The following is a 71094-nucleotide window of genomic DNA, read 5'->3' as shown; positions in this document are numbered from 1 at the left end:
CTAGAACGAGAACTGACTTCAGAGGAGACTTCCCATGTCAAGTAAATTCAAGTTCCCTCTCCTATGAATTCTCTGATGGCTGTTGAAGGCCGACCTGTGGTGGAATTTTTTCCCACACTCATTACATTCATACGGCTTCTCTCCTGAATGAGTCCTGTAATGCACAGTGAGGTATGACTTCTGAGAGAAGACTTTCCCACATTCATTACATTCATAGGGCTTCTCTCCCGAATGGCTTCTGTAGTGCACAGTGAGGTTTGACATCCGAGAGAAGACTTTCCCGCACTTGCTACATTCATAGGGTTTCTCTCCCGAGTGGATCCTGTGATGTATCGTTAGATAAGACTTCTGAGAGAAGAACTTCCCACACTCGTAACACTCGTAAGGCTTTTCTCCTGTGTGGACTCTCTGGTGTCGGAAGAGGGATGAGTTATGGGAGAAGGTTTTCCCACACTCATTACACCCATAGGGTTTCTCTTCCGAATGACTCCTATAATGTATGGTGTAGTATGACAGCTCAGAGAACACCTTCCCGCATATGTTACATTCATACGACTTCTCCCCTGTGGGAAGTGGCTGGTGCCCATCGAAGGCTGAGTTTTCAAAAAAGGTTTTCCCACACTCACTACATTCATAGGGCTTCTCTCCTAGATGAGTTGTGTGAAGGCTGGTGAGGTGTGAGAGCTTCCCGCACTCACTGCATTCGTGGGGCTTCTCATCTGTGTGTACTTTCCGATGTCTGATAAAGGCTGAGTTGAGGTTGAAGGTTTTTCCGCATTCATTACATTCATAGGGCTTCTCTTCTAAGTGACTCCTATAATGGATAGTGAGGTATGATACCCGAGAGAAGAACTTCCCACACTCACTGCACTGGTAGGGCTTCTCTCCTGTGTGTGTTCTCTGATGTGTGATGAGGGTAGATTTCCGGTAGTAGGATTTCCCACATTCATTGCATTTGTAAAGCTTCTCTCCCGTGTGGGTTCTCTGGTGATCGCTAAGAGCTGACTTACGGGAGAAGGATTTTCCGCATTCACTACATGGATAGGGTCTTTCTCCTGAATGGTTTCTCTGGTGTAGGGTGAGATGTGTCTTTTGGCAGAAGGTTTTCCCACACTCGTTACATTCATAGGGCTTCTCTCCTGAATGAGTCCTCAGGTGCTGTGTGAGGTGCAACTTTTGACAGAAGGTTTTCCCACACTCATTGCATTTATACGGCTTCTCCTCTAAATGTGATCTCCGATGCACGGTGAGAGTTCCTTTTTGGCTGAAGGATTTCCCACATACGTTACATGCATAAGGTTTCTCTCCTGTGTGAGCCCTCTGATGGATAATGAATTTTGACTTTTTGCAGAAGGATTTTCCACACTCACTGCATTCAAAGGGCTTCAAGTCCATCTGCGATCTCTGGTATATGTTAAAATTGGACATCTCGATGAAGTCTGGTCCAGAATCATTCCATTCATAGTGCTTCTCCCCCATATAAGTGCTCTTATGAGTAATGAAAACGGCTTCATTGTCTAAGGCTTCTGTGCATCTATTATATTCAAAGGGTTTCTCCAAAATATTAATTTTCTGAATACTTTCTTCATTTTGAGAACAGGCTTCCCCATTTTGATGAAATTCATAGAGTTTCTCTCCATATGTTTTCCCACATTCACTACACTCATCAGGTTTCTTTCTTGCATAGCTTCCATCACTAATAATTAATTCTGAAGTAGATTCCAAAGTCTTCCCACATGAGACACAATTATGAGACATTAGATTTGAAGGAGCAAGATTTGTTTCCATGTTATATGTTTTATCAAACGCATCCTCTCTCTCCTCGGTCAGGGTTCTGCTGTTGATTGATACAGCTTGCCTTGAACATTCATCCTCATTTTCTTGGATTCTCTCTATCAGGTCACCAACTTTCCAGACTTTTTCTAAAAAAGAATAAAATTAAACAAATCTTGTGAATCTGAACACACCAAGTTATAAGATGAGAGCAGTACTCAAGGGCCTACTGCAGGCTTGACTCTAGCTTTAGGGTCAATCTCCACACATAAAACTAAGTGACCATTTACAAACATCACATCCCACCACCTCACCTGGATGCTGCTGCTGTAGGAACTTGCTGTCTGCTACCCATGGCTCTTCTCCTTGCTCCAACTTGATGATCACGTTGGGTTTGGTGCTGTCATACCCTGTGAATGAGAAAGAGCCAACATGGATCAGCTGCTGGGTTCTGGGTCCCTAAACAGAAGCTACTGCCTCAGGAGCTGCAGAATAAAGTGTCTATTTTTGCACTTAATCAAACTAGAGCCATTCAATGGAGAAGCAAAGATATAAATTACTCTATCTGGTGCCCAAAAGGAATTAAATGGTCTTATCATTGATTTCTTCTAAGTCAAGCATAAAATCCTTAAGCCGGAAGCCCCCATAGAGCAGCAACTCAGAAAGCAGCTCTCCTCACCCACAGAGACGAGGTGGCTGTAGTTCTCTAGCATCACGTCCCTGTAGGTCATCTTCTCATCAGGGTCCAGCTGCTGCCACTCCTCCTGGGTGAAGTCCACGGCCACATCCCTGAACGATACTGACCCCTGTAATGGCACCATGATGGGAACTGGGTGATATGGACCTGACACACAAGGACAGGAGCTCACCCAGCTCACTGGGAAAGGTAACTGTGAAGAGTGAAAGCCTCATTTGTGTTAGCAGATGTTGAGAGGAAAACAAGCCATGTTAGAAACACACTACCTTTGGGTTCTTTAATGTGTCAAAAAACAAAACTTCCCAAAAACTCTAAAGCCGAAAGAAATAAAAAAGAGTTCCAACTTTGCATTTAAAGTACCTGAGTTCTCTGTCAGAGGATGGAAGAGATGAAACCCCACTCCGGCTCAAAAAAACTTACAGCCCACTGGGGAGACACTGGGTCAGTGAACACATGCATTCCACTCCCTGTCATTCCCTTCAGTGGCCTCTATGGGCAGGGCCTCAGCCTCCCACCTCTTCATGCTGGTGCAGTCGAGCAGTCAGCCATCCTGGTTCAGTGCTTTCATCCTCTGGCCCCTCTGTTCTCACCAGTTACTTGGAGCCACCTGCTTGGCTAAGATTTTTACTGCCTTCAAATGATCTCAAGCATCTCATTCTGGGAGCAGTGAAATATGTTGCTTGAATGACTGCTCGAGATATCATTAGAGTGACACATACAAGTTGGCGAGTGGTCTAACAAGAGAGAAGTGAACCATTTTAATTATATGTTGGCAGGCCAGGCTTTGCAAGTTTAGCTGAGTTCAGGGGAAATCCTCTGAACCTAGGGAATCCTCTACAATTCACAAGAGGTGGCAAAAGTGGAACCTTTTTGCATTGTAAGTGGGAAGGTAAAATGGTGCAGCTACCATGGAAAATAGCATGGTGGCTCCCCCAAAAATGAAAAACAATTAACACATAATTCAGGAATTCCACTTCTGGGTCTCCACCCTCCAAAAAAAATGAAAGCAAGGCCTTGAAGAGATACTGTACACTCAGGTTCATAGCAATATTATTTACAAAAGCTAAAAGCATGGGAGAGAAAAAAGGCTAAAACAGAAGCAACCATCCACCGATGGATGAATGGTTAAGCAAAATGTGATAATACACACAATGGAATGTGATTCAGCTTTAAAAAGGCAGGAAATTCTGATACATGGTACCACATGGATGACCTTTAAGGATATTATGCTGAGTGAAATAAGTCAGTCACAAAAGGACAAATACTGCACAATTCCACTTAGATGAGGTACTCAGAGTAGTCAAAATCCTAGAAATAGAGGGAAAATGGTGATTGCCAGGGGTTGGGGAAGGGGAATAGGGAGTCAGTGTTTAATGGGTACAGAGTTTCAGTTTTGAAAGATGAGAAACAGATGGAGATGGATAGGGGTGATGACTGCACAAAAACATGAATGTCCCTAAGACCACTATCCTGTACACTTAGAAATGGATACCATATTAAATTTTGTTACGTGTATTTTCTCACAATAAAACATGTGGAGGAAAAAAATGCAGTGATGCCTCTCTAATGACACACCCCCACCCACTCCCTTCCCCAGCTCTGCAGCCACCCCCTCCCTGGAGGAAGAGGAAAGAGGTGTGGTCACTGGTTAAGTGTGTTCACACTGTTGTTGCTGTTTAGTTGTTAAGTTGCGTCCAGCTCTTTTGGGACCCCATGGACTGTAGCCCACCAGGCTCCAGTGTCCATGAGATTTCCCAGGCAAGAACACTGGAACAGGCTGCCATTTCCTTTCCAGGGGATCTTCATAATCCAGGGATCAAACCTGTGTCTCCTGCACTGGTAGGTGGATACTTTACCACTGAGCCATCACTGATTAGAAATTATTTTCTCAAAAGATGAAATTTTTAAAAAATCAAGAATTGTCAGCTGAGAAAAACAACATAAATAAAAAATAAACATCAGGATAAACAACTCAACAATGATGAAACCAAATTCATAAATGAAAACAACTCACACTGACTTCTATTTTATAATAAATTAAACAGAATATTGCTTCCAGAAAATGAGAACATTCTGCTAAGAAAAAGCAACTGGAGATACTTAGAAATTGAAGACTGCATTGTGGAATTTAAAAAAAATCCTGAAGTAAGAAGCTTGATTATCAAATGGGACACAGGACATGTAACTTAGAAAATTTCTCTCAAAACAAGAAATTGGAATAATGAAAGAAAAATCACAGGGATGAAAGCCAGATCCAACATTTTCAGAAAGAGATTATAGAGGATGAACAATGAAAAATCATCAGAGATTCCTGAACCAAAGATCATAAAAATAAACAAACAAAATAAAATGAAACATCCTTGAAAGGGGCCAGATAATCTGCAAAGAACAACACTGGGGGAAAAATAGATCAAGAAATATTCAGACAAAATTTCCAAAATTTTACAATTAGGAAAAAAAAAATCCTAAAGTTATAGAGAAAAAAACAACAACAACACTAGTTACCCTAGTTTAACTATAGCCCACTCCAATATTTCTTGCCTGAAAAATCCCATGGACAGAGGAGCCTGGCGGGCTACTGTCCAAAGGGGCTCAAACAGTTGGACATGACTGAGCACACACATAGGAAGTAAAAGTCTTCTGGTTTAAGTTAGTTCAGAAGACAAGAAGTGGCAGGGGTTAGAAGACTGAGCAATCAAAAAAAAAAAAACAACAACAACCAAATGGGACATTTTCTAAGCATATTATCTGGTTTAATATTTGGAAATTCATTAATGCAATCTGCTATTGTAATACAGCTAAGAAGAAAAGTGTCACATTTCCAAAGACGTTGAAAAGACCTCTGAAGATATTCAAATGCATCCTAATTAAAAAAAAAAAAAACCCTCAAGAAAATAGGAATTGATGGATACTTCACTAAGATGAATACGTGTATGTGGTGGTGTTGTTCAGTTGCTAAGTTGTGTGGGTCTTTTGCAAACCCATGGACTGTAACCCACCGGCTCCTCTGTCCATGGGATTTCCCAGGCAAGAATACTGGAGCGGGTTGCCAATTCCTTCTCCAGGGGATCTTCCCAACTCATGTTGAACCTGAATCTCCTGAGTTGGCAGGCAGGTTCTTTACCACTGAGCCATCAGAGAAGCCCTGTGCATATACATACTCATACGCTACCGGGCATGGCATGTGTGATATATACACATCCAACCACATATGTACACTTTAAGTTTATAAACACATATTTATGCTTCAGTCCTCTGAGTTCTACAGTCAGGACTAATTTAATGGGGAAATAACAGACACATTCCCACTAAGATTACACTAAGATTAGAAACAAGGCAAAACACTTATCATCTCCAATTAGAGAAAACAATTACAGGCCTAACAAAATGTCAGTAAAAGTATTTCTATTCACAGATAATATATTATACCTAGAAAACTCAGAAAATCAACAATGGAACTACATCAATAAAAGGAACTCTGTTAGGTAACAGAATTTAGAGTTAACACACATAAAATCAACAGCCCTCATTACATAAAAAGGAAAAAGATGTAATTCGGGCATATATGCAGTTTACAATACCAACAGAAAAGTACAAAATCTATACTAGAAAAATTTTAAAACATTCCTGAAAAAGAATGAATGGAATGATTCTCTTTGTTCTTGGACAGGCTGAGGCATAGTAAAATGAGATGTGCCTTCACCAAGACACATCACAATCCAATGGATAAAAACCAGCCATAAAGAGAATAAAAGCAGCAAGAGGAGAGGAAAAAAAAGATTTTATATACAGAAGAACAAAGATAAGGATAACATCAGATTTCTGGTGGAAACCATGTAAACAAGAAGCCACTGGAGGAACACATTTAAAGTACTGGAGGAAAAAAACAATAGCAGCAATGATTCCTTTAAAAGGGAAGGTAAAATAAAGACATTTTCAGACATACAGGAGCTGAAAGAATTCATCATCAACTAGAAGAAATACAGGGCTTCCTGGTGGTTCAGACAGTAAGGAGTCCGCCTGCAATGCAGGAGACCCGGATTTGATCCCTGGGTCAAAAAGTTCCCTTGAAGAAGGGAATAGCCACCCACTCCAGCATTTTTGCCTGGAGAATTCCATAGACAGAGGATCCAAGAGAGCTACATTCCCTGAGGTCACCTAAAGTTGGACATGACTGAGCAACAAACAGTATGGTATGGTCTAGAAGAAAGGCAGAAGGAAAATGACAGCAGATAAAAACGTGGATCAAAACAAAGAAGCAGCAGAAACGGAACTATGCATTTTCTCTCATCACTTAAAACTCTTTTAAAGATTACTAATTAAAAATAACGATGTATTATGGGATTGGTACGACCTACAAAAATAAAATGCAACAACAGTGTAAAGACCAAGATGGGAGAAATGGAACTGCAGCTTCTTATACTCTAAGTGAAATAGTCTATAACTTGAATATAAACTATGATAAAGTTACATATTATAAACCCTAAAGTACCTAGTAAAATAACAAGTGTTCTAACAACCCAACAAAGGGTATAAAATGGAATTATTAAAAAAAGTCAATTCAAAGGAAGGAAGACAAAGAAGATGAGATGAACAGAAAATAAAGACGCCAGACTATAACCTAACTGGTTGTATTAATACTTACATTATATACAAATAGCCTAAACACCCCAATTAATAGGAATTAATTGTCAAGTTGGATAAAAAATAAGACCCAACTATATGCTGTCTTCAAATGCTGTATTTTGCATATAAAGATGCAAATAGGTTAAAAGTTAAAGGACAGAATAAGATATTGCACATCACATGTCTCAAAAGAAAACTGGAGTGGCTTTATAAATATCAGAGATTCCATTTCACAGCATACATTCTTACCAGGATGGGAGGTCACTGAACAATGACAAAGTGGCTAATTAATCAAGAGGACATAACAAATCTTAAATATTTAGGTATCTTTTAATGAAATTCATGAAGCAAAAACTGACAGAATTGCAAAGAGAAACAGACAAAACCACAACCACAGATTTCAACAGCCCTTGCTCATGATCAATGGGAAAATCGGCAGGTCAAAAGGACACAGTATAGCTGCACAACAATAACAACTTGATGTGAATGACATTCACCGAACACTCCGAGCACACAACAGGCACCTTTCTCACGTGCACACGAAAATCTCCAAGAAATGGTTTCTCCTTGTAGTCAACACAAATCACGTAAGGGATGGATGGTATTTTCCTTTTTCTATAAAATCGATCATATTTACAGCTGGATTCCAGGTAAATATCCTAAAGCATCATACTACCTATACATGTGAACTAAACAGAGTCCAGGTGCCAATCTGTCCCTGTAACGTGTATTTTACATGACAGTGTCTCTTATTTATTTCTACCTGCCCATTTAAAAAGTGTGGATCCTTATATACTTCCTTAAAGGCATTACAGAACAAAGTGTGAGTATATATAAACAGACAGGAAAACTCACCTGGGATTCATTCATTTTCTGCTGCTCTTGGAAAAAGCTAGACTGTGAACTGGTGTACCTAGAGGAAGGGAAGCAATTAGTTGAAGCCGTGAGTAACCTGGCCTACATAGGCAGGAACCTCCTGGAAACATTCAGAAGAGGCTAAAGGGGTCCTACAGGAGAAACACACACCTGAACCCCTGTAACTCCAACAACATCAGGTTACTCTCACTGGTGAATATAAACACTGACTCACTTTTCAAAGAGTGTGCCACCATTAAATAAAAAGTGAAAAAAAAAATCCTCCCTGTGGCACTGTTTAAATACTCCTCTTACTGTCTCTTTAAACTGATTGAAATAAAAGATTCCATGGGAATGAAGAATGTGAAGCTTTCAAAGTGGGATAAATGCGCATTAAGGCATGGCATTATAAATGATCTGACACAACCTGGTTACCGCTGTAAAGTTGTTGTTTTAATTAAGAAAGCTGCAATACAGTCGGACAGAGCACTTGCCTCCGGAGTCTGATCTTGCTAATGATCCCACCTGCAGACCCGGTGACCTGGGACAAGTCATCTCCCTTCTCAGGCGTAATCACCTCATCCCTCAACTGAGGCAGCAGGACGCACGCCTCGAAGACTCATCCCGCACTAACTACCCGGTGCGAGTCCACCGGGCAGAACCCGCGGAGGAGGCGGGCGTGGCGTGTCAGCGAAGGCTTAGATTTACAGAACCAAGTGCTGATGAGTCTTGAGAGACACATGCAAGATCGCGAGAAGGCGAGAGAAAGAGAAGGGGCGTCGGGGATGGAGGCAGGGGCGGACGCGGCACGTCCGGGCCAAGCCTGTGGCCCCCACTGCCCCAGGACCCCCAGAAGTCACAAGCCCCGGGGGAGCCCAATCGGAGCAGCCGGTCCTGCCTTCCAGCCCAGCCTCTCGACCCCCGCAAAGCGGTCAATCCTTCCGAGTCGCTCTCTCGTGGGGGCCTGAGCGGGCTCCCCAAGCCCTGCTCTCCAAGGGGCGCAGGATCAACAGCCGCCTGGAGCCGCAGACGCACCACCTACCTCGTCGGGACTCGCTGACCGGCCCCGGGCTCCCCAGGCTCCGGCCGGCGGCTGCTGCTCCGGCGCGTTCCTCTCGCCGAGTCCCTCCTCTCCGCCTCCCGAGGCCGCTGCGGGCAAGGAGATGGCTTTGGGCCTACGGGACAAGCTCCCTTCAGGCCAACGTCCCTCCCAGGACTTCACAGGTCAGTGCGCAGCAGACGATCGGGCCCGAGCCCCGCCGCTTCTTAGCCGCCGCCGCCACCTGTCCGGCCTCTCCGACCCAGCCCGAGGGCTCTGGGGCTCGAGCTTGAGAGTCCCCGCTCCAGCCTCCTCCCGGCCAGCGAGAACCGTCACGCGCACAGCCCGCTCCCGCTGGACGCCGGCTTGGCCGGACGGCGTTCCAGCCCCGCAGGCCGCGGAATCTCCGCCTGCCGGAGGCCAGAGCCTGGGAACGAGGGTGAGTGGTGACCCCGGCAGCGACAGGAAACGACAGCGGCGCCGAGGCGGTACGCGTGCGCGAACACGCACACCGGACGAGGCGCTCCAGCGCTGGAGGACGCCGGAAGTCCGCCTGCCAGAGCCCGCCCCCGGGAACAGGGCAAATACCAGGACTCTATTTCCCAGAAGTCTCCACGCCCCATGAAGTTAAGGGAACGTCTTAAGTGTCTTCACCTCATCAGGTTGTGAAGAAGTGCTGTGTTGAGAGGATGGGCCTCTTGGCCGCGGGAATCAAATTTCCTTTTAATTTAAGGGAATGTCTGTAATGTCACCGCTTCTTCAGGCATCTTGCCTTTTATGTCCTGGTGCCCTAATATTCTCCTTGTGCATGCTCAGTTGTTCAATCATGTCCGACTCTTCGTGACCCTATGGACGGTAGCCTGACAGGTTCCTCTGTCCATGGGATTTTCCAGGCAAAAATACTGGAGTGGGTTGCCGTTTCCTTCTCCAGAGGATCTTCCCCAGCCCAGGAATTGAATCCACCTCTCTTGTATTGGCAGGCAGATTCTTTACCACAAAGCCATAATATTTTCCTTGAGTGTTTTAAGTCTTAAATGTCCACAGACAACTGTGGTAACTAAGGGAAGGCGGTTCTCATGTCTGCTTCTGGTTGGTTGTGAGCTATCTAATTAAAGTGTTAGTAAACAGAGCTTAGCAATAACAGAGTATTAGTCTAGGATACCTTCCTTTCCCTTCTAGGGAAAAAGAAATCTAGCTTTTCCAAGCCATTAAAAAAAAAAAAAATTTTTAGTCGGCTGCCCTGGGTATTAGTTGCAGCACACAGGACTTTCAATCTTTGGTGTGGTATGCAGACTGTTAGTTGCAGCATATGGGATCTAGTTCCCTGACCAGGGATTAAACCCCAGGCCTCCTGCATTGAGAGAGCAAAGTCTCCTGGTCTCCTGCCTGGAGGTTGATGGTGTTCATTTCAAATTACCAAGAGATGAAAAGAATGGCCATGAACTGATGACTCACCCCATAACCGGCTCTTCAGCATGTAGCCCCTTCCTCTACTTGCTTTACAATCCTCGAGCAAAACCTGGGGAGGGGTGAACTGGTCTTTTGGGACGTGAAACCAACTTCTCTGCAGCGTTGCCGGCTTCCTCAATAAAGCTGTTTTTCCTTTTACCCAGCACTTGTCTCTCGGTATTGAATTTTTTAATGATGTGAGATCTGCCTCATCTTCTATTGCTTTTTCTACATGGAAAATAATTCAGGACTATTTTTCAGAGTTAAGAAATGTGGTTGGATAATCACAACACCATTAAGCGACATAACATCTCGTTTAACTGCAAACAGGCAAACCGAACTGGTAATGACCACACAAATCATGACTGTGAGAAGAGTTTCATCTTTATTATATTTCCCTAAAAGCTACACAGCATCTTCCTCTTCAATAATCTAAAATTACATACAAACATCTCAAGACAAGTTTAAAAAAATTACAGCTGAATTTCCACAATTCAATAATAAGAACTTTAGAAGTTAAAATTTATGTTTACAAAAGTTAGGAGGAATAACCCACCTAGCTACAAGTAGGATCAATATATTATGTAAATATAATAGATTAAAAACACAAAAACCTCTTGAAAATGTATACAAATTTGTATTTACCTATACACAACAACTATAATATCCATCACAAAACTGTAGGAATAACATGTTTTCAAAACACATTATTTAAAGTAGATATATAAAAATAAATACAATAATTTTACAGGCAACATTCTCAAAATAAGCCAGTGAAAATGATGGCAAACTTTAAGTCATCTATCATGATGCTATGGCTCTAATTTTATATTTTAAAGTAATTCCTTCCTATTCCAAGCCCCTACATTTCCCCTTCAAATGAATCTAGACTAGGGCAAACAAGTGTATAAAAATGGGGCCTCCAACATCTATCTCAGGGGAGATTTGAATTAATCTGAAAATTGGGGTGGTGCCTTAGGAAAGAAGAGAACCTGAAAAAAACCCTGATTTCTTATTGTCCCACCAAAGACTCCTGGAAGCCCACTCTGCTCCTAGGAGTACAATCGAAAACTCTCTTCAGTTCATTCTAATAGATGCTGGGTCCTTTCCCATTATCTGCACAGAGGCTTCTCGTGCCCTTCCTTGCGGCTGTCATCAGTGTCTGGATTGACTTTCTCTTGAAAATCCGCATCTCTTCTGGGTGATCTCGAAGTGAGAGAGCTAGGGTGTTAGATTTCAAAGCGGTGACTCTCCAGATATAAAGTTTATTTACGGGCATTCCTGCTGGTTCTGTAGTAAAGAATCCACCTGCCAATGCAGGGGACATGGGTTTGATCCCTGATCTGGGAAGATCCCACGTGCCAAGGAGCAACTAAGCCATATGCCACAACTGCTGAAGCCCGAGCACCCTAGAGCCTGAGCACCACAACGGGAGAAGTCGCTGCAATGAGAAGCCACACACTGCAACTAGAGAAAAGCCCTCACAGCAACAAAGAACCAGCACGGACAAAAATAAGTAACTAAATAAAATCATTACAGAAAGATTATTTACATTCTCAGCCAATTCTAACCAGAGTTTAGGCTAATTAATAATCCCGGTTTTATCTCAAACTCTCCATTCTAAACCCCAATCCTGAACCAGTGTTTTCAAGCGTGATTCTTGGACTTTGGTGACCCCGACTCCAGAAATAACTGAATACGCCTAAGGTCAGGCCCAGGAATTTGCTTTATGGCCAAGATTCTAGGTGATTCTGCTCAGGGAGTTGAGACTCAGAGAATGCTGCTGTAGTCTTAACTCACCTCGGTCCTTTCGCACCACTTAAAATCTGAACTTTCAACCATCCTACAAACATTATGAAAAAGTCAACACTATGAATCATAAGACCGGATGCCTGATCCCCAATCCTAAGCCTAGATCCTAATGTTTAAATAATACTTACTCCTAAACTTGGTTAGTGTTACGGTCTGAATGTTGTGTCCCCCTAAAATTCTTATGTTGCAATCATAAACCTTAAGGTGATGGTATTGTGCTTCCCCGGTGGCTCAGACGGTAAAGAATCCACCTGCAATGCAGGAAACCCAGGTTCCACCCCTGGGTCAGGAAGATCCCCTGGAGAAGGGAATGGCTACCCACTCCAGTGTTTTTGCCGGGGAAATCCCATGGACAAAAGAGCCTGGTGGGCTATAGTCCATAGGGTCTCAAAGAGTTGGACATGACAGAGAAATTAACCTACAGCAAGGTAATGGTATTTGCAGGTGGGGTCTTTGAGAGGTTATTAAGTCACGGGGTAGAGTCCCCATGAATGAGATTACTGCCATGATAAAAGGGCCTGTGTTTTTTGTTGTTTTTAACCCAAAGTCAGTCTGTAGTATTTTTTTTGGCCGCACTGCACAGCACATGGAACTTCTCCAATCAGGGGCTGAACTCACGTGCCCTGTGTTGAAAGCACAGAGTCTTAACCACTAGACCTCCAGGGAATATCTCCAGTCTGTAGTATTTTGTTAGGGAAACTTGAATGGACTAAGACAGTTAGTTTACAACTTAAACCAAACCTTTGCTTAATTCTCTGCCCACATCTATAACTCTATTGGTCGATCGTAATAAGCCAGGCTGAAGGTAGCATTTCTTAATTTTCACTGGTTCTGATAAACTCCCTTGACCATAAACTTGAGGTGGGAAACAAGAGGAAGTAACTGGTCCAGGAGTGGTGAGTCAGAGGAAATAACCACAGGTGATCTGATGATAAGTTGAAAGTAAATAATTTGAAAGTAAATTTGGATGAAAATAAAGCTAGTCATAGTTTCTCTTTTATCATTGACCATGTAGGCTGTTCTGTCTAACATTCTATTTGTAGACATTGACTTTGTGGAAGATAAATTCTTTTTTTTTTTTTTTTTTAGATAAATTCTAATAGTTGCTATCCCAGAGGGATGAAGGGCCACAGATGAATTAAAAGGAGAAACTCAAAACACAATATATGGAAAAAATTGGAAACATTCGCTTTTCACAAAAACCGATATCCCATCAAGTTGTTATTTGGACCCCATTGTTTGGGGTGAAATGATTGCAGCCAAACCCGTGCCTCTGTGACAAGTAGTTTTCCCCGAGGCCTGGCACCCATGGACCCCACTGTACTGTGTCTGTGTGTGGTGGTCAGGCTGTGGCCGGGAACTGAGTCAGCATCTGGCTGTGTGCCCGGCTGGCCTGAGTCACAGGTTGGAAGGTGATGGCGGTCCACAGTTGGAATCCTCAATGAACAACACATTATTCTGCCCACATCTGCGAGGACACAGACCTACCTTTCCTCAGGCTGGTGATCTCAGGCCCTCGTGGTCCTGGGGGGCCCCTAGGGCAAGAGGGCACGATCTCGATCCCACACCCAGAGTCTTGGGTGAACAGCTTGGATCTGGAAAGATGAACAGCCCCTTGAAATGACGGTGCCTCTCCAAGTTGACCCTTCTCCTCCCCTTGTTCAGCCTCCAGTTCTTTCCCCCAATCCCCATGACCCCTCCTCTCCTCACCACCCCCACTTCCAAGCCCCCACAGCCCACCCACCTTCTCACACTCTTCCTGGGTGACCCTCATCTTCCAGTTCATGGAACAGATGAATTGGAAAAGCAGTTTGTGGAACAAGGGACGCTGGGAGTGGTTCCTTCCATAGAGGAACGAAAAGATGATCTGTTTGGGGGCGTGGTTGTCCTCTTCCATCTTACTGGCCAGGTAGCTGAAAAGACATCAGGTGGCTGTCAGGAGCAGGACAGGAAGGGCGTTCGCCTGAGGTCAGCTTTCTAGAAAGGATGCGGGCTGAGCATCTTCACACAACCTGTCCAGCCCTCCCCAGCATCCCCGGTCACCAAAGAGCCACTGCTTGGCGGGACCTTCAGAAGGGCATCTCACGCCTTGCTGATGATGACCAAATCCCAACCTCTGTTCTTTCCGCTGGTTTTATGTGCACACACCTGGCTCCCTAGGTTGTGGGTACATGTATAGTTCCTGAGAACTAGAGCTATCTGTCTATTTCTGCATTCATGCCTTTCCTACCAAACGATGTGTTTAGGGCTTGCTCTTATTTTGACGCATTAATTCAGCAGCCCCTCTTGAGTCTCTCTTCCCATCACCTCATATTCCCCAGCGCATTGTTGTTGTTTAGTCATTGTGTCCGACTTTTTGTGACCCCATGGACTGTAGCCTCCAAGGCTCCTCTGTCTAGGAGATTTCCCAGGCAAGAATACTGGAGTGGGTTGCCATTTCCTTCTCCCAGGGATCTTCCTGACCCAGGGATCAAACCCAAATCTCCTGCATGCAGGTGGATTCTTCACCACTGAGCCACCGGGGAAGCCCCACCCACATAGGGTGCCCTTCATAAGGTTTCATCGAATGAGTGAAAGAATGTTTTATAGCCAAATGCAATACAGATTACCTTGGAGACTCACTATAACGAACTGTTGGAAAATGAAAAGAATTGTGCTGAAGAAAATACCAATGGGTATTTTGACAAGAACTGGATTAGTGTAACAGGATTGGGGAAGGGGGAGGGGAGAGAAGAAATTATTATAATGCAAAACATCACATTATAATAGGATTTTAAGGAAAGTGTTAGTAGGATGTAGAAGTTAGGGATCTCAGGCATTCATTGTGAAGGTTTTGGTGTTCGAACTCAATTTAAGGATAAGGTCATTTTCTTTGGATAAATGTGTATGGGAAAGATATCTGGAAAGAAAGCATATGAATATAAAATATAAAATAGAGGGAAGGGCATTTGAAGGGAACAGTGAAACAAAGGAATAAAGAATCAGGACAGTTAGCAAGTGTGATGGAGACTGTCGAGAGGGCTGACTTCCAACCCTGGACTCTGGCCTTGATTTTAGTGAGTTATTAGCCAATGAACACAGGTCAGACCTGTGTCTTTGGAAGAATATTCGGGCAAATAAAGCTGACTGGCTTGGGAGAGACTTGGAAGAAGCATCAGTGTGGAGGGTTTTACACCAGATTTGAGTTGTGTAGTGAGGACCCCAATCGTGGCCTTTTGTCATGGGAACCCAGAAGTGGAATATGGTCACACTTGGTACTGATGTAGGAAGGAGTGAGACAGAAGAATTCAGACCGGAAACGGAACTCTGAAGCCTGTTTACTTGGGGGCAGGATGGTGTCAGCTCTTTCTTCCTCTCCTTTTAGCAGGGTTTCTTTGTTTCCTCCAGTCTTTTGACTGATATTAGGTTTGTTTGTTTTGACAACAGTATAAAAAACATACTTCATATATATATACAGGTCATATATATATATATATATATATATATGATTTTTTACTTTTATCTAGTTTGTTTCACTGTTTCTATTTCATATTCAGTCTTCCCATTTCATTTAGTTTATGTTTTCCAATTTCTCCATATCTTTTTTTTTATGTTCTTTCTCAAGACTTTATCAAGTGTAGTAGAAGAGCTTTTGTATACATACATACATATAAATTATATGTATATATATCTTAGAAAACTTATGAATTTTGGCCTAACTAAAAAATTTATGACATTTTGACTATACTTGTTTGACTTAGCATGAATAGAATGCTAGATTTATAATTAAAAAAATAAGCAACAAGAAACAAAGATTTCTGTATAGTACAGCGGTGGACACTGGGTTCCAGTCCATGGGATCACAGAGTTGGACACGACTCAGCGACTAACACAGGGAACTATAGTCAAAATACCTTGTAATAACCTATAGTGGAAAATAATCTGAAAAGAGTATGTGTATATGTATAACTGAATAAACTTACTGTGTACCTGAAACATGGTAAGTCAACTGTACTTCCATAAAATATATATATTAAGAAAAAAAATACTTCAATTCAAAAAGAAACCACTCCACTATAATCCTGTCATTTTCACACACAGAATAAACAGTACAAATAGGTTTGTTATTTTTTTTTTAAAGATGAAAGGGACGAGCCCCATACCTCTCCCTCCACCCTCCCAGGGTGCTGAGCATTGATGGGGAGATGGAGCAAGCTACTCACAGAGCTATGAAGAAATGGATCCTCTGGTATTGCCAAGAGAAGAGGCCGGCTCGGCTGAAATAAGCAATCACCATCGCCAGGAGATACTGAGGGACAGAAAGAAAAAACAGAGAGAGGTCACATCCCAGAAAAGGAAAGACAGAGAAGGGAGCGGGAGGACTTCCCAGGTGGTGCAGTGGTAAAGAACCCACCTGCCAGTGCAGGGGACTCGGGTTCCATCCCTGGGTCGGGAAGATCCCCGAGAGACGGAAATGGCGACCCGCTCCAGTAACCTTATCTGGGAAGTGCCCTGGACAGAGGAGCCTGGTGGGCTACAGTCCGTGGGGTCACAAAAGAGTCAACATGTCTTAGCGACTAGACGACAACCACAAAGAGCGGGAGGCGGGGACGGGGTGGTGCCCCTCGGAGAAGAGCCCCCGCCCCGTGCTGGGGGAGCTTGATTATTTTGGGGAGGAGAGGACGAAAAGCCCATGATGCTCCCAGGACAGGGGCTGTGGGTTTGAGGGCAGCCAGCACTGGGTGGCTTTTGATGAGCAAAGATGAGTCTCCTCCGAGCACAGTGGGGGCTTAGGTGACCACCACCAAGTGAGCTTGCCTAGGGCCCAGACCCCAGAGGACACCTCCAGGCCCCCAGAGGGAGTTGCTGACAAGGCATCAGGGTGGAGAGGGGAGTGGAAATGTGGGTTTAGAGAGTACCCTCACCCCACCCCGCCCCTGGAGAGGTGCTGGAGCAGAAATCCCTCTCAGTGATGACTTACCTTGTCGGATACCTTCAGGTTTCTGTCCCAGGCCAGGAATCTCTTAATGGCATGATCCTCTGTGAAAAGAGGGCAGATGTTAGACAATAGGAATGGGGCTGCCGGGAGAACATTCCAGAGCAAAGAGGGAGAATGGTGCCTCCAGTGGGGAAATTCTGGGATGTGGCCCAGGGTCGGGGGAGGGAAGACCCCTCACGGGACCCGGAAAGGGGCTGACTTCCCTTCTAGGGGCGGCAAATGAGAGGGACCGGTGCCCCTCCGTCATGCATGCACTTACCTGGAGAGGTCATCAAATTATCCCAATTTCTCACCCGACAGTCGTGTCAGGCATGTAGATTCAAACAGCCTAGATTCGGTCAGGGCTAAGAATTCTCAGGGGTGCAGCTACCAAGTTAACCTAATCACACAGGATTCTCATCTCCAAGACTGACCTCCGCTGGGCTCTGCTCAGCGGCTTCAGTCGCGCCCGACTCTTGGCGACCCCGTGGACTGTAGCCCACCAGGCTCCGTCCGTGGGATTCTCCAGGCAGGACTACTGGAGTGGGTAGCCTTTCTCTTCCCCAGGGGATCTTCCCAACCCAGGGATGGAACCTGCATCTCTTGCACTGCAGACAAGAGTCTTTACCGCTGAACCATCAGTATCATTTCTAAATCTAATCTAATCCTGCCTCATTCCTAGGTGCCCCTGGTGAGTGATCAGTACCGAGTCCCCCAGGGACTGAGAGCTCATCAGCTCGCAGGGAATTCTTCTCCCTCGGAAAAACGTAGTCATTGGAAGCTTTTTTTTTCAATTATAGAACAGGAGGTTGCGGGGCTGGTGGGGAAGGGTACCTACCAAGCATCCTGTTGAAGACCACGTGGTGTTCAGGCAGCACCAAGAGCACTTGCTGTTTCTTCAGCCTTATCCTGAGCCCACTCAGCGACTTCACGACCCAGCTGTCCTGGGCCTCGTCCTCCGCCTTTGCTCCAAATGCCGCTGACCACTTCCTCTTATAGCCGGGGCGCCAAGGCAGGGAGCTGTAGCTGGCCCAGAGGGCTGAGAAAGGAAAAGAGGCTACGATATGAAGCTTTTGTCTTTGGAATCCAACCACCGCTTCCCCACTCCCATCCCCAACTCTCCCCATCCAGCCTCTCCAGTCTCATAGATTGTTGTCCTTTCCATCTTTCTCTGTTGATATTCATCTACCCCTCCCCCCATTTTTGGGGGCCATTTTTCCAGCTTCCGATCCTGAAAATCTTTTCTTCATGGTAGATAATTTCTCCCACTGTGTTGTTCTAGTCGCCAAGTCATGTCTCTCTGTGACGTCATGGACCGTAGTCCATGAGGCTGCTCTGCGCATGGGATTTCCAGACAAGGACACAGGAGTGGACCCAAGTCTCTTGCATTGGCAGGCGAATTCTTTACCGCCGACTCACCAGAGAAGCAATTTCCCCACTCGGGAAAAAAAAAGGAACCTTCCCTTTGTTTCCCCTCTTCCTTCCTCTCATCCTTGGGTCTCAGGTCCTAATCTCCTTTCTTGCTTCCCAGGTTTTCTGTGTCTCCAGCTCCTGTCCTCTCCTCCCCAAGTCTCCGATTTTCTGAATATCTCCTTCCTTCCACACCTTATACAGGAGCTCCTTCCTGACCTCTGTACCCCTTCCTCCCCAGTGTTAACCCCTTGAAATTCCTTCTCGTGCCCAGCTCCCTCACCTGAGGGTCCTGGGATTTCTTCACTGACGATCACCGCCATGGGGAGCCCCGAAGAGCTGGGCTAGGGCCTCTGGTCCTCAGACTGGGAATTCAGGCGACAACTGGCCATGATTTCTCCCGAACTCTTCTTCCACGCAACCTAGACTCAGTTCTGTCTCAGCTCTTCTGGATCCTGGCCAAACGCAAGCGTGATGTCCCTTCTTCAAGCTGAGGATGAACTGGGAATGGAGGATACTCTGGGGAGATACTGTTGTCCACCTCCGCCGTCGAGCACCATGGGAGTCTGCTCTTCCAATCAGGAAGGTCAGAAGCCTCTGACGTCACTGGTCATTCCAATCTGGCAACCAGCTTGAAGAAAAACACAAGTAACTGTTTGACCGAGGTGTCCACTTCTCCCGGGGATTGAGGGGAAATTGTATTTCCTGCCATTGATCCAACTCCTGACCATCCTCCAAAACCATCCTTCAGGTGCTGGATTCCCTGTTTATCCCTTCCCAGCAGGTTTGCCCTTTTAAAGGGTACAATTGAGTATCAAACACTCAAGTTGTTGTGCAACCATTGCAGTGTCATCTCCAAAATGTGTTCATCTTCCCAAACTGAAACTTTGTCCCCATCAAACACTAACTCCCTATCCTCCTCTCCCAGCTCCTGGCATCCATCCTTCTACTTTCTGTCTCTGAATCTGACCCCTCTAGGGAGTTCATAGAAGTGGAATTGTATAACATTTGTCCATTTGTATCTGGTTGATTCACTTAGTGTAACATCTTCAAGGTTCAGAAGTGTGGTAGCCTAAATCAAAGTTTCCTTCTTAGACCCCTAAAGCCAGTGTGGATGGTACACAGTGAGCAAGAAGGAAAGAAAACCCTGGGTTTGAAGATGTTCAGATGTATCCTAAGTGCAATGGGAAACCAGTGAAGGAGAGGAGCCATGGTCCAATCTGCATCGAAAGGGAAAAAATTAATGTCACCTGCTGTATTAATGGATGGGGTGGAGGGAATTCGCTAGTGGTCCATTGGTTAGGACTCTGTGCTCTCACTGCTGAGGTCCTGGGTTCAATCCCTCGAAAGGGAACTAAGACTCCACAAGATGTGAAAAAATGGGGTGGAGATTCAGCAAAAGTTGGAACTAGGGGGACCCAGATGTGGTTAGGAGTTGGGGGGTGGGTAAGTCCAGAAAGGGGATGTCTGAAAAGATGGAGAGAAGTAGTCAGGTTCCAAGCATCTGGAGGAAGAGCCAGCAGGTCTCATCGGGGGGTTAGACGTGGGGGAGGCTGGGGGCTGTAGTCCTGTGTCCCCTGTGTTCTTGTGCGTGCGGGTGCCTCTTCTGCGCGCATGCAGGCTGAGTCACTTCAGTCATGTCTGACTCTTTGCACCACTATGGGCTGCAGCCCACCAGGCTCCTCTGTCCATGGGATTCTCCAGGCATGGAGTGGGTTGCCATGCCCTCCCTCCTGACCCAGGGATTGAACCCGCATCTCTTACATCTCTTGCATTGGCAGGCAGGTTCTTTACCGCTACAGCCAGCTGGGAAGCCCCTTATGCCTCTACGGCTGAAACTTGTTTCTGCAGAGAAATACTAACTTTTCCTCTTAAAAGTGGAATTACTGAATTTTCCCTGTGTATAAAAACAAGAAATATCAAATAATAAATAAATAAATGCTGTCTGTATAGATTTTAAAAGTTTCCTTCCCTTTTATGGATTAATTGTATCAACATACACACTACATTTTCTTTATCTATTCATCTGTCAACGAACACTTGGGTTGTTTCACAACTTCGGCTCTGAGCCCTGCTTTTGAATTATTGTTTGGACTTTGATGAGAAGTACCTCTGTTGTTCAGGGTGTGCCCAAAGTTTTATTTTGTATTTTGATCACTTGCATGTTTCTGGTTGGTCATCTAGAGTCAGAGCAGTTCATCCAAGGTGTGGAGACCGTCTCTCTGGGTTGCTCTCCATGACTTTCTGAGATGGACTAGGTCTCAGAGGCCCTGCAAACCACGTCTGAAGTCCTCCCCAGCTGCTACTGGACTGGTTCTCCTCGTGTGGGCACTTCTGGGAAAAGCACTGCTGCTTGAGGACCTGTGTCCTTCTGCTGTGGACACTCGTTCAATTGTTAGGAGGCAAATGAGTTCAAGTTTGCATTCATCAGTCTTTCAACTGTCAATGCTGATTAGGTCTCTTCATAACAAAACAGAAATTCACTCTCTCGTCCAGTTAACAAGCTTTCAAATATTAGAAGGTTGGTTTTCTGTCTTCCTGAAAGTGTCTCTTATGAACAACAAAATACCTTGATTGTTTAATTAATCTTCAAATCTGGATTTGCATAATCCAATCTTCCCCTGTCCACCTAGCCCAATCGGGCTACAATTGTGTGGGATCTGTTGCTATGTTGACCAAAAATGGCATAAACAACCCAGATTGAATCTGCTGCTGTAATTAAGCAAGACCTCAGGGTCTTCTGGGATGAATTCTCCTCCTGTCTTCCCCTGCATCTTGTCTTTAGAAAATTTTAGCCTCCTAGGCCTTCTCTAAGTTCCAAAGAGTAAATCTAATCAAAGAAGTGAGAACATGCATAGAGAAAGGAAAACAGCCAAAAAGAAACAAAATAATAATAGTTTAGCCATTAAACAAAGTCAGCGTCCTTTAGTTCCTCCTAAAGGGGTATAGATAATATTCTGGGCCAAGCCCTGTGACCTGTTTTGCAGATACTGAAAACCCTATCAGGTGGAAGAAGTCACAAGCATATAGACCCCAGACCAGTAGGAACCAGAAGGTTAATGATGTTGACTCCCAGTTACCTCAACACCAGCCAATCAGAGGAAGGTCCACAAGCTAATCACACAACCCCACAACCACCCCTCCCCGCCTCTTCTTCCTTCACTTAAATGTTTTTTAAATTTTATATTGGAGTATAGTTGATTTATAATGTTGTCCTAGTTTCAGTTATACATTTATGTATATCTATTCCTTTTTTCAGATTCTTTTCCCCTTTAGGTTAATACAGAATTTTTTTCCCTATGCTGTGCAGCTTGTGGAATTTCAGTTCTCTGACCAGGGACTGAACCTGGGCCACAGTGGTGAAAGCCTGGAATCCTAACCACTAGGCCACCAGAAAACTCCCTAGGTTATTATAGAATATTGTGTAGAGTTCCCTGTGCTATAGGTCCTTGAGGATTGTCTATTTTTTTGGCCTTACCATGTGGCATATGGGAATTGTAGTTCCCTGACCAGCGATCAAACCCACACCTCCTGCATTGGGAGTGAAGAGTCTTAACCACTGGACTACTGGGAAAGTCCCAGTTGTCCATTTTATATGTCGTAGTGTGTATATGTTAACTCCAAATGCCTAATTTTTCTCTCTACCCCTCACATTTCCCCTTTGGTAACCATAAATTTGTTTTCTATGTCTGTGAGTCCATTTATGTTTTATAAATAAGATCATTTGTATCATTTTTTAAGATTCTACACAGAAGTGATATCATATTGTATTTGTCTTTCTCTTTCTGAGTTACCTGACTTAGTATTATGATATCTAGCTCCACCCATGGTGCTGTAAGTGGCATTGTTTCATTCATTTTTAAGGTTTTGTAACATTTCATTGTGTATATGTACCACATCAACTTTATCCATTCACTTGTTGATGGACACATAAGTTGCTTCCACATCTTGGCTATTATAAATAATACTGCTATGAACATAGAGGTGCACCTTATCTTTTTGAGTTATGGGTTTCTCCTGATATATGCCCAGGAGTGGGATTGCTGGATCACATAGTAGCTCTATTTTCACTTTTTTAAGGGCTTCCATACTGTTCTCCATAGTAGCTGCACCTTATATTCCTACCAACAGCCACACCCCATCTTTAAAAACTCTTCCCTGAAAACCACTGGGGGAGTTGGGGCCTATTGACCACTAGCTGCTTGGACTCCTTGCTTGTCACCTTGTTCCACTTTCCTTCCTCACGTCCCAGTGTCAGGAGACTGGCTTTACTGTGTGCATGTGAGCAGACTCAAATTTGGTTCAGTAACAGTGTATTCAAGGGGAAAAGCAAAACTATCACTTCTCTTCTTTCTCCCTCCTATGAATGCAGTTTAAGATAACTATACTGCAGAAATTTCAGCAGTGTGAAACGAAAGTGGTTTGTCAATACAATCCTTTCAGCTGAGAATCACATGGAGAAAATAATAAACAGATGCCAGGACCCAGGCTCACAGATTCTAATTCCACAGCACTGAGCTAGAGCCTAATTTGAACTTTCTTGTTGACATGCTTCTGATGGAAATCTCTGGGTGGGATGAGCTGCCCAGGCTGGTGCAATTGCTGTTCAGTCCCTAAGTTGTGTCCAACTCTTTGTGACCCCAAGGACTGTAGCCCACCAGGTTCCACTGTTCATGAGATTCTCCAGGCAAGAATACTGGAAAGGGTTGCCATTTTCTTCTCTAGCGGATCTTCCCAGATCAGAGATTGAACCCACCTCTCCTGCATTGGCAGGCAGGTTTTTTACTACTAAGCCACCGGGGAAGCCCCGTTGGTACAGTAGGAAGTCCTAAAGAAAGCACGTCACCATCGAATGAAATAAGCAGGAAGGGATGAACCATGACCTAGACCCTAACACGGCAGGGTTGTGGCCAAGCCGTGGGTCCAGGGCTGAGCCAGCCTCTAGTCCTCCTGCCGACAGGTCCACAACAACCCCTCAAGCAGATTCGTGCTGCTGTGGATAAGCAGACCCAGGATCGGAGTTCCTGCTGAGCACCTACCTGGTACCTACCTCGTACCTACCTAGTGTATATGTAGTGAAGAAACTGCCCCCTCCACCTGCAGCAGATCTTCCCCTACAGCTCTTGAAGAGACCCACTGCTGCTGACGCCTTAATTTGGACTTGCAACCTGTGGAACTGTCAGACAATTAATTTCTGTTGTTTAAGCCCGCTGGTTTGGCATACTTTGTGACGCAACCAAAAAAAAAAAACTGCCACAACCAGGATTTTGTTGTTGTTTGTTTGTTTATTTTGCTTTGTTTTTACTTTGGCTGTGCTGGGTCTTCATTGCAGCTCAAGGGGGCTTTTAGTTGTGGCACGTGGGCTGGAAGTTTGCCAGGCTAAAGCTCAGAGCACTGAACTGCACCACTGTTGATGTCATTTATGATGTTGTGGGAGTGGCAGCCATCAACATTGCAGCCCACAGACTGGGCAATCCCCAGGATCTCTTTAAGGGTTTCAGAGAGTTCTCTAGCTAGAGATGGACCTAGCTGACACGCATCTACCTGGCAATGTTGACCATCTCATTAAAACCAATGTTTCCACTGTGTCTAGTGTTTTTCTGCTTCTTTCTGTCTCTTGGCAGTTCCTCGAGGGCTTTAGCAGTTCCGTAAGAAGTAGAAGGTACCACTCAATCTGGGCCTATCTGCTCTGAATGATCAGTTTCACTGTATCCTCAGACCCTTCCAATCGCCAGTTACCTTGGTGATGTCATCACCAACCTCTTTTGGAGACAGACCCTGGGGCCAGTCTTGGGGGCCAGGGCAGACACGGTGCCGACCTCCCCACTATGCAACTCACTATATGACTCTGATCTTGTTGGTGTTGAACTTAGGCGGCATGGTGGAGGCAGCTGGTGTCAAATCAACCCAGATTTCTGATGACCCAAGGAAATAGCATCTTTGCCTCCTCCAAGCCGAAAATGTTGTCAAGTTTTTTCACAGAATACAAATTACTATTATCTTAAACATGTATGCAATGGATTCTATCTCCTTGAACTATATAAAAAGTTGAGGTTCATCTCATTTACACAAACATTAGTGGTTCCCTTGTGATGCACAACACCATCTGCTTTTTTTTTTTTTTTTTTTATCAGTCCCACAGCATGCTAGATCTTAATTCCTCCAGGAGGGACTGAACCTGAGCCCCCTGTGTTTGGAAGGCAGAGTCTTAACTACCGGCCCACCAGGGAAGTCCCACAGCCTTCTTTCATGGTTATTCAACAATAAAACTGTTTTCTTTATTTCTACATCTGGGAATAGGATTTTCTGGATTTGCAGATTTTATTTTTAATTTTACCTATACCAGCTTTCGAGAAGTAACTGGTCAAGAACACAGTTACATGATTTCACCCCCAAAATATAGTGATAAATCATTGTCCTTATGATTCTAGTTTTGAAAAATGACATTTTTATCTAACATAAACAATATCCTGTTTAAAAGGTAAGATCGCAGGTACCCATTTTCTTTTTTCAATTTGTATGTACCTTCTGATTTTTCTACTGTTTTAATGCATTGATTGTATAATCTAGAAAAGCAACAATTTCTATTCTCTGTTCCTTCCTTGGAGAAACCATATACCCATGATTAATATTATTTTATATCATGGCTGAACATTTATTGTATCCTAGCATTTTAATGAAACATAGTATTTCAACGGTTAGAACTGGACATGAAAAAACAGACTGGTTCCAAATAGGAAAAGGAGTACGTCAAGGTTGTATATTGCCACCCTGCTTATTTAACTTATATGCAGAGTATATCACGCAAAATACTGGGCTGGATTAAGCACAAGCTGTAATCAAGATTGCTGGGAGAAATATCAATAACCTCAGGTATGCAGATGACACCAGCCTTATGGCAGAAAGTGAAGAAGAACTAAAGAGCCTCTTGATGAAAGTGAAAGAGGAGAGTGAACAAGTTGGCTTAAAACTCAACATTCAGAAAACTAAGATCATGGCATCTGGTCCCATCACTTCATGGCAAATAGATGGGGAAACAATGGAAACAGTGAGAGACTTTATTTTTGGGGGCTCCAAAATCACTGCAGCCATGAAACTAAAAAACACTTGATCTTTGGAGGAAAAGCTATGACCAACCTAGACAGCATATTAAAAAGCAGAGACATTACTTTGCCAACAAAGGTCTGTCTAGTCAAAGCTATGGTTTTTCCAGTGGTCATGTATGGATGTGAGAGTTGGACTATAATGAAAGCTGAGCACAGAAGAATTGATGCTTTTGAACTGTGGTGTTGGAGAAGACTCTTGAGAGTCCTTTGGACTGCAAGGATATCCAACCAGTCAATCCTAGGGAAAATCAGTCCTGAATATTTGTTGGAAAAACTGATGCTGAAGCTGAAACTCCAATACTTTGACCACCTGATGCGAAGAACTGATTCATTGGAAAAGACCCTGATGCTGGGAAAGACTGAAGGCAAGAGGAGAAGGGGACGACAGAGGATGAGATGCTGCCGCTGCCCCGAAGTCGCTTCAATCGTATCTGACTCCTTGTGACTCTATAGACGTCAGCCCACCAGGCTCCTCTGTCCACGGGATTCTCTAGGCAAGAACACTGGAGTGGGTTGCCATTTCCTTCTCCTGAGGATGAGATGGTTGGATGGCATCACCGACTCGATGGACATGAGTTTGAGCAAGCTCCGGGAGTTGGTGATGGACAGGGAAGTCTGGCATGCTGCAGTCCGTGGGGTGGCAAAGAGTCAGACAGGAATGAGCGACTGAACTGAACTGTTAGTATTTCAGTTAAGGAAATGGCAACCCACTCCAGTATTCTTGCCTGAAGAATCCCATGGACAGTGGAGCAGGCTCCACTGCCCATGGGGTCGCAAGAGTGGGACACGACTTAGCCACTAAACCACCACCACCACCAAACAGGATAAACTCCTTCTCTGGTTTGTCGGAGATCCTCAGATCTAACCTAAAATACCTCTGGGCAAGGAAAGGACCAGGGATCCAAGAGGCAATCACACAGGACCCCACCTGAGGTCATATCTTTCCTTGATCCCTTACAGGAGTTTAGACAAATGGAATGTTGATTCCCTGGTTCAGAGGGTCCATCCTCTCAGCACAACATTGCTTCACCTCCAGAGGAGGTGGAGACATTTCAGAGGTTCCCTAACTTCACGGCGCGGAGACTTCTGGGAAACATAGTCTCGCTATTTGCCCGGCTCCGGGAGGCGGGCCCCGGTGCCCGGACTTCCGGCGTCCTCCTGCGTTGGGGCTCCGCGTTCTGTGTGCGTGTTCGCGCACGCGCACCGGCGCTGTCGCTTCCTGTCGCTGGCCGGGTCACCGCTTGCCCTAGTTCCCAGGCTTTGGCCTCCGGCGGGCGGGGATTCCGGGGCCTGCGGGGCTGGAACGCCGTCCGGCAGGGCCGGCATCCAGCGGACGCGGGCTGTGCACGCGAGGGTTCTCGCGGGCCGGGCGGAGGCTGGAGCCGAGACCCCCGAGCTCGAGCCCCGGAGCCCTCGGGCTGGGTCGGAGAGGCCGGGAGGGCGGCGGCGACGGCTAAGGAGCGGCGGGGCCCTGTCCCGACCGTCTGCAGCACACGAGACGGTGAAGCCTCGGGAACGACGTTGGCCTGAAGAGAGCTTGTCCCGTAGGCCCAGAGCTGGCTCCTCGGGCCCAGCGGCCTCGGGAGGCGGAGAGTAGGGACTCGGCGAGAGCAGCGCGCCTGAGGAGCAGCTCCCGGACGGAGCCTGGGGAGCCGGGGGCCAGTCAGCGAGTCCCGACGAGGTAGGTGGTGCGTCTGTGGCCTCCAGGCGGCTGTTGATTTTGCGCCCCTCGGAGAGCAGGGCCTGGGGAGCCCGCTCCGGACCCCACGAGAGAGCGACTGGGAAAGTTTGACCGCTTGGCGGGGGTCGAGGGGCCGGGCTGGAGGGCAGGGCCGGCTGCTCCGATTGGGCTCCCCCGGGGATTGTGACTTCTGGGTGTCCTGGGGCAGTGGGGGTCCAGGCTTGGCCCGGAGTGCTGCGTCCACCCCTTCTTCCATCCCCGAGGCTCCTCCTCCTCTTTCTCTCGCCTTCTCGCGATCCTGTATGTGTCTGTCAAGACTCATCAGCACTTGGTTCTGTATTCGAAGCCTTCACTGACACGCCACGCCCCCCTCCTCCGCGGGTTCTGCCCGGTAGACTCGCACCGGGTAGTTAATGCGGGATGAGTCTTCGAGGCGTCTGTCCTGCTGCCTCAGTTGAGGGAAGAGGTGATTACGCCTGAGAAGGGAGGTGACTTGTCCCAGTCACTGGGTCTGCAGATGGGATCGTCAGCAAGATCAGACTCCTAGGGCAAGTGCTCTGTCAGTTTCTTAATAAGAGATCTTTTTTGAGCATTGCGATTAAGTTTGTACAAATAATTGAAAGGCTGAACCGCGCCTGAGTGTATCGCGTTACTTAGAGCATCCTCTGGATTTTCTGATCTTAACAGAGTTAGTAAGAAAAGAAAACTGTAACTGTTTATTTTTATTATTTTATATTTAATGATGGAAGTTTATTTTAATAGGATTCGATGTTCATCCACTGATGAAAAAGTGTTTTCCCCGCAGTACCGTAATCACGTGGGAGTTACAGGCCTGTGGGTGGGTACTCAGTCTTTGTTCTTCCAAGCCCTACTGGAACGTGAAAGGGCGGGGCACAAGTGTCTAGTGAAGTGCTGGGCAGGGCTTGTTCACACTAGCTCTTCCTGGGTCGCTTCACTACCTGCATTTCCTCCTTCAGGTCCGCCTCGGCTTTCACAGTGCTGCAGGTTATTCCAAGAGCAGTGGAAAATGAATCAATCTCTGGTGAGTTTTGCTGTTTACTTATTTACTCCCTACTCTGCTTTGTAGGCTTACCTCATGGCTCAGATTGTAACTAATCTGCCTGCAATGTAGGAGACCCGGGTTCAATCCTTGGGTCAAGAAGATCCCCTGGAGAAGGGAATGGCAACCCACTCCAGTATTCTTGCCTGGAGAATTCCATGGATAGAGAAGCATGGATTGACTCCAAAGAATGGCTAGCACTTTCACTGATTTGTAATAACATTTTAGGAGGCCCGATAGCTCGGAATTTAAAATGGAAAAGTAGGAATAGCTGAAAGATAGGGTTAGACAAAGCATAGAGAGCAGGTCAGCACCAAGTGTTTCTGGCAAGTTCTATGTGTAGATCCCAGGATCCTCCAGAGTTCTTAAAGCCACAGAACAAGCCTCAAGTTCTTGACATTCATTGCAAAAAATGACAAACACCATCTATTGCTTGCCTTACATGTCCTTCCCAAACACTTTTATCCTTGAGTGTTAAAGGTTTCCTTGATATGATATGTGGTTGGGGGTGGGTGGGGGAATCAAGTCAGGGGGACTTGAGGCTCCAGCTGGATGGCAGACAGGCAAGGGGGAGGCCTCAGTGAGTTCCCACTGCTGCTGGTCCTGGGCCCGTTAGTAGTGCATGTCCATACCCTTGGGTTTTTTCTTAGTCATGAGTGAGGTTGAGAACATTCAATAGGTTTAGAAGCTGTTTCTTCTTTTTAATTAATAGACTAAATTAGAACAGTTTTAGGTTTATGGGGAAATTGAGCTGACAGTATAGAGTTCCCTATAACTGTCCCCCTTGGTTTCCTCCGATGTTATCATCTCACACTTGTGTGGTGCATCCTCTGAATTGTTGATACCTTATTATCACCTGGAGTCCATAGTTTATATTAGGGGTCCCTCTGTGTTCAGGTCTTGACAAATGTGTAGTGAATGGCCTGCAGCCACCAATGAAGTACAGTAATCAACTGCTTTGCTGCCGGAAACAATCCTGGGCACCTCCTGTTTGTCTCTCCCTCTGCCCCCAGCCCCCAACAGCTGCTCATCTTATTACTGTCAATGTATTTTTGTCTTTTACAGAATGTCACGTAGTTGGGATCGTACGGTATGTGGTCTTTTCAGACTGGTGTGCTTCTCTTTTTATATGAAGGGCCTGTTCTTGTCCACAGTCCATCTTCCTGTCTCAGTACTGATTTATTTTGCTTCTCTTATTGACTAACAGAGTAGCCTTAAGTATTTATAAATGTTTCCAGTTGGAGTCATGTTAGTGAGCATTGTTTTCCAAGTTTTTTTTGTCTTTTTACTTGATTTTCCAGCAATAGCATATAATTCTTTCATTTTTTTCATTTTGAGAGGCTGAATAGTATTCATTTTAAAAAATGTCTCAAAAATTTCTCAAAATCACAAGATTCCTAGTCTTATCAACGCAAATGGATAAGAGCACCCTCCTTGGTCAGTACTGGAGTACAGCTTCTTTCAAGGAGGTGGGTGGAGGTGAGGTGGGAGGAATTCATTGGTCTTGTGCTTCTTTTCTGGTTCTTACTTTCTCTTTCTGGTTCTGGGCACTGCGTCAGCCACTCTTTTGCACTTGGTAAAGACTTTTAATGTGTGAATGTGTGGACCCCCCAGTTCTCAGGGGGCAGACACAGGTATGTCTGGTGATGTCTGGATGGAGTATGGGCTGAGTTCTGGAAGATTTGCTGTTGCTCTCTGAGACAGGCTTCTCCAGGCTAGACCAGGGCAGTGCTGTACAGGCCTCTGTCTGCCTTGGGCAGTGACTACTTCTACTGGTGTGTCTCGTTGACAGCAGAGCACCTTCAGCCTTCGCAGACCAGCAAAGTCTGGGTCCCAGTCATCTCTACATGTAGAGCCTGGGGTCAGGGGACAGGAGCCTTCCTGCCTCTTCGATTGTTCCACGTGAAGAACTTTGATTTTCAGTCAACATCAGGAGTTGATCATTTTCTCTGATAGGCCCTGAGCTTGACGAGGTCGTTTCCTTAACCTTCTCCTAAACACTCCTGTCTCCATGTTCTGTTGAGAGCTGCTGCTCCTGCTAAGTTGCTTCAGTCATGTCCAACTCTGTGCGACCCTATAGACGGCAGCCCACCAGGCTCCACCATCCCTGGGATTCTCCAGGCAAGAATACTAGAGTGGGTTGCCATTGCCTTCCCCATCTGTTGAGAGCACCTGAACCTTATTGGTTTTAACATACTGGCACTGTTTTGTAATCTTTTCTGGGCAATTGCATAAATTTAACAGACCCATTACGTTTAGTTATTTCAAGTTTACTTCTGTGTTTTCTGATTCATTCTGATTTGCAGAGTGATGAGATGCACAGTAGATAAACAACAATAATAGCAGGTATTGAAAAGCATGTTATGTCCAAAGAACTGTGTTAAGTGCTTTCCATGAAAGAACCTGTTTGGTACTGATCTGTGTCATGTGACAGGCACCATTATTGTCTCTATTCTAGAGGTGACGGTACAGGAGGAAACAGGCTATGATGACTGTGTGAGTGTGCGTGTTTGTGAATTTACTCAGAAGATCCACACTCACAGGTCTGGGTGTGGCAGTTTCCGGTTCTGTTGTGCGCTCTGTGCCCCTCATCAGGAGTAAGTGAGCTCCTTCCCCGGAAGGTATTGGGGGATGAAGGGATTCCAAGTCCCTGGCTGGGCATTAGGGCGGGACGAACCAAGCTATTTCCAGTAGTTTGGGGAGCAGGCTGGGGTCAGGTCGAGGCAGGCTTATCTCTGTAGTGAAATACGGAACTGGGATGTGCTGCCTGGCTTGCTCATTGCCTTGGTAACTGTGGTGAATACTACAGCTCGGTTCCTTCTGTGAGCTGTAGGAGGAGCTCAGGGCAGGAACAGAAGAGAAGCTTGGGCTGGTGATATACACTGGGAAATGTTGAAATGTAGAAGGTTATTCATGCCTGGAGAATCCCCATGGACAGAGGAACCTGGGAGTCTACAGTTCACGGGGTCGCAAAGATTTGGACACGACTGAGTGACTAAATGCAGCACAGCACAGCACAGGTTTTTAAAGCCATGAGGCAAGATGGGATCACCATCAAAGCAAAGGGTACAAGAAAAGAACTGAGCCCCAGGGCCCTATGATGACTTGAGGATGACTCAGAGGAGAGGAGGAGCCAGTGAAGGAGTGGCCGGGGAGGACATAGGAGAACCAACCAACATTATTAATGCTCTGGAAGCAGAATGAAGGGGTGCAGTGCCTCTTGGGTTTGCACAGTGTCCTCAGGCCTGTGCTCCTTGAGGGCACAGGCTCTGTCTGCTGGTCTTGTCCTCAGGACTGTTCCTGGCTCACAGTGTAAGGCTGTATTTTCTTTTTTTCCTGTACATTGAGCAAACTCATGGCAGTGTTTAATATTTATTTTCCTTCCATAAGGCCCGTAACATAGAAAAGGTACACAGTGTAAATCTGACCAGTGAGCTTGGTAAGCTCTTGTCCCCGTGTATCTGCTCCATGTCACCCAGTCCCCACTGTGGTGCCATTACAGGGGTCAGTGTCATTCAGGGACGTGGCCGTGGACTTCACACAGGAAGAGTGGCAGCACCTAGACCCTGAGCAGAAGACGACCTACAGGGACGTGATGCTGGAGAACTACAGCCACCTCATCTCTGTGGGTGAGGAGAGAGATAAACTAGATTTCCCTCTAACTTAATGATTTTAACGTTGAACTTGTGGGCTTCCCAGGCGGCACAGTGGTAAAAGAATCCACCTGCCAATGCAGGAGATGTAAGAGATTCAGGTTCAATCTTACAAAACTGAATTGGGTTGGGAAGATCCCCTGGAGTAGGAAATGGAAGCCCACTGCAGTATTCTTACTTGGAAAATCCCATGGACAGAGGAACCTGGCAGTCTGCAGTCCATGGGGTTGCCTAGAGTCAGCTGACCGAGCATATACACACACAGACACACACACTTTAAACTTGATGGAACAACTGGAGTCATCTGGGGTACCAGGTAGGCCATGTGGTCTCTACATCCAGGTAGGTTCTGATTCTGGTACAGCACTAATGGCACTTCTGTCCTGTAGCTTGTAAGCCAGCCTTTTGCTTACATGACAAATCTGGAAGCCCAGCAGCCAAGTTCAAGTTCTCTCTTGTATCTGTTAACAGGGTGTCACATTATCAAACCAGAAGTCATCACCAAATTGGAGCAAGGAGAAGAGCCGTGGGTGGTGGAAGGAGAATTCCTGCTTCAGAGTCGCCCAGGTGTGTGAGGGGGGTGGCAGTAAGGAGGGTGGTCACTCAGGAGTGTTTTTCCCTAGAGCTTTTTAATGGTGCCAAACCTGAGAAGTGATTGAGGAGAGTTGTTCTTGAACTCCGGCAACTCGAATCTCACTCCCTAAGGCTTTTTCCTTTCCCACAGCAGTTTGTGTTGGTAGAGCTTCCCACTCTGGTTTCTGCTGTGAACCAAAACCTGCTCGCTTCCTTCCTCCTCTTAAAACTCACAACTTCTTATGGCATTTTGTTGGCAGGCATATATATTGTCTGTCATTAGAGAATAACTCCTGACTCTCCGTGTTCTCATTAGTTTCCTTCTTTCTTCTTTCCCATGAAATGCCTCAGGCTTGTTTCTGTCCGTGGCTTCACGTCTCACTTCTCTTTCTTTGAGGTCAGAGTTCACACCCCCATCTTGGTGCATAAACCAGTGAACTTAGTTCACCTGTGCTGTCCTGATCACAGGCACTGGTCATTCCTGCTGGAGTTTGGTGATGGCATCACAGGGTCTCCCTATTCCACCAGATGCTCACTTTCATCTTGTCTCTTACTTTCTGTTCTGTCGGCAGTACCTTGAATCATGTCTTGTCTGAGCAGGTGTTCAGTCAAGCAGGAGACAGAGAAACGAGTCCTGATTCATTTACCACCCCTACCCTGCCCCCTCCAGAAACATCCCTGAAGGGTCTGCCTCACCCTCTGGTGGTTTATTCCCCAAGTTCTTCAGAAGGTCCTCCCATCTTGGGTATTTAAGGCTTTTATGTGTCTCATGCTGCTGTGTCTACCAGTTCCTGGTTCGGTGTTTCCTGAGAGAGCTGGAGGCGCTTCTACATTCTCATTGGATTTGCAAGATGTGTTCCCCTGACTTTTGAATCCATCTTATCACTCGTCTCACAGGATGAGCCTACAGCCATTCCCTGTTGATTCTTAAAGGCAGTTTAAATTCCTCTTCCTTTCAGAATCATACAATGTTGTCCCTTTGTTGCCTGGAAATTTTAATTTTGTATTGTTTCCTGAAACTCTGGCTAAACTTCATTTGGTCCACACTTCTAAAGGTCTCTTCTGTTTCACTGAGGTATGGGATATTTGTCCAGATTACACATTCTTTAAGTCTGAACTCAAGTATTCAACCCCTCCTCAAAGTTTTCCCTTTCAGCTGTAATCATCATACCAGTCTCTTCCTTCCCTTGACTTTGACTCCATCTCAGGGTGATGCTTTAGAAAAAAAATCAAGGTCTGATCAAGAAGTCTGTTGACTGTGTTTTTTGCTTGGGCTTCTCCACCCACCCTCCTCAAGTTTTGATAGATTCTGAGGAAACCTATCTTTCCTCAGGTTTTTGCCTCAGGAAAGATCGATTTTGAGTAGATCAAAGGCTGGAAGTCAGGCAAATTTAGTCAAACAACAGGAGCAGAGACTTGCAATGGAATATAAGCTGGGGCATAGTTGGTACCAGACCATCTCAGTGTAGGTAGTAGCACCTTAGACTGTGCTCCGTGTCTCCACGCAACATGAAGCGACTTGGTGTGAAGTGGAGACCTGCCTCTTGCACACCCAGTCCTCCTGGTCCTTGTGCGGCAGCTAAACTCATTGCTGCCCCGTCAGTTGACCTGTTGCTTTCATATCTAAAAATCAGGCATTTATCCAGCATCCTCTCTCTTCAGATCATTACTCCATGTTTTTATTTTACCTTCTGTACCCAGTTTTGAACAAAATTTTGCAATATTAATGTGTGCATGTACTCAGTCATGTCTGACTCTTTGCAACCCCATGGACTGCAGCCTGCCAGGCTCCTCTGTCCATGGGATTTCCCAGGTAAGCGTACTGGAGTGGGTTGCCATTTCCTCCTCCAGGGGGATCTTCCCTACCCAGGGATCAGACCTGTATCTCCTGCACTGCAGGTGGATTCTTTACCACTTGTTTTTATCAGCTTTCTTCACCACTGGAGATCGTGGAGCTTGTGTGTATGCATGTGCATGTTTATTTCAAACCAAAATAATAAGGGGGAAAAATACACTTGGAATGGTTTTCACCTGTCCAAGAAGCTAGCACCTGTGCCACAATGAAATGGTGTACAAGTCACATGTCATTTCTTACCCAGGAAGTTGCATAAAAATTGGTTAATCTTGCCTCTTTTTAGAAGAAGTCTGGAAAGTTCATGATCTGATGGAAGGAAGCCAGGAAAATGAAGACAAACATTCAAGGCAAACTGAATCCATTAACAACAAAACCCTGCCTGAAGGGAGAGGTAATGGTCTTGGTAAGACTTGTAATGTGGAAACAAGCTCTGTTCCTTCAAGAAAAATACCCTATCAGTGTGACTCATGTGAAAAGAGTTTAAAGTCTATTTCAGAATATATTAGTAGTGATGGCAGCTATGCAAGAATGAAACCTGATGAATGTAGTGCTTGTGGGAGATCACTTCTCCATGTGAAGCTTGAAAAAACTCATCTCGGAGATAAACCTTATGAATTTAACCAAAACGGGGAGACTTATGCTCTAAATGGAGAAAGTATTTATCAGAACATTCACATTTTGGAGAAACCCTTTGAATATATTGAATGCCAGAAAGCCTTTCAGAAGGATACAGTGTTTGCTAACCATATAGAGGAGAAGCCCTACAAGTGGAACGAATCTGAAATAGCCTTTCTCCAAATGTCAAACCTCAGTGTGCACCCAACAACTCATTTGGAAATGAAACCCTATGAGTGCAACGCATGTGGGAAATCCTTCTGTAAAAAGTCCAAGTTTATTATCCACCAGAGGACTCACACAGGAGAGAAACCTTATGAATGTAATCAGTGTGGGAAATCCTTCTGCCAGAAGGGCACCCTCACTGTCCATCAGCGAACACACACAGGGGAGAAGCCCTATGAATGTACTGAATGCGGGAAAACCTTCTACCAGAAGTTACACCTCATTCAACACCAGAGAACTCACTCAGGAGAGAAGCCCTATGAATGTAGCTATTGTGGAAAAGCCTTTTGCCAGAAGACACACCTCACACAGCACCAGAGAACACATTCCGGAGAGAGACCCTACGTTTGTCATGACTGTGGAAAAACCTTCTCCCAGAAGTCAGCCCTTAATGACCACCAGAAAATTCACACAGGCGTGAAACTCTACAAGTGCAACGAGTGTGGGAAGTGCTTCTGCCGCAAGTCTACCCTCACCACACACCAGAGGACACACACGGGAGAGAAGCCCTATGAGTGTAACGAGTGTGGGAAGTTCTTCTCTCGGCTGTCATATCTCACTGTGCATTACAGAACTCATTCAGGAGAGAAGCCGTATGAATGTAATGAGTGTGGGAAAACCTTCTACCTGAACTCAGCCCTCATGAGACACCAGAGAGTCCACACAGGAGAGAAGCCCTATGAGTGCAATGAGTGTGGAAAGTTATTCTCCCAGTTGTCGTACCTCACGATACATCACAGAACTCACTCAGGAGTGAAGCCCTACGAATGTAACGAATGTGGGAAGACCTTCTACCAGAATTCCGCCCTTTGTAGACACCGGAGGATACATAAAGGAGAGAAGCCCTATGAATGTTACATATGTGGGAAGTTCTTCTCGCAGATGTCATACCTCACAATACATCACAGAATTCATTCAGGAGAGAAGCCTTACGAATGTAATGAATGTGGGAAAACCTTCTGCCAGAATTCAGCCCTTAACAGACACCAGAGGACACACACAGGAGAGAAAGCCTATGAGTGCTATGAGTGTGGCAAATTCTTCTCTCAGATGTCGTATCTCACTATACATCATCGAATTCATTCAGGAGAGAAACCTTTTGAATGTAACGAATGTGGAAAAGCCTTCTCTCGGATGTCATACCTCACTGTACATTACAGAACTCACTCAGGAGAGAAGCCATATGAATGTACTGAATGTGGGAAAAAATTCTACCACAAATCAGCCTTCAACAGCCATCAGAGAATTCACAGGAGAGGGAACATGAATGTACTTGATGTGGGAAGGCTTCTCTGAAGTCAGATCTCTTATAATGTCGCAGAACCCTCTCCATATAATGAATAAGGAACTCCTACCATCCCGAGTTGGAGAGTTCACACAGGTGGGTGTGGACAAACCTGTGAGTATTTGTCAGACTTGGAACCTGAAAGTTTTCAGGTTGGAAACCACAGCTGTAACTAGGCCACATGACATGCTGACAGGAGTAAAAATCTATCAGTATTGGACATAGTTTCACTATGAATTCAAACTTTTACATATCAGGGAATTCAGACCAAGGGGATATCTTTCAAGGAACGTGGAAAACATTCTGCTGGAAATTATGAAACTAAAATTTATGTTTCTGATAAAATGTCAAGCTTTTGTAAAAAAAGAAAGAAACCACAGAGGATGGATGTTTTGAATAAACATGCTCCTTATGTACATAGAAACTGTAAAATCGTTGGGTAGCTAATTAAGATGGCAGCATGGCAACATTAAGCTCTCACACGAGTGGATCCTGAGGGTGCAGGACTCATGCTCTTGAGGGTGTTTGGGTGTTTCTGTTTGTTTTTTAGGATGCTGCATTACAGGGATTGTATGTTCGGCTTGAATCATGTTTGAAAAGGCAATGTATCCTTATTAGAATAATTTCTAAGGTATTTTAAATAGCACCACTATGCTAGCATCTAAATATGTATAGATAATGAACTAATATTTGAAAGATATGAAGTATACTTCATTTTGTGCTCTTCCCTGGCATTTATAAATGGATTTTATCATTGTTAGTGAATTAAGTCTTCCATAAGGAAGCCAATGTTTTTAATAGTGTTTTAACTGTATCTGAATCAGCAAGATAAAAATCTGTGCATAAAATAGAAAATTGCATAGATAATTTAAAATGGTTAATGCCACAAGTCTCTGCAGTAAGGGACAGCTGTAGGACTCATTGCGATCAGTATGGTTTAAAAAATGTACTTAAAATAGTCTCATTTTAATCTATTTTTTTCACTTACTGTTTCTTATTTAGATGCCTTTGTAAGTGTGCAGAGCACATGTACTATGTAACCTAGAAATTAACTGTATTTTTATTTGATACAGTGGTGTTTTTAAGCACCATAGTTTGTTCCTTCCTGGATTGAGAGCAGGTTTGTACGGGTTGTAGCTGGTATTGCTGAGTGACCAACCTAGTCACTCATTCCTTGTTTTTGGCTGCCCAAGTCTGGGTATCTATTCCTCTTGACAGAACAGGGGATAAATCCTGATTAGTTTCAACAAATAATGATAATCCCTTTCTCATCACCAGTAATTGGTTTAGAGTATTCGGAGGACCCCATTCTAGACAGGTAAAGGAAATATCTTGAGCAGGTTATTTCTGGAAAAGATTTCTTCAAAGCTTCAAGGAATCATGCCAGGTGAAGTGGGATCCTGTTCAACATTTCCTTGCCTGGCTGTGTCTTTCAACAATGGTTATAATTTGTGAATGGCAGAGCAGAAAGACGGGAAGAACCTGGGACCTGGATGATGCTTTGAGCCACTGAACCAGCCAGCTGTGTAGCCACTCTATCTCTGGACTATTTCTTTTGTGAAAAACTGAACTGTAGATTGATTTAGGTTACTTCTAGTGATAACAAAAGATATAGAGCTTGTAGGAGTTATGCAATTGAGAAGTGGGCTTTAGGCAAATCACTTTTTTTGAGGTGTTGATACAGAGATCTTATTTTCTGTAAATTTTGGTGTAAATATTACACTCAAATATTTGAGTATTAGAAAACTTGAAACAATTCAATGTGTATTCCTCAATTTTTACATTACTGACCTAAGAACTTTTGGAGCCTGATGTCAGGTGTATCTTTCTTTCCATAATGCATGACATTAATTTTGTTTAGGTTAATTTATGTTATTCATGGGTCATTGCTACCGTGTTGTTGATGATACATGACTAAGGTAAGGACTCACTTTTGTTTCTTTTCCAGTGACTAGCCTGATAGCCTGTATTATTTGAGTCATCCACCCCTTTCTGCAGAGATGAGATGCTATGTTTCTCATGTGTTTCTGTCACTCATGGCTCCCATTTTTGCTGCTCATCACTTTTCCATCAGATTTGTCTAGATGATCTTGAGTCTGCTATATAACAGGTACTAAGATTCTAGTACAGTGTATAGTTTTATGTAGGAACTATATATTCATAGTATACTTGTTGAAGGTTTCCCACACTAATGGGAAGTAACTTAAGTACCCAGTATGCATTTTAAGTAAAATATTTGGAAAGCTTATAAATGATTTACCACATTCTTTTTGTTACAAAGTGCCTGACACCAAAGGGCCCTATACATGTGTATGTGGCCCTCAACTGCCTCTTCAGTAATAATGGTTGTGGAATTTCTCTGTTGTTTCAGAGACACCAGTGTTTTCATACTATTACATCTCTGAAATAGTGTAATACATTCTAATTTAACTGGTGTTTTTTCTTCCTTGGAGGTACTTAAAATAATGGTTTGTCTTGTATTTGATGGATGGAATGCAATATTTTTAAAGTTTTTAACTATTCCTGGCAAGACCTGCATTCATGAAAGAAGGCAGCACGGGAGATGGCCCACTGACCCATCCAGCAGCAAGGAGTGAATGTGGAATTGGGGCAGAGCGCAAATGCTTCCTCTTTATATGCACAGTGACTTCTTCCTGTGGAATGTGAGCAGATTAGGAACTCCCAGTGGATTTCCAGGGGCTAAGCCAGGGGTTGACCCCTCCCGGCACCTACAGGTGAGAGATTCTCCAAGGTTCTCACCCCCTCCCCCCGGCCCCAGTCATCCTAGTGTTAGTGAAATGGTGGTTCATTGGTTGGCCTCTCAAACAGGTCAAAATGAAGACCATTGTTAACACCAGAGCAATATTCCAAGGCCATGGAGTGACACTCTGTTCTTTATTCCACTGCAGTGACTGGTCATGTTTCTATCCTGGTGACTGGTAATGTTTGTATCCTGCAGAAGTGTGTAAAATGATACTGACCTGGACATACCTTTTAAGTTTAATGCTCTATCATGCAGTAGTCCCCCTGTTTATAAACCCCTGAGAAGTTCTATACACCAGAGAATGTGTACACAGGGAGTTTCACCACAGTAAGATTTTGAGGTATCTTAGGTGACCATCACTAGAAGAGGTAGGTAAAAGGTGGATCATGCATCGGGGTGGTGTATAGCAGTCAGAAGTGTGTATTGTACTTGCATGTAGCACATCCAATTAGCACTTCTAGATATGGATGGAAAAAATGGATGGAATGAGATTTCATACAAGTAAACAATGCTTGTATCAATTAAAGTTACACACACCCTTACAGAAGTTACAATGGTGAGTGCTAAAGGTCCTACCTTTATCAGTGAGAGCCTGTGGGGGAAGGGATGGAACTGGAGTTTGGCATGAAGAAAGAATGGGGTCCACACAGAAACCAACATTGATAACCTATGTTTTGAGCTGAGTAGTACAGTTAACATTGTGCCCAGGACTCCTCCAGAAATACTGAAGACACTAACACAGGAAAATTAAAGACCCGCACTTAACAATCCTCAATAATGTTTTATTCTGTTCAGTTTTAACCAGAATTTTATGGCTCAGTTGCCTAAATGACACCTGTGCCTTTTCTGGCAGGCTGCCCAGCCAACATCCCCCTACACCTCAGGTCAGCAGCCAGTGGGTGACAACTGGTGCCCCAGGTACAGGCTGCTGGGGCAGGCAAGAATCAGACTTTATTCCCATAGAACTGGGCTGTGCATCTCACCTATTGGCCAGTCTGTAAGATGGGAACAGGGCTTCCCTTTGTTTCCTGGGCTCAGAGCAGTCTTCCCAGAGGGCTGGTGCCAAAGGCATTTAAAGGCACGAGTACTGGGGGCAGCAACCTGGGGCAGGATAACAGTCAAGGTGAGCAGCAGACATACTGAGAAGCTGGGGAAGAGGTTGGAAAACTTCCTTGTGTGTGGGGATAAGAGCTTTTAAAAGCTTCCGTGTGCACCCTGTATGTGCACAGGGTGGGACGTGACTCAGAAAAGATATGTAAAGTCTCTATGCACTCACCTAGCAATTCTGTGTACGCTGGAAGTGAAGACTAAGGCAAAGTGGAACCAGCATGGTCGAGCACTAAAGTCGTACCCAGCACAGAGCCAGCCTGCAGAACTAGGGGAGTGCCATCACATTGCCTCATGTTTGACTCACATTTGACCTCTGACACATTCCCATTGTTGAGTGCTTCCTTCGATTTTGACCAAGGAGGCCCAGGCTCACCTTGCACACACTGGGTGTGACCTAGACTCAGCTCTTTCTCCAAGGAGTCCTGGTTCCTTGTAGGGGCCAATGTTGGGAACTGACTTTGCTCACCACTCTGGGGGGTGTTACTCAGTGGATAGAGCTATGAAATATGTAATTTTTAAAAGTGAATAATATTTTTCAATGCATATTTATCATCATAGGGAGGTCACATGAATTCCTTGATTTCTGTAGTTGTCTTATCTCTTAAACTGGAAGTTTTGATTCCTAGTAACTTTTATAATTTATTTTAGCTTTCTCCTACAATGTACACAAAACAGATTCAAATAAACAGCAATATTATCCGGAAGAAAATTGATGAGTGATTTTATAATTTTTGGCTGGCGTTTTTGTCCTTAAACACTTTCCATTAAAGATGTATAATCATAACATGGAGTGCAGAGTTTCTTCAAAGAATTACTTTTGTGTGGTCAAGTTGCCAATTTGATATTAAGTTGATTTCAATTTCAGAATCTTCTATTTTTACTTTTGAATATGTAAACCACTCATTTGTTCAAAGTTCAAAAATTCATAAAAAGGTAAAATCAAAGAAACCTTGCTTCCACTCCATCTCCACAAATAACATTCTTGGAGAACCTCTCTCCTAATGTGTTCTCTGATGTACATAAGCTCAAGTTTTCTCCCATGAATTCACAAAGGTATGACACATTATGACTCTATACTGGAGGATTTTTCACATCTGCTGCCATTCAGGATATCTCTTGTGTGTGAATCACTTCATATTTAGAGTTTACTTCTTGCAGAAGGATTTCCCATGTATGTTATATTCATAAGGCTTCTCCCCTGTGGTGTTTGCTGGTGTACTCTGCGGATTGACTTCATACAGAAGGACTTCCCGCATCTCATATTCATAGGGCTTCTCCCCTGTGTGGATTCTCTGATGATTAATGAGGTCTGACTTCACATAAAACCTTTGCCCACATTCATTACATTTGAAGGGGTTCTTCCCTATGTGAGTTCTCTGATGCACAGTGAGGTATGACTTCATGCAGAAAGGTTTCTCACATTCACTACATTTATAAGCCTTCTCTTCTGTGTGAGTCCTCTAATACATGGTTAGGGCTGACTTAAAACAGAAAAATTTTACACATTTACTACACCGATGGGGTTTCTCTCCAGTGTGCTCTGATGTTCAATGAGATGTGATTTCTGGAGGAAATTTTTCCCACATTGTTTACATAGATAAGGTTTCTTCCTGTGTGTGTTCACTGATGTTAAGTGTGGTGTGACTTCTGAAAGAAAGTTTTACTACATTCTTTACATTTTTAAGGTTTCTCCCGTGTGTATTCTCTGGTGCTGAGGGTTGACTTCTCACATTTATTACATTTGAAGTATTTCTCTTCTGACTTGACTTCATAGAAAAGGCTTTCCCACATACTTTACACACATGGGATTTCTTTCCTGTGTGGTTTCTCTGATGAATATTAAGAAGCAACTTCACATAGAATGACTTCTTGCATTCATTGCATTTAAAGGATTTCTCCCCAGTGTGAGTCTGCTGGTGTATAATGAGGGTTGACTTTATACAGAAAGCTTTCCCACATTCATTACATTTGTGTGGTTTCTCCCCTGTGTGTTTCTGATGTTTGACTTTTTGTAGAAGGACTTCTCACATTCACTGCACCCATGGGGTCTCTCCCCAGTATGAGTTCTTTGATGGACAGTGAGAGTCAAATTCATAGAGAAGGATTTGCCACACTCGTTACATTCATATGGTTTCAACCCTGAGTGAATTTTATGATGTTTAATGAGATTATAGACTTCACACAGAAGGTTTTTCCACATTCATTAGTCATAGGGTTACTTTGCTGTATGAGAGACTTGATGAATAATTAGGGCTGACTTAGAGCAGAAGGATGTCCCATATTCAGTACATTTATAGGGTTTCTTCTGTGGTTTCTTCTGTTCTTCTCTGGTTTCTTCTTCACCTCTGGTGGAGGTGCAGTGCTGACTTACATCAAACAGAAGGATTTTCCACATTCATCACATTTGCAGGGCTTCTCCCCTGTGTGTGTTCTGTGGTGATCAGCAAATTGTGACCTCTGTGAGTAAGTTTTCCCATGTCATTGCATTTGAAAGATTTCTCCCCTGTAAGTATCTTCTGAAGTTTAGTTAGATTTGATTTCACACAGAAAGATTTCCCACAATCCTTACACTCATGTTTTCTCCCCTGTGGGAATGCTCTGGTGATAGTTGAAGTTTGATTTTGTGTAGGATTTCCCACAATCCTTACACTGGTAGGGCTTCTCTCGTGTGAGTACTCTGGCTCAGCTTTAGGACTTGAGATCTGATGGAAGGATTTCTTGCACTCATCACATACATAGAGCTTCTTTTGCTGCTCGGTAATGGCTGACTTCCCGGGGGCTTTGTCACATTCACAGGTTTTCTTTCTTACATCAGTTCTTTGCTGGATGTTTTGTGCTTTCTGGAAGGTTTTCCCACATTTATTATTGTCACATGGCTCTTCTTCTTGTGTGTGTTTTCTGATGTTCAGTGAGGTGGGACTCCTGGTAAAAAGATTTCTTGCGGTGACTACATTCAAATATTTTCTCTCTTTGAGTTTTATGAGGTTAAGATGGGACTTCTTGCTGAAATTATTCTCAAATTTCCAAGAAATTTGTGGGTTTTCTTTACATTAATTTCCTGATGTTGAAAGAGGGTTGATGTCTCACATGCATTAACTTCAGAGTGATTCTCCCTTGTGCATTTCCTGCTGGATTTTGTTAGCTGACTTGTCACTAGTGTCTTGCCCCTCCCTGTTCCTCATAATCCTTGGTCCTCTCTTCTGTTTGAGTTTTCTGTGGTGGGATGGTGACTGTCTCACTGGAGGTGGCTGCTCTGCGTTCATGACCTTCCACAGGTGGTCCCCAAAGCTGAATCTTCTGTTGCCCACAAGGGTCCTCGTTATGACTCAGGGGTCTCCCATCTTGGTTATGGTTGTTGGATTGCTTCCCAGGCTGAGTATCCTCTTAATTATTATCAAGAAGCAACTTCTGACATGTATTAATTTCATCAGAGTTCTTATCTGAAACATTTTTATCATGCCAGGCTTCCCTGTTCATCACCAACTCCCGGAGTTTAGTCAAACTCATGTCCGTAGAACCATCCAACCACCTCATGCTCTTCGTTCCCTTCTCCTCCTGCCCTCAATCTTTCCCAGCATCATGGTCTTTTCAAATGAGTCAGTTTTTCGCATCAGGTGGCCAAAGGATGGGAGCTTCAGCTTCAGCATTAGTCCTTCCAATGAATATTCAGGATGGATCTCCTTGCAGTCCAAGGGACTCTCAAGAGTCTTCTCCAACACCACAGTTCAAAAGCATCAATTCTTTGGCATTCAGCTTTCTTAATAGTCCAACTCTCACATCCATACATGACTACTGAAAAAACCATAGCTTTGACTAGATGGACTTTTGTTGGCAAAGAAATGTCTCTGCTTTAATTTGATATGCTGTCTAGGTTGGTCATAGCTTTTCTTCCAAGGAGCAAGTGTCTTTTAATTTCATGGCTGCAGTCACCATCTGCAGTGATTTGGGAACCCAAAAAATTAAAGTCTCACACTGTTTTCCCATCTATTTGCCATGAAGTGATGGGACCAGATGCCATGACCTTAGTTTTCCGAATATTGAGTTTTGTTTTTTTTTCCGAATATTGAATTTTAAGCCAACTTGTTCACTCTCCTCTTTCACTTTCACCAAGAGGCTCTTTAGTTCTTCTTTGCTTTCTGCCGTAAGAGTGGTGTCATCTGCATATATGAGGTTATTGATATTTCTCCAGGCAATATTGATTCCAGCTTGTGCTTCATCCAGCCCAGCATTTCACATGATGTACTCTGCATACAAGTTAAATAAGCAGGGTGACAATATACAGCCTTGACGTACTCCTTTCCTGATTTGGAACCAGTCTGTTGTTCCATGTCCAGTTCTAACTGTTGCTTCTTGACCTGCATACAGATTTCTCAGGAGGCAGGTCAGGTGGTCTAGTATTCCCATCTCTTTAAGAATTTTCCACAGTTTGTTGTGATCCACACAGTCAAAGGCTTTGGTGTACTCAATAAAACAGATGTTTTTCTGGAACTTTCTTGCTTTTTTGATAATCCAATGGATGTTGGCAATTTGATCTCTGGTTCCTCTGACTTTTCTAAATCCAGCTTGAACATTTGGAAGTTCACAGTTCACATATTGTTGACGCCTGGCTTGCAGCATTTTGAGCATTACTTTGCTAGCGTGTGATATGAGTGCAGTTGTGCGATCATTTGAACATTCTTTGTCATTGCCTTTCTTTGGGATTGGAATGAAAACTGACCTTTTCCAGTCCTGTGGCCACTGCTGAGTTTTCCAAATTTGCTGGCATATTATGTGCAGCACCTCCACAGCATCATCTTTTAGGATTTGAAATAGCCCAACTGGAATTCCATCCCCTCCACTAGCTTTTTCATAGTGATGCTTCCTAAGGCCCACTTCACATTCCAGGATGTCTCACTCTAGATGAATGATCACACCACTGTGGTTATCTGGGTCATGAAGATCTTTTTTGTATAGTTCTTCTGTGTATTCTTACCACCTCTTAACATCTTCTGTTTCTTTTAGGTCCATACCATTTCTGTCTTTTATTGTGTCCATCTTTGCATGAAATGTTCCCTTGATATCTCTGATTTTCTTGAAGAGACCTCTAGTCTTTTCTGTTCTATTTTTTCCTCTTATTCCTTTGCATTGATCACTGAGGAAGGCTTTCTTACCTTTCCTTGCTATTCTTTGGAACTCTGCATTCAAACAGGTATATCTTTCCTTTTCTCCTTTGCCTTTTGCTTCTCTTCTTTTCTCAGCTATTTGTAAGGCCTCCTCATTTTGCCTTTTTTGCATTTCTTTTTCTTGGGGATGATCTTGATCCCTGCCTCCTGTACAATGTCATGAACCTCCATCCATAGTTCATCAGGCACTCTTGTCTATCAGATCTAATCCCTTGAATCTATTTGTCACTTCCACTGTATAATCATAAGGGATTTGATTTAGGTCATACCTGAATGGGCTAGTGGTTTTCCCTACTTTTTCAATTTAAGTCTGAATTTGGCAATAAGGAGTTCGCGACCTGAGCCACAGTCGGCTCCCGGTCTTGTCTTTGCTGACTATACAGATCTTCTTCATCTTTGGCTGCTAGGAATATAATCAGTCTGATTTTGGTATTCACCATCTGGTGATGTGTAGTCTTCTCTTGTGTTGTTGCAAGAGGGTGTTTGCTATGACCAGTGCATTCTCTTCACAAAATTCTGTTAGCCTTTGCCCTGCTTCATTCTGTATTCCAAAGCCAAATTTGCCTGTTATTCCAGGTATCTCTTGACTTCCTACTTTTGCATTCCAGTCCCCTATAATGAAAAGGACATCTTATTTTTTGGTTGGTTCTGAAAGGTCTTGTAGGTCTTCATAGAACCGTTCAACTTCAGCTTCTTCAGCATTATTGGTTGGGGCATAGACTTGGATTAATGTGATATTGAATGGTTTGCCTTGGAAGTGAACAGAGATCATTCTGTCCACCCAGGGATGGTGGGATGAGATTTAGCACTTCCCTGTAGCTCAAATGGTAAAGAATCTGCCTGCAATGCAGGAGATTAGGGTTCAATCCCTGGGTTGGGAAGATCCTCTGGAGAAGGTTATAGCAATCCACTCCAGAATTCTTGCCTGGAGAATCCCATGGACAGAGGAGCCTGGCAGGCTACAGTCGGTGGGGTTAAAAAGAGCCGGACCCGACTTGATGGCTTTTGTCTATAAGGTCATAAATAAGAAAAGTTAGGTGTATTTGAAAAAACCTAACACATTTCTTATGTAAATATAATTTATTACATCAGTGATTCTCACTTTTTAGTCCCAAGCTCCTAGGTTGAAATCCTGAGCATATATTTTCTCTTTTGATCAGAAAAAGGAAAAATAGAAAACATCTGCTATATTGGAAAAGGGAGCATAAAACTATAATGAACACACATAGATTTGCTGTTTTAAAAAGAAGACCATCAGAACTTAAAAGAAGAAAGTAAAGCTGAGGGAAACACACAGATAACTGGGTGATTACCCCAACAAAAACCATGAATAGGAAGTAGAACAAGGAATATGAGTGTACGTGGATGTCAGAAAACACAGAAGGGGAAATCTTAGGTATGGGATAAAACATTGTATGTATTCAGATACAGCCCACTTGCCTATAAGCCAATGGGAAAATAAGACATAGTACTTGTTCAAGATATCCTTTCAAAAATACATGACAAAACAGTTTTTAAAATATTCACTCCCAATTAATTACAAGTCACAGTCTGACAGGTTTTTACACTCAGCAGTCTGCTTTTCAGCTTTGCTTCCACAAATATTTATTAGTCCTCCAGGAAATGTATCTCCCTTTCCCTCCTCCTCTGCTTCTGTCTCTGCCCCCTCCTTTCCTCACATACTTATTTCAAATAATGCCTCTTAAACCCCAGTTTCTCCAACACTGAAGTAGTTACTGCCTATATTTTATTAACACACTATGGAAAGGACTAACTTTATCCAATAGTACTTGATAACTCAATATATATCATATGATTTTGTTCCTCTCTCCCAACTACATCCTATGCTCCTAGCAGGTTTCATTGTATCTCTACTTGCCTTTGAGTCCCCCTGAGTAGATATATAGTTGGCAGCTCTCAAATAGTATCAGAATTACCTGGAAATTTTAGAATTTTTATTTCATACTGCAGTATAGTTGACTTGCAATGTGGCATCAGTTTCAGGCAGATAACAAAGTGATTCAGCTATACATAAACACATACCTATTCTTTTTCAGAGTCTCCATATAGGTTTTTACAGAGTATTGAGCAGAGTTCCCTGTACTATAGTAGGTCCTTGTTGGTTATCTATTTTACATACAGTACTGTGTGTATATTAATCCCAACCTCCTAAATTATCCCTCCCTGGCCCCAGAATTACCCGGAAATTTTTATTCAAAACATGGAGGATAAACTGTCATAGGTCAGTGTCAATATATATGCCTTATGAATCAGAATTTGCAAGTAAGTGATATAGGCCTATGTACTTAGGAAATGCTTTCTGAACAGTCGGTCAAACCTATGAGTATTAATAGATGAGCATATCTGTTATGTATTACCCATCAAACGAAAGAAAAGTAAAAAATTTTAAAAAAAGAGGCCCCACAAGCTCTCCAGTGCATGGTGAGGTCTGAGTCCTTGTGGCTCAGCCACTAACTGAAATGTGAATTCTAAGAGGGGAGAGAGTACAAAGCACTTCAAAACAGGTGTGAACCTGAGCTCAAACATCAACTAGTGAAAAACACAGAAGCGTTAACTACACACCACGCACAGTCCTAAACTCTTTCTTCAGGGTCTGGAAAGGCAAACCTCAAAAACAGGTGCAGGTGTGGGTAAGACATATGTATGAGCAGTATGTAGGAGGTAGATCAAATGGAACTTAACCCTAAGTGTCTGGGCAACATCAACAAAAAGATGAATATGGCTTGACATGTTTAAGAAGAGGAGTCTTAAGTAATACAGGGCAGTCCTAGGTTTATATAAGGCCAACAACAAGACAAAACAGATGCTTTAGATTTTAAAATATATACTTACAATTAGGAATGAAATAAGGCCTCAGAGAATAAGGTTCTAGTTTTGAGTGAGGTCACTGGAAGGTAAGAATAAAAGGCAGAGAAGACAGTTTTCAAAAGAAAATTAAAAGTAAGAGAAACTAGGGAGAGATCAGTACTACATGTGTTTTTTGTGGTCATCAGATACAGGAGAAGAAAAGTGTTAGAACCTAAGTAAGTGGAAACAAGGAATGTGAGATTTACATTTTGGAAGAAAAGATTTCAGGGTTAGTCTCTGCCATACTGACAAAGAACTATAACACTTCAGGTAAAATGCAGCATAGAGGGCGGTTAAGGCTGAGATAGAGGAGGTGGAATTTTTCAGTCACTGGGTAAAACAAAGAGCTTAACTCTGAATAACAGATGAGTACTGAGGAAGCATTAAAGGGAAGAGACATTGGAAGCCTAGTTGTTAACAAACTTCCCAGGAGACAGAGTGATCGAATGATCAGAACTGTTTGCTAAAACATCTTAATAACAACGTCATAATTTTTGGCAAATGCTATTTCACTGTCATACTTTTTCTCTCTCTGATTACCAATGAAGTTGTAGATATTCTTATCTATCATCTGTGTTTTTTCCCATTTGTGTCTCCTTTCCATGTATGTCTTTTGTTCACTTCTCTCTTGGGCTGTTGGACTTTTCTTATGAATGGTAGGAATTTATTATTTGACAAACTTTTATTAAATGCTGAACGCACTATATGAGATAGTGGAAACAGACATGAAAGAAAAAAGACCCTGTTCCCATGAAGTTTACATCCTAGTGGAAGTAAAGAGAAATTAAGTAGAATAATGTAAAATGCCTTGTTTAAATTTCTATTTGAGAAAAGTGTGTAAGCTCCAGGAGCTCAGGGAAAGTGCTGGTTTATCCGTGTATCTTCAACTCCAAGAGCATGGGTGGCACAGGATAGGAATATTGGCAGAATGAATAAATGAATGCTGGGGCAGGTGCAGGAACTGAAAAGAAAACAGTCCATGAAAATGGAGGGAAATGAATACTAGAGAAGGAGAAACCAAGAACAAAGGTCTAAGAAGAGGCAGGCAGGTGGTCAATGCTGAGAACAAGAATGGTCGCCTTCCTTAAAAGTCAGGCAGGAAAGGAAAGAGTGGTGGAAAGAAGTGCAGTTCGGGTTACCTGAGGCAGGCTGGCTTGCCATTCAGTTACTTTCAAAGGTCTGAGGCCCCTGAAGAGTATTACTGACACAGAGGTCAAAGGCCCCAGCTTCTGAACCAATCTGCCTGCTCCACATTTCCAGTGGCTTCTTTTTTCCCAACCTGATAATGGTTAACTCACCTGGACCACTCCAGCCTGGGAATTCTCTCTAATGGCCACAGCTCTTCTCCTTGCTCCAGCTTGATGATCACCTCTGGTTTGGCAATGCAGTACCCTGTGAGTAAGACATGGGGTAAGACTTCTGACAAGCTTCTTGGACATCAGAGCCCCTGAAGGATGAGGAAGGTGCAGATTCAGGAGTCATGTGATAAAGGTGCCCATTTGAACCTTTCTTTTGGAAGGTGACAACAGAAAGCTTTCTGTGCCCAAGCAAACATTTCTGACCCATAAGATGAACACACTAGTATCATAAAGCTTCACCAAGGGCTCATAAGTTTCAGCAGCTAATGAAAGAAAAATAGTGAGGCATTACACAGAGAAGACTTCTCACCCACAGAGACCAGGTGGCTGTAGTTCTCCAGCATCACATCCCAGTATAGGGTCCTCTGATACTGGTCAGTTGTCACCACTCATCCTGGGTGAAGTCCACAGTCATGTCCTTGAATGACATGGGTCCTTGGCCAGCACACTTCTATTTAAACCAAAGAGATCAGTACTGAGTGACATGAAAGATATGCAAAATAATTCTTAACATGTTTAAGTTTACCATAAATATTATACAGGCTGCCAATCTACACACTGTTGTGTGGTTTACTTTATAGACTGAAGTGGTATTGTGACAGGAAAATCCAGATGGTGTATTAACTTATTAATTCCAACAAAAACTCTGAAGTTCCTATCATGCATCAGAAATTGTCACAGCTTGCCAAGACTGCTGAGTTAAATCAGTCCTTTTTGTCTGGCCCTCAAGGAGCTTAAAGCAGACAAATTATATCTACGAATACTCTTCCTGTAGTAAGGTATTATTAGAGCTATGCTAAAAATCAGTGTTACATAATGTAGAAAATATGACTCTATTTTGTGTTGTCCGGCCAGGCTTCACTGAATAGCAGACCTTTATTAATGTGGTACCACTGCATCTGCAGAGTCAAAGAGGCATGAAAAACACACAGCAGTATGACAGAAACAGGAACAGTGCAGGGCCATGAGAAGATGAAAAGCTGCAAGGGTGTTTGGGAACACACTGTGCAGTAATTCTGGACTCATCCCTGGAATTGAGTGTTCTCCAAAATACCTCATCACCACCCTGAGTGTCACGTTTTGAGCACCCCCAATTTATTTTTAATAAGTAACATGTTTCTGTTGTTGTTCAGTCACTAAGTCATAACTGACTCTGTCACCCCATGGTCTGTAGCCCACCAGCCTCCTCTGTCCTCCACTATCTCCTGTAATTTGCTCAAATTCATGTCCATTGAATCGGTGATGCTATCTAACCATCTCATCCTCTGCCGCCCCCTTCTCCTTTTGCCTTCTTTCCTAGCATTGGAGTAATATATACATTCTCTTAATCCACACAATAATGATAAGCTTAACTTATCTTTCTTTCATTAAATGTTTAAATGTAACCAATCTACTGTCTTCTTCCCAGCGGAGAAGAAAGCACTGGGGTATCTTGTGCCTCCATAGGTGGGAGGTGTGGCCACTGAAGACAATGAGGAGCCAGTGAAGACACACATGCAATCTCTGTCGCAGCCGTAACGTTTACATTAGACAGCAACAAGGAGCTTCCCTGGTGCTTAGTGGTGGAGAGTCCACCTGCCAATGCAGAGGATACAGGTTTGATCCCTGATCTGGGAGGATCCCACATGCCATAGAGCAGCTGAGCCCATGCACCACAACTATTGAGTCTATGCTCTAGAGCCCAGAAGCTGCAACTATTGAACCCATGTGCCCTAGAGCCCGTGCTCTGAAACAAGAGAAGCCACCACACCTCAACTAGAGTAGCTCCCACTTGCCACAACTAAAGAAAAAGCCTGTGCAGCAACGAAGACCCAGCACAGCCAAAAATAAATGCATGAATAAAATATTAAAAAATAAAATTTAAAAAAAAGGAAAGAAATGATGACATCTTAAAGGCAGTATAGCCTAGATGCCAGCCAGGATGAGGTGAGGGGCAAGAAGGACAAGATGAACCCCATTCTGGTAGCTTTTGATCTGTTTCTACTATTCCATCTTAATATATGAACACACTAATATAACACCAGGAAATCCACTGGAAAACAAAATAGGGAACAGAGAAGAGAAACACTTCACCTGGCATTTGCTCATTTTCTGTTGTTCTTGGAAGACTGTCCAAACCTGGGAAGGCATTCCTGGAAGAGGAAGAGGCAACAGGATGATGAGAGCTCCTTGATGCTCCACAAGCCAGCTGGATAACTGTGATCCTGGAGAAGGAAAGGAAGGCTAACAGCTGCCCCTTACTGACTCCTGAAATCTGCAACGTTCCTTTACTGCTTTAACTACTTACAACCCTGCCCACTAACACAGAAACATCTAAAGCAGAATTATTAAGCAGATGATAGTGTCTCAAAATATGATGCCTTCGTTAAAACTGATATTGCAGGGGAGAAAACCTAAAGGCTATTTTGTGTAACTGTTTTACTGCTAAGATATTAACCCCTTGAGTCTGAGAATCCTCATAGTTTTGAAAAAAGGGATAGCGGCCTTGAACTTGGGTGTTTTGTGGTGTTTTTTTTTTTTTTTTTTAACTGTTTTTTTAACTTGCTGTTACTCAGAAGGATTTTTTTTTTTTTTTTTTTTTTAAGGAAACACGTTTCTGTGTGATCGTGTGGAAAGCACAAGCCAGGACTTCCATGTGCCTCTTACTGATTTCTCACGTCAACTCCCCTTCAAGTTTTTTTTCCTTCTGTCAAATGAGACAAAAACACACAATCCTGGCAAACCCTCCGGGAACTACTGCTACTCTTGATTGAGAGTAGTAACAACAGAAAAGCAACAACTTTTCTAAGAACAGGAACAACAGAAAAACACAACTCCAGATGCCGGACATGGTTACAAAGCTGACCAGCTTCTGGAAAGGAGTAGTGGAGAATGAAGGGAGGGGAGAATCGCCCAGCATCCCACCACACCGGCCACATTTTTCATGCCTTCCCTCCCTATCCCCAGTCCCCTTCTCTCTTCCCCTGAGCGACACGCTCCTTTTCTGGGTTTCTGCCGTTGTTTTCCTGGAGCTCGGATGGGGTTCGGGTCCGAGGGTGGAAGACAGGGGGGTTTTCCCGGTGAAGTTCTCGGAGCCCCCTCCTTCTGGCCTCGGTAGAGATGCCTTGTTCCAACAGAGCCTAGGAGACTGATTCACTTCAGCGGGAAGCTACCTCGGGGCCTGCCTCTCTGAGAACACACAGCGGCCAGAGACTCCGGGCGCGCCTCCACAACTGCGGGCCGGCAGCGGCTGGAGTGCCCCCCGGCCCCGGACAGCGCAGCGAGAGGTAATAGGCCACAAATCTAAGGAAACTAGGGAAATCGCCTGGCGTGCTGCAGTTCGTGGGGTCCCAGAGTCGGATATGACTTAGCGACTAAGCAACTGGAAACCCGGCATTCAAACCACCGCCGCCTCCAGTCTAGATCCCCCTCACTCACACGGATCCGTATTTGGGCCTGAAAGACGCGTGCCGCGAAGGCTCCACGCCGGGCAGCGTCGGAGCTCGTCTCACCTCTCCGGGATGCGGGGGCCGGCCGGGAGTCAGTCGCTCCGTCCTCTGGGCCGCGCTCGGGCCGCCTCGGCGGTTAGGAGGATGGAGACGCCGTAGCCGGCGCGGCCTCTTCCCCGAACGCGGCCCTCAGGGGGTCTCCCGAGTCAGGGACGCGGCCCAGGCGGCAGTGCCTCTGTCCCCGCCCCGCGCCCCTTCTCGCGGCCTCCAGCCGCCCGCACTCACCATGCAGCCGACCTCAACGCGCGACAGCACGGGGACAAGACGGAGACCGCAAGTACGCCCCGCCCGGAACCGACGCGGGCCTGCGCCCAGAGCCCGACGCCGCGATCCGGAGGCCCTCGGGAGGCTCCGCCCATGTGGGCGGGGCCTGTGCGGGCCCGGCCCTCCCCGCGCCCCCTCAACATTCCCCTCACTCAGGCGTCACCAGTACCTCCTCACCTCACCCCCGCCTCACCTCACCCCCGTCACCTGCCCCGCCCCCTCTCACCGCACCCTGCATCGCCCCCGCCCCAACTCCTCTGCGTCACCCTTCAGCCCCACCTGGAGATGAGGGGCTTCCTCGCAGCCGCCAGCCAGCGAGGGAGAGATTTAACAACACAGATGAAAAAGTTAAATTGGCCCAGCCAAGCAATTTTTAAAAACATGAATGAAAAAGAAGGGAGGGGGCAAATTTTAAGACGCAATACACGAAAATTGAAGGTAAATACAAATGCACACAAATGAAGATCGGGGAGAGAGTATCTCACACATTCTTCCAGAGATGACGGTCCTGAACCGTTAGGCGCGTGTATTTCGGGCATTTTTACCATAAAGAAAAAATTCTAAAGGATCATGAGGAGTCAGAGAACCGACCTAAGACAGAGGGTATTTAACAATTCCACGTAGTAAAGGGGCTTGCAGATTGGTGGGAAGCATTCTATATACTGTGTTTTCTGGGGTTGTAGGAATTGGGTTATCACTCAGACGCGAGCTTATCTAAGGAAATATAAGTACTCAGTTATTAATGTTGAACAGTAATATCCTCTGTGCCAAGAAAAGCTGCTTACTTGGTTCTCTCTCTCTCTCTCTCTCACAAACTTGTTTTCCTGGGAAAATTTCCCAGGCGATTCCAAAGGATTTGAAGGTGAAAGTGAGCGTGTCAGTCACTCAGTCATGTCCCACTCTCTGTGACCCCACTAGCTCTGTCCATGGAATTCTCCAGGCAATTTAAACCAACGCAAAATGGGAATTATAGGGAATTTGGAGAAATTATCATGCAAGCATCCTATTTAACACTGAAATTAGAATTGGCTTGGCTGTCAATGGGATTTTTTTTTTTTACTATTTTTTAAGATAATTCACTTTTAAAGAACAGAAAAAAACGGATTTCAGAAAAACTAAGAAATTTTACTTTTACTTGCAAGTCATTTGATTCCTGTCCTTTTCCCCTTTCTATGTAGGTGGTAATACTGCCTGCTTAGTAAGAAATTCCTTTCTTAAAACTTTTCTCTGAGCCTCCATGTTTGTATTGATAACAACAGTAAGAAATAACACATTTTGAGCCTTTATCACTAACAGGCCAAAAGCTGTTATAAGAGTTTCTACTTATTTGATTCTGGCAACAAAGCTGGGAGGTAGCCATTCTGTTCAGGCAACAGAGGTACTGCTTTGAGGTAGAAGTGACATGTAGTGTATTGAATGTGTACGAGGTATACAATTTCATAAGTTTGGGCACATGATGTACCTATAAAACCATCACCACATCAAGATATCTCAGTTGGAAAGAATCTGCTTGCAGTGCAGGAGACCCCGGTTTGATCCTGGGTTGGGAAGATCTGCTGGAGAAGGGATAGGCTACCCACCCCAGTATTCTTGGACTTCCCTGGTGGCTCAGCTGGTAAAGAATCTGCCTGCAATGTGGGAGACTGGGTTCAATCTCTGGGTTGGGGAGAGCCCTTGGAAAAGGGAAAGGCTACCCACTCCAGTATTCTGTCCTGGAGAATTCCATGGACTGTATGGTCCATGGGTCGCAAAGAGTCGGACACATCTGAGCAGCTTTCACTTATCACTGATATCACATCAAGACAATGAACAGATCAGAGTCCCCAAAGTTTCTTCATGCTCCTTTATAATCCATACTTCTTACTTATCCCTAGCCCCCCCACAAACTCCCAAGCAATCATTAATCTTTCAGTTGCTATAGATGAATCTGCATTTTCTAGAACTTTTGGATTTTACATAAATGGAATCATATGCCTTTTTTAATGGCATCTTGAAGGCAACAGAATTATTTTAAGGTTCATCAGTGTTGTTGAATGTATCAATACTATATTCCATTTTTATTCCCAAGATGTATTCCACCACATGAACAAACTGTTCCTTGTTTACTCATCTACCTGTTACTGGACATTTGGGTGGGTTTCAGTTCATTCATCTTATGTAAATACCTAGGAGTTGAAAAACTGAGTTATATGGTAGATATATATTTAACATTTTAAGAAACTGCCAAACACTGTTTTACATCCCCACCATTGATGTATGAGAGTTTACGGAGCTCCACATGCTTGCCGGTATTGTCAGTGTGTTTAGTTATAGTCATTTTTGTAGGTGTGTAGTAGTATCCTATCATGGCTTAAATTTGTATTTTCCTGGGAACTCCCAGGTGGTCCAGTGGTTAAGATGTCATGCTTCCATTGCAGGCTCACAGCATTGCAGGAGGGGGTCATAGATTCAGTCCTTGGACGGGGAACAGGGATCCTGCATGCTGCATGGCACAGCCAAAAAAAAAAAGGAGTTGTATTTTCCTAATGATTGGTGATGCTGAGTTTCCCAATTACATTCACATGACTAATTACCATACATATAACTGCTTGAGTGAAGTGTCCAAATCTTTTGCCCATTTTTAAAAATTGAGATTCTTTGTTTCCCTATTATTGACGTTTCAGAGTTCTTTTTTTTATTTTTTAATTAAAAAAATTTTTTTTCAGAGTTCTTTTTTTTTAAGTTGAAATACACAATTGAATTATTAGAGATAATCAGTAAACCTTTATATCCACTACTGGAATATACACAGTCAGCAGAATTCAGTGCTTACAGGCTATAAGTATAATGCAAAACAGTAAAGAACAGCTGCTAAGTTAATTGAATATTTCCATTTTTATTAATTGCAATCATTTAAATTGAAAAGGACTGTATAATACATTTAATTAGTTTATATACTTATGAACTGAACTATTTATTTTCATTCTGCTGTCAGATTATTTTTATTGTTGGGACTTTTTATTTAATTGAACTATGTTTCTGGATACAACTCCTGTATCTGATATGTGACTTGTAAATATTTTCTCCCAGTTTTATCATCCTCTTAACAATGTCTTTTGAATTTCTTGATTTTACTAAAGCCTAATATATCATCTTTCCTTTTATGGATCTTGTATCTAAAAGACCTTTGCCTAACCAATTGTTCAGAAAATTTTCTCCTCCAGGGAATTCTGCGACAGTCCAGTGGTAAAAAGGCTCTGTGCTTCCACTGCAGGGGGCATGGGTTTTATTCCTGGTTGGGGAACTAAGATCCTGTGTGCATTGTGGTGTGGCCAAAAAGGAAAAAAAAAAAATTCTCCTGTGTTTTATCAGAAGCTTCATGGTATTAGGTTTTACATTAAATATATGATCTATTTGGGCTGATTTTGGTACCTTGAGGGAGGTATGGATCAAAATACAATTTAATCCAAGATTCTAGTAGGAATTAAGAAGAAGAAAATAGAATGATGGAAAAGCAATGTTATACAATATTGTCTAAGAATTTTCCAGATTTTATGAAATATGTAGTCAAGTCAGAAAACAAAATCGGTTCTGTACAGGACAAATTTTCAAAATCCATACTTCCCCATTAGACTGCTGTCTATTTTTATTATTATTGGCAGGATTTCCTGGAGTATTTTAGACATTGCAAATATTTTTCCCCTCTGATATCTAAGTTTATCTCTAGAATCCTTCATAATACAAATTTATAAATTTTGAAGCAATCAAATTCATCTTTTTTTTTTTTTGTCTCATGGCTATGACATTGGAGTTTTGTTATTTCCTACCCTGAGATCACAAAGATATCACCTACATTTTTTTCTGCTAATATTATGGCTTTACTTTTATAGTCAGGTCTTTAATATATTTGGCATGCACTTCTTGATATGAGGTTAAGCAGGGATCCAGTATCATCAGCCAATTGCCCTAACATCATCTGCTGAATAGTCTGTGCCTTCCTCCTATTGGTAGGGTAAGTTGCTCCCTGTTTACTCTTCCTCTCCCACAGAAATTTATCAAGGCTCTCAAAAACCTCAGCTGAAAATTTTATTAAAATTGCATTGAATTTGCAGATGAATTTGGGGAGAATTGACATCATTCCTTCCAAGTGCATCGAAATACCACTTACTAGGATTGCTGGATCACAATAACAAATGCAACTGCAGAGAAACACTGCTGATATTTCTAGGTTGTATGACCTCTTCTATAAGTTCTAGTATTTTACCAATGGGTTCTTATATTTTTCTGGATCATGTTATCTAAGAATAATGACATTTTAATCTCTTCCACTGCAAATCTTATATCACCTGTTACCTTGCATGGAAACTCCAGCACTGTGTTAAATTATAGCAGGATGATGAACACACTTGTTTCCAGTTCATATACCCAAAGTAAAGGGCTTCCTGTCTTGGAGAAATAATTCAAGTCAAGCAGGTTGACAAGCACTAGGGAAGACTTTCTGTCTCAGAAAATTCTTACGCCCTCTAATCTAAATGATAGGTTCCAGCCTTTGCCAAGGGCAAGGTTCTGCTTGGTCAGAATTAGGAAAGGAAAAAAATCAAATCCTTATTTCCCTTAGTCACAAACTTATTCATTCACTGGGCATTGCATCCAAAATGTGTAACATTTTTTTCCTGGTCACACTGGCATCAAGGCAGAGGTAGGTCTTCGGTAATAATCTTCTTCAGATCAGTGGGATACAATTTAATCCCATGGAGAAATGTATCAAAAAAATGTGGATTGATTCATGACCCTGATCAAATTTTCCTCATCTGTTTTGCTTTGTGGACAGGAAACTCTTATGCCTACACTCTGTTTATCAATGCTTATTAAGAATCTGCCCACACCTACTAGGATAGCTATAGTTTTTTAAAGGAAAAGAACGAGTGTTGGTAAGGATATGGAGAAATTAGAACCTGCACATGTTGCTGGTGGGAATGTAAAATGATGCAGCGGTGTTGGAATACAGTTTGGTGGTTCTGCAACGAGTTAAACAGAATTACCATGTGACCCAGCGATTCCACTCCTAGGCTTTACCCAAAAGATCTGAAACAGGGACTCACGTAAATACTTGTACCTGAGTGTCCACAGCAGCACTATTGACAATAGTCAAAAGGTGGAAACAGTCCACATCAACAGATGAAGGGATAACTGAAGTATGGTCTATACACACAACGGAATATTACCCGGCCTCAGAAAGGAAGACGGTGCTGATACACACTACAATGTGGATGAGCTTTGAGAACATTGTACAAAGTGACATGGCCAAGTGACTGTGGTCACATGTTGTACAATTCTGTTTATATGGAATTAATTTAAATATTTAAAGTTATTAAATTCCGTTTAAATATCCAGGCCAGGAACATCTATGGAGAGAGAGTTGATTGGTGGTTGCTGTGGTTTGGGAGGGAGAACCAGGAGTGACAGCTTAACCGGTATGGGGTTTCCTTTCCAAGTGATAAAGATGCTTAAAACTGGATGGAGGGGGTGGTGCACAGCATGGTGAACGTGCTGAATGCTGCTGAGCTGTTCACTTCAAAATGGTTAATGTGATGTAAATTTTATCTCAATTAAAAATAAAAAAGAAAGAATCTACATGTGATTTTTACTGCAAGGGTCCAGAACGTTAGGAGGAATGTCTGGATGAAGTAAATATGGTCCAGTGGGAGAATAGATGTGTTCTGACCTCTCTAGGGTTCCTTAGTTTTCCAATGACTCTCCCAGAAGAGAGATTCCAAGTCTCTCAGATACACAAACAGATCCAGAACCTTCTATGTATGGAAACTGCAGTGTTTACTGGTCTTTGGCATGGAACTTCACACATGGTCTCAGCAGGGCTGACATATTTCAACATTGTGGACCAGTCTGTCACACCCCACAAATTCTGAGATCCACAAGCAAATTTCCAGGGAGTTCCCCATTGACAGCAAGGGGTAAGGATATGGTGAGTGGGCATATATACCCCTTCTCACTCTGTCTAGTGTGTTTTTCCATACCACTGAGGCTGGAAAGCTAAAATCTTCATTTCCCAGACTTCCTTGCCGCTGGGGTTCAAGTTACGCTCTACCAGTTAGATGCACTTGTGTGCGATTTGGCTGATGGAAAAAGTAGAGTGGTCTTCCTGTTGCTTCGAGCACTGTGCTGGGAAACACACTAAAAGTGGGAGCAAGATCCTGGTTCCTCCCTGATCCAATTTGTGCCTGAAGAGAGTTCAATTCATGCCCCAAGTTCTCTGTTCCCAGTCAGTGTTCATTTTTACATCTGACCTGCCTTTCCCCCCAGCTCTGCTCGTCCATGCCCGACTACTTGGGCATGATTTCCACTCTGTCAGTTTCCCCCTGTTCCACAGAAACCTCCTTCCTGAAGTTGCCCATCCTCTAGCTCAAATCAGACTGGCGTATAGCTGCTGGTCTGGGGAGCTCTTTCTCATGAACTGGCTCTGCTATTTTCTACATTCCAAATCTTTTTCTTTCTTTGGTGATTCATTTCTGATGTGGCTCTGAGAGGGTAATAGGAAGGCCAGGGGTCTCCAAAGGGAGGAAATAGGCTGCAAATGTCAGACATTTTTATCTCTCTCTTAAGCGGCAGGAGGAAACAAACTACAAGCGTTAAAGATTTTTTTTTCTCCTTCTCTATACAAATTTAAAAAGAGATTTCTTTTAAAATTCTGTGTTGCCATGATGACACCTGGTTCCACCTGAACTAAACTTTCTCAGACCTTGAGATGGCATCCCCGACTCAACGGACATGAGTTTGAGTAAGCTCCAGGAGTTGGTGATGGACAGGGAAGCCTGGCATACTGCCATCCATGGGGGTCACAAAGAGTCGGACATGACCGAGTGACTGAACTGAACTGATGACAACACCTGGTTCTACCTGAACTTTTCTCAAACCTTGAGATAACCAATTCATTTTTCTTATGGAAATGTTTGTCTTAAGCTGTGTTAATGAACTATGTATTTACCCTAGACTCGGTCTTCAAGTCGGTTTGCCTAAGACTCAGAAATGACTTGACAAACCAGTATGTTTTACTCATGCAAATGTTCTCTTAAGCTAGGTTAATGAGAATATATTTACTTGGAAACCTGCCTTTCTTCAAGATTCATGTCAATCATTTTATGGCCCCGGACAACTCACCTTGTGCCAATATTATCTCAAAATTCATGTTGTGGGTGAGGGACTTGATGCCAGTCTCTGAGTTTTGAGACATTTCCTTTCTTTAATTAGCAGACTGCTAGCAGCTATATGATATCTGGCTAAAGACTAGCAGGGAGGCACTTTTCTGCCACCTTCTGATGTCTATGTCAGAAGCTTTCTCTATCTCTCTTATACTTTAATAAAACTTTATTACACAAAAGCTCTGAGTGATCAAGCCTTGTCACTGGCTCCAAATAGAATTCTTCTCCTCCGGAGGCCAAGAATCCTGGCGTCTTTCATGGCTCAGCAACAACCTTTCAGTTCCCAACCACAGTGAATGGATGGTAAATTTTCTGAATTCTTGAATGCCAAAAAATATCATTATTTGTCCTCATAAGAAATAGCTTGTCTGGATATTGAATTCCAGGTAGAAAATTATTTTTTCCTTAGAGGAAAAAAAATCAACCTAGTAGCATTGAACACCCCAGCACCCAAACTGTGGTCCCTAAATATCACTTCCCTCTAAAGGAATCAGGGCTTTTGGAGAATAGGCTAACTAGAGGTTTTGGGTAGGATATTTTCAAGGTAAGCCTGGGACATCCTTTCATATAAGGAAGTAAAGAAGCTACTAATGATTGTTACTGTTGAGTAAAAGGACATTAGAGCCAACTTCAAGAGGCTCCAGTTAGCTATAGATGGAACAATTTGAGCATTAATAAGAACAGTAAAAAAATAAAAAAAGTACTAGAGTTTAGATAACTCTAAAGGAAAAGAATAGTAACTGCAATGGATTAAAACGATTCTCAAAAAATCATCTCTTTGAAACCTGTGCAGGATGCTAGAGAATCAAGTTTTTTTGAAAACTGATAAAGAATCCACTCAGAAACAGAGTAGAATAGTGGTTGCCAGAAATGGGAACGGGGGAAATGAGGAGATACTGGTCAAAGGGTAAAAACTTCCAGTTATAAGTTCTGGGGATCTAATGTATAGCATGGTGATCACAGTCAATGACACTGTAGTGTAGACTGGAAAGTGGCTAAGAGTGTAGATCTTACATGTTTTCATCACAAAAAATAATAATGATAACTACGTAAGGTGACTGATGTGTTAATATTGTTAACCTTATTGGAATAATTTTGAAATATGTGTATCAAATGATCACATTGTACACCTTAAACTTACACAATGTTATATGTCAACTATATCTCAATGGAACTGGGAAAAATGAAAATGCATTAACTTATTTTAAAAAGAAAAAGTCAAGCTTTTTTTTTTCCTGCCTTTCGTACACAAATTGTTCCTTGAGTTACAAAATAGTTGATGAAGGAAAGCTTCTATTTGGGGAAGTAAGCAGCTAATACATGAGAAAGAAGTGGTCAATTATTCCCATTGTAACTCCTAGTGAATGATCAGATCTGAGCACTAATCATCAATAGTGCTAATGTCACACTAGGAGAGACATCCCGACCTGTGTGTGCTTCCTGGTGGAAGTACACACCACCAATGAAGTAGTCTTTGGACAGGGCATGGTAAGGAACATGAATCTGATTAATTTTCAAAAATGTAGGGTAAACATATTAATAACATGACACATCCACACTCAGTATAAGTCCAGACTGTGGGAACCACCACAGGACAAAAGAGCTAATCTTCCCAACAAATAAATTCCAGGAGGGAAAAATAAGATCTGGGGACCCTAAAGATTAAGAGAGACATAAGAAACATATCGACAAGTTGCGATGTATGAACCTTATCTGGATCCTGACTCAGATGAATTATTAAAACACACACACACACTTACAAGACAATTAGCAACATTTGAACACTGCATGATATTGAACAATTATTGTCAGCAACTTTAGGCATTAAAATGGTATTGTGGTTTGTGTTTCTTCAAGAATCCTTACCTTTTTGATTTAAGGTAATCCTTACCTTACCTTCCTTACCTGTACTCAAATAGCTAACAGATGACATGATAAGGTTGCATCCCAGGAGGCACTAGTGGTAAAGAACCCGCCTGCTAATGCAGGAGACATAAGAGACGTGGGTTCAATCCCTAGGTGGGGAAGATCCTCTGGTTGAGGGCATGGCAACCCACTCCAGTATTCTTGCCTGGAGAATCCCATGGACAGAGGAGCCTGGTGGGCTACAATCTATAGGGTCGCAAGGAGTCAGACATGACTGAAGCGACTTAGCATGCACTCACAACATGGTAAGATGTCAAGAATTTGTCTTAAGACAATCAAGGTACTGGAAGAGAGAGTGTTCAGTAGGAGTGTAGGTGAAGCAAGTTTGGCCATAAGTTAACAATGACTTAAGGTAGGTGATGGTCACAATGCATTCAGTATGCTGTTCTTTCAAGTTTTGTATATATTTGAAACCTTCCAGAATAAATCTCAAAATAAAAAGAGTAATTCCCATAAGAAGGTTGCATGGTTTACTTCCATTATGTTAATGAGAAATCTGTATGTCAGTGTATTTCTGTTTTTCTACAGGGGACTGAATTTTTTCCTCTCTAGAAAAATTTAAAATCTATATTTATTAATGTCTACATTTGTTGTCCTGGATTTCCACAAGAATGCATCTAGCAATAGAGTCCCTTCACTCTGCTCAGCACTTGACGTGCCCTTTCATTCTGAATATCCAGGTCCATGACCACTAGGAAATTATCATCTGTTATTTCTGTTAATTTCTTCAATCACCTTTTTTTTTTTCTTTCCTTATGGACGTTCTACTAGTTTGGTGTGGAGACTCTTGGTGGATTTGCTTCATCTGGAAGGATTCTTTCAAATGTCTGGTGGCCCTTGGTTGAATAATGTTGATAGAAATGCAGGAATATCTCTCTGCACATCTAAGGACTTCTGGAGATACATAAATGTTTCACACATGACAAGTTTCCCTTTAGGAAGAGCAGGGGGTGGGCGGCCACCCTCCTGAGGGGCTCCTAAACAGCCAACTAAAGATGGCTTTATTCTGGGGGGCTAACACCCAACACGAGGAAGGATACATGTGGCTGTTAGAAAATGACTGCAAAATTCTCTGACATCCCTGCTACTGAGAATTGTTCTACGCCCCTCCCCTCAAAAGAGCTTTGGCCAATGGAGTATGGTAGAAGTGACACAATGTGACTTCTCAGCAGAGGTCATAAAAGGCCACACAGATCCTGCCTTGTGTAGAACGTGCTCACACCTGTGGTATCCAGTCATTTGAAGACAACCAGGCCACACGAGGGTGGAGGGCACCTGGGGGGCATGCTAGCCCAAGTCCAGGCATACGATTCCAGCTGCCCAGTCTGCCCCAGTGGAGGTCCCAGATCTCATGGAGCAGAGAAAAGCCAGCCCCACTACGCCTGTCTGAAGTCCTGACCCACAGAGCCCGTGCACACGATCAAATGGTAGTTATATTAAATCACTCAGTCTGGGGTTGTTTTTGACAAGGAAGAAGTCATCGAAACACTGGACAGGAGACAGCTTCTGCTTCTCCTCCATGACCACCCACGTATCTGCAGCAAATACGAATGCATTCCAATTGCCCGGCGCCCTGTGACTATCATACGTGCAGTAACCTGGTCTCTGCAAAGCCACCTCCGAGGGCACCTTCGGAAGGCCATGGGATCCCAGGCCATGCAGGCCAGGACAGATGTCCTAGTCAGGGCCCCATGCCTCCCTGAGAGCTTGAGCCCTCCAAATGCAGGGAGTCGGGAAGGTGGGCATCTAATCTCTGTAACCTCTACTAAAATTTTGAAAGTTCCCAGGCTCCCCCATACTGGTCAGGTCTCTACCTGCTGCAGGTTATGGAAAACCACCTCCAACTGTCCTTCCAGCAAAATGTTATCCCTGCAGGACTTGGGTAACAGCTCTCTCCAACAGTATCATCAGCCTTCTCTCTCTACAAATCCAAGCCAGGCTCTCCCCACATGACAAACACAGCATCTGCTTGCAACACGAAGCACATCCCACCAACCTAGCGAACAACACCCCCTCCAACTTGAAAGAGGACTTCTTCCCCCTTCAAAATAAAGAATGATGCAAAGAGCTGACTCATTGGAAAAGACCCTGATGCTGGGAAAGATTTGGGAGCAAGAGGAGATGATTGGATGGCATCACTGACTCAACAGACTCTGGTAGACAGTGAAGGACAGGAAAGCCTGGCATGCTGCATTGCATGAGGTTGCAACGAGTCGGACACAACTTGGCAACTGAACAACAACGATGGAGGAACCAAGCTAATTGCTTGCTTAGCTCCTTTGCTCTCCCCTGAGCCATTGTCATGGGGTCAGCCCACCCAGGATGGGGGGGTTAGGTTGCCCCCAGAAAGATGTTTTCCATTAAAGGAGGTGGCTTTTCTATCAGCTCCAGTTTCCGAAAGGGTCAAGCACACACTGGAGAATCACTGCCTGGGCTTGAATCGTGGCAAACCTTGGGCAGGAGACTTTTCTGTGTCTCAATTTCCTCATGTGCAAAATGGGACTAAAAATAATAATGTGTTGTATCCAATTTATTCACATAAAGCACTCAGAACAGCATCTAGGACACAGATGCTGTAGAGGTGTGAGCAGCTACTCTGGCATCTCCCTCTCTGAGAGGGGACAGAAGGGAGGAAAGAAGGGCTCTGGGCTTCCAAAAATGTACACTGTCCTGGCTTCCCACACCCCACCCACTGCCTAGGTCACCAAGGTCCACCCGAGTTCCCTCATGACCTTAGACACAGGGGCTCAGACAGAGGTGCACGTGAACAGAAATTTAGAGTCCCAGCCCAGTCTCTTGTCTTTGCTTGCCTGGACACTGGGAAAGCACCCCCGCCCCCATATCTGGGGGCGGTCCTCACTCAGAAGGGGGCTGGAGTGTAGGGGAATTCCAAGCATGGTTTCCACACTGCAGGTCATGACTCATCATGGGGTGAAGGTACGTGTGTGTGTTTTTAATGAAACAAATATGGTGGGATTAAAAAAAAATGCACGGATTTAGTAGTGGCTCATTAAAGTGTGTGTTCGCAAGCACACATGCACTATGTAAGAGGGGTTTCTCACTGTGGGTTAGAAGCCAGTTTTCAAAGCGCTGAGTTAGAGAAGTGGAATGTTTTAAGGAGCTTGAGCACTGAACATGCCCTCAGCATAGCCAGAGGGAGCCCCCAGTAGGGGGTTCTGCTCAAGGATTCTGCTGAATGAATGAATGAACAGAAAGAAAGGGGACTTCCTACTGGCCCCCTACTTCAGGGCCCTCTGGGAACCACAGGAGAGGCTGTAGCAGGAAATACAGGACACAAACACAAATAGTGAAAGAGCCATAATCCAAGAGAAGCCAACTCGGTCTGGTAGAAATACTTTCTATCCACAGCCACAGAAATACCTTAGCAGAGGCCACAAGGTTTTGTTTTTGCTTTTAAAAAACCTGTTTATATGTTCAAAAGAAATAGATGCAAGCCATTCAGCTCTCTGTAAAATGCAGAACCAAGTTAAATGGAAAGCTGATGGCATGTATTGAAGCGGTCACACACTGCCAGCACTTTCTCGCTGCCCTGGGAGAACACGGCACCAGGCTGGAGTTAGCCGTGTTAGCGTTAGTTTCTCAGTCGTGTCTGACTCTTTGCAATCCCATGGACTGTAGCCCTCCAAGCTCCTCTGTCCATGGAATTCTCCAGGCATGAATACTGGAGTGGGTTGCTATTCCCTTCTCCAGGGGATCTTCCCAACCTATGAACCCAAGTCTCCTACATTGCAGGCAGATTCTTTACCATCTGAGCCACCAGGGAAGCTGTCCTCCATGGCCATTTAGCTGCATCTCAAAGTTTAAGTATGAATGCCCTCTGACCCAGCATTAGCACCTTCACGGTTTTATCTCATTATCAACTGGTACCTTAAAAATCTACATAACTGCACAGATGCACGTACAGGAATCTGTGTTGCAGCACTGTTCGCAACAGTGAAAAGTTGGAAACAAACAGCCATTGGTGGAGGAGCTCCACAGGGGTTGAAGGTACATCCACAAAACGAAGATGGTACGACGGGGCAGCTCAGAGCGAGGAAACTGTCAGGTAAGAAAGCATGTGTCATGGCCAGATGAAAAAAGCGAGTGGTAGAGAGCATGTAAGGCATGTCCGGAGTCTTAAAACATTTCCATGTGAAGAAATGTGCTCCCATGCCTGCAGCAACCATAATGTCTGATGGCTGGACGTGGCGGGACTACAGGAAGAGCATGTACTTAACTCATTTTTGTACTGTCGGAAATTTTACAACTAGCATGGGTTTTGAAATCAAGGGAAAAAATTAAATAATGAACAAGGATCATAAAGCTTTATTTAATAAATATAATCCAAACCTTCAAAATATTTTTATTCCATATGTAGCCAATTAGGAAAAGGAAAAAAAAAAGTTATAAGGAAATGTTTGAAGGGATTACGTTGGAAGGGTGTCAGGAGAAAGGGAGGAGGATGGGAAGATTCAAGCAATAAAGGTTAAGTGGTGACCAGAGGGTGCTCAGGACCTCACAATTCTCAAAGCGCCGCCTTCACGGGCCATGTCTCAGGGGGCCCTGGGGGCTTCCAATCCTCCTTGGCCATGATTCGAGATGCTAGACTGACATTTGTGGAATGAATCAGGACTCCAGAAATTTGGAAATCCTCTCAAAACCAGGGAGGCGGTCTACCTTTTCTATAACCATCAAGATTGCCTTATTTCCCCCCTAAAATAAAGTATCTGGCTGGACAACTGTAAGCTCTATCAGGGAATAACTTAACTTTTCTAAAGAGACTTTAAGATCCTCAAGGCCAGCCGCTTACACTAGGGCTTAATGTCCATCTGCTAATGAAATACCGGGTTCTGTTCTGATGCTTCCAAACCACATTTGAAAAGAGAACTGACTTCACAGTGCATATTTTTCAACTCCTTGGGAAAAGGATGGGAGGGTCAGGTCTGGTCGTGGGGACACCGTGTGGTGAGACATCAATGAATCAGTTCAAAAGAAGGCGTCTGAGGTGCAGGGAGGTGAGCTCCGTCCTGGCACAGAGCAGGTGAGCCTGGATAAACCTGTGTGGTGCTGGGCCCTCAGGAGAGAGGTCTGGACCGCCAGGAATGGGGCCTCGTCAAAATAACCCTAAAAGAGGCTGTATCCCAACACGTGTGCGTGTTACAAGGAGTAGGTGGCAGTGTGGAGGCCCGCTAGGGACTGCCGCAAAGGCCTGGTGGACACGGGTGGCAGGGGTAGAAGCTCTCCTGGGCTGACTCAGCACAGGCCAATTCTAGCTTCTGAAAAGAGACATTCCTAAGATCATCTGCAGAAACAAGACGGGCCTGAAGCCCTGCAGGGCCTCCCTGAGGGGCCGGAGAAGGGGCAACAACACGGAGTCCAGGCACAAGGCTCGTTTGTCCACTCTTTATTAAAGCTAGGTCCTTCCTCCTGCCGACAGCTGCGGGGCGGGGCGGCTGGGGCCCAGGACGGGTGCAGGTCTGTACTCAAGGGCTGGGCCAGGCAGGATGGGCATGGACCGGACCCCGACCTCAGGGGCTGGCCCACCTTGCCCTGGGCCCTTCCTGAGGCGCCTTCCCACAGCGGGAGAGACAGGCCAGGGACAGAGGGCACCAGCCAGCACCGCCGGCGCCTCCCTGGGAACCCCTGTCCTCCTCACCACCCACCCCACCCCCCCACCCCCATCGGCCAGGCTAATTCTCACCACCACCGTCCGGCCGTCCAGGCCCTCCTCCCACCCACCGACTACGGTGACTACGGTGCCTCCTACTGCCCAGCCGCTAGTAGCCTGGCTGCCGGCTCCCAGGCCCCAAGGCCACATCTACACTAACACAGAAGGAACTAGGTCTAGAAGGGAATACGTTTGCTTCAAATTTTCGGTTTTCTGGCCCCACTCACACTGGCCCAAAAAACATCAAGGTGGGGGGGCAGGTGTCTTGCAGGTGACCTGGTGGCTTCAAACGGCCCGGCCTGGAAGGTGGGTGCTGGCCGCAGGCCTTGCATAGTTGGATACTTGGTCAGTCACTGAGCCACGGGCTCAGGTCGGAACCCCCCAAGGGGGACGGCTCACCGCCCACTCTGTGGAATGCTTATCTAAACAGAAACACTGCTGGCGTCTAGTGTAGAAGGACGACAGAGGCAGAGTGAAAGGAGCCTGGGGCGGGGCGGGGTGGGCAGTCATAGCCCTAATGGTGGGATGTAAGAAACGACCTTGCTACCGACCTCTGTCACTTTAAACTGGGTTATTGGATGTAAGTGAGCCACGGGCTCATAAGAGCAGGGCCCTGTATGTCCCCCCGTGTGGGCAGAGGAGCAGAAGGCTGGGGCGCAGGGCTGTGGGGGAATCTCTGAGTGCGCGCCTCCAGCTGCCTGGGGTAAGGGCACCAAAGGATTCCAAAGGGGAGTTAAGACTAAACCCCACGCCGCCAGGCTGAATCTCGGCGCTCAAGTGGGGTGAGCAGAGTGAGGACTCTGGAGAGTAAGGCTTCCAGGTCCCTGGGGACCCTGTGAACACCCGCTACCCCATCCTACTTCATCCTGCACGGGGCCACGATTTGGTTTCTGGCTTTTTTTCTCCTCCTTCCAGATTCTTCGGGCCACACAAGCAGTGGAAATAAATATCCGCGGTCACAGAATAAAAGCTTTCCCAGGTGCATCTCTGCTTCCCCCACCCCGGATTAGGGAGGAACACTGTCCTTTGAAAACCCACGAGGTCTCCCCTCGCCACGCACAGTCCTTAACGCTTCCTGGACATACTCTGAACGGCCAGGAGGTCCCTGAATTCTCCCGCTGAGGGATGGGAAGAAGTCGTCAGCCAAACCCCTCGACCACCCCACCCTCCCTTGACGCAAGGCCTTCCCCTCCCTCGCCGTTAAGTTAAACCCCCGTTACTCACTCACATGCCACCTCTCCCCCGGGCCACCCAAATCGAACCCGGGTAAAATAAATAACATCGCCTGCCGTCCCCACCGCGTGGCCTCACCGCATCGATCCAGGGACGTCGCAGTCTCCCGCCGGGGTGGCCGCCCCTGCCCCATCGGCTCCGCGCGCGGCTCGCCTCGCCCCCCACGCCCCCCGCACGGCCACGCGAGCTCGGCGCCGGTTCTCCAGGGCCGAGCAGGCGGGAAGCCCGAGGCCGGTGCACCGGGGCCGAGGGTAAGGCACCGCACCGGGGCCGGGGCCCTCGGCAACCCCCGCGGCCAGAGGAGCAAAGGGGCGGCGGCCTAGCGGCCTGCGCCTCCGTCACAGGCCCTCACAGGATGGTCTCCTCGTAGGCGCCCGAAGGCCCCGCGAAGGCGGCCGTCGGCTCGGAGCCGAAGCTCGTTCCGCCCGCGAACTCCAGCAGGGTGCTGCCGTGCTCCCCGGGCCCGGTCCCTGCGCCCGCGCTCGGCGGCCCCTTGGCGGGCGCCTCGGCCTTGGGCGCGGGCGCAGCGGGCGCCTGGCCCGGCGCGCCCGACGCGCCGCGGTGCGTCTTCATGTGGGTGAGCAGGTGCGAGCTCTGCGAGAAGCGGCGGCCGCAGTTGGCGCAGGCGTAGGGCCGCTCGCCCGTGTGCGTGCGCTGGTGCGTCACGAGCACCGAGCGCTGCGAGAAGCGCTTGCCGCACTCGGGGCACGGGAAGGGCCGCTCGCCCGTGTGGCCGCGCCGGTGCTTGGCCAGGTTGGAGCGCTGCGCGAAGCCGCGGCCGCAGTCGGTGCAGCGGAAGGGCTTCTCGCCCGTGTGCGTGCGCCGGTGCCGCTTGAAGTCCGAGCTGTGGCCGAAGCCCTTGCCGCAGTCGGGGCAGCGGTGCGGCTTCTCCTCGGCGTGCGCCCACTGGTGCCGCGTCAGCGCGGCGCTCTGCCCGAAGCGGCGGCCGCACTCGCCGCACGCGTAGGGCCGCTCGCCCGTGTGCGCGCGCCCGTGCGCCGTCAGATGCGCGCGCCGGCTGAAGCCCGCGCCGCACACGCCGCAGACGAAGGGCTTCTCCCCCGTGTGGCCGCGCACGTGCGCCGCCAGGTGCGAGCCGCGGGCGAAGCGCGCGCCGCACTCCGGGCACGGGAAGGGCCGCTCGCCGGTGTGCGTGCGGCGGTGGCGCGCCAGGTGCGAACCGTACACAAAGCTCTTGCCGCAGTCGGCACAGCGGTGTGGCCGCTCGCCCGCGTGGTAGCGCTGGTGCTTGGCCAGCGCTGCGCGGCGCCCAAACGTCTTGCCGCAGTCGGAGCAGATCCACGGGCTCTCCTCCTCGGCCAACGCGGCGGTCGCCGGCTCCGCCAGCAGCCCCCCGACTGCAGGCCCGAACGCGCGAAGGCCGCT

At 44.8% G+C, this 71094-nt stretch overlaps 3 protein-coding genes and 1 long non-coding RNA gene across 6 annotated transcripts in view; 1 reads left to right on the top strand and 3 right to left on the bottom strand.

Annotated features, from left to right (window-relative positions):
- The window catches only part of RBAK (RB associated KRAB zinc finger), a 13573-nt gene extending 4065 nt beyond the window's left edge, over positions 1–9508 (bottom strand). Inside the window, exons 1-5 of the mRNA XM_061153723.1 lie at positions 8994–9508; positions 7952–8009; positions 2453–2579; positions 2088–2183; positions 1–1922 (exon numbers count right to left, since the gene is read on the bottom strand). The exon at positions 1–1922 is cut by the window's left edge and continues 4065 nt beyond it. Coding sequence (XP_061009706.1) covers positions 19–1922; positions 2088–2183; positions 2453–2579; positions 7952–7966 — 2142 coding nt within the window. The 5' untranslated portion in view covers positions 7967–8009; positions 8994–9508 and the 3' untranslated portion in view covers positions 1–18. The remainder of the gene's footprint in view (positions 1923–2087; positions 2184–2452; positions 2580–7951; positions 8010–8993) is intronic.
- Positions 9509–26966: 17458 nt separating this feature from the next.
- Positions 26967–41258, top strand: ZNF12 (zinc finger protein 12). Of its 2 annotated transcripts, XM_061153731.1 has the most exons (6): positions 26967–27405; positions 28383–28447; positions 29531–29555; positions 31968–32094; positions 32590–32685; positions 34830–41258. In XM_061153731.1, exons 3-6 carry the CDS (start codon positions 29532–29534, stop codon positions 36680–36682), a joined length of 2100 nt encoding a protein of 699 aa, XP_061009714.1. In that variant the 5' UTR covers positions 26967–27405; positions 28383–28447; position 29531; the 3' UTR covers positions 36683–41258. The 2 variants fall into 2 exon arrangements, with proteins under 2 accessions (XP_061009714.1, XP_061009715.1); XM_061153732.1 differs by lacking the exon at positions 29531–29555 and having other exon boundaries at positions 26968–27405.
- LOC133063876 (uncharacterized) lies at positions 41126–53727 on the bottom strand. 2 transcript variants are annotated; one of them, XR_009694532.1, is made up of 5 exons: positions 53647–53727; positions 52007–52065; positions 50244–50384; positions 49874–49967; positions 41126–46716 (listed from the first exon to the last, which is right to left on the bottom strand). It is a non-coding gene; the product is annotated as an uncharacterized LOC133063876 (long non-coding RNA). The 2 variants fall into 2 exon arrangements; XR_009694533.1 differs by lacking the exon at positions 53647–53727 and adding an exon at positions 53425–53566.
- Positions 53728–68196: 14469 nt separating this feature from the next.
- ZNF316 (zinc finger protein 316) overlaps positions 68197–71094 on the bottom strand; it is a 9602-nt gene continuing 6704 nt past the window's right edge. The window contains exon 5 of the mRNA XM_061153704.1: positions 68197–71094. This exon is cut by the window's right edge and continues 1280 nt beyond it. Within this exon, the coding sequence (XP_061009687.1) occupies positions 70057–71094 (1038 nt within the window). The 3' untranslated portion in view covers positions 68197–70056.

Source organism: Dama dama, chromosome 10 (assembly GCF_033118175.1).
Source record: "Dama dama isolate Ldn47 chromosome 10, ASM3311817v1, whole genome shotgun sequence".
Lineage (NCBI taxonomy): Eukaryota > Metazoa > Chordata > Mammalia > Artiodactyla > Cervidae > Dama > Dama dama.
The sequence above is the reverse complement of the archived record's forward strand: the minus strand, read 5'-3'. Positions and strand labels throughout refer to the sequence as shown.

What these genes read in the sequence shown, in the direction of transcription:
- ZNF12 (XM_061153731.1), top strand. Translation starts at nt 29,532, where the DNA reads ATGTCACGTAGTTGGGATCGTACG. An exon ending in CACGTAGTTGGGATCGTACG is followed by an intron (nt 29,556 to 31,967) that starts GTATGTGGTCTT and finishes GTGCCATTACAG; the next exon opens with GGGTCAGTGTCATTCAGGGA. An exon ending in CAGCCACCTCATCTCTGTGG is followed by an intron (nt 32,095 to 32,589) that starts GTGAGGAGAGAG and finishes ATCTGTTAACAG; the next exon opens with GGTGTCACATTATCAAACCA.